Source organism: Rhinoderma darwinii, unplaced genomic scaffold (assembly GCF_050947455.1).
Source record: "Rhinoderma darwinii isolate aRhiDar2 unplaced genomic scaffold, aRhiDar2.hap1 Scaffold_693, whole genome shotgun sequence".
Lineage (NCBI taxonomy): Eukaryota > Metazoa > Chordata > Amphibia > Anura > Rhinodermatidae > Rhinoderma > Rhinoderma darwinii.
The window spans coordinates 14,060-86,148 of record NW_027464253.1 but is presented as its reverse complement, the minus strand read 5'-3'; the positions used below and the strand labels follow the sequence as shown (position 1 = coordinate 86,148).

Here is a 72,089-nt window from a genome sequence, read left to right as displayed (position 1 = left end):
GCCCAAAAAACTACGGTTGTGTGGATGACACCTAACATTCTTCTCCATGTCTCCTCTGCGGTTTTTTTTACATTTTAAGGCCTTGTATACACGGCGTGTATTCGAGGCGTTTTTGACACATATTACATGCTTTAAAGGAAAGGTGTCATGAATTTTATTTTTTTATAAATGTATGTGTTTTTATTTAATAAAATATTATATTGACTTTATTTATTTTTCACACGCAATGTTTTTTTTATTAATACTTTCTTACTTTACTGGGGGCTGCCATGTTTTATGTCATCTGTGTATTTGTCTCTTAACAACACATACACAGATGGAACAGGGAAGCTACAGTGCATAGGACATAATGAATGGCTCCTGTTCATTGCGTCCTCCGCTTCTACTGTCTCACTCTGTACTGCGCAAGCACAGTTCAGAGCTACTCAGCATAGAGGCTGGTTTGTAGGGGGAATGCCAGCGCCATTTTGAAGACCGGACACACTACAGGTAAGGTGTGTGTGTGTGTGTGTATGTGTGTGTGAGTGTGGGTGTGAGTGTGAGTGTGAGTGTGTGGGTGTCTCTCGCGAGCGCGACCCCCCCTCGCAACCTCCCCTCGTGACCCCCCCCACACCTGCTGTAAGTGTGTGTAGCAGAGCTGTGTGTGAGTGAGTGTGTGTGTGCGCGCATGTGCTTGTGTGTGTGTGTGTGTGGCAGAGCGGTGTGTAAATGCGGCAGTGATTTGTGTGTGTGTGTGTGTGTGTGTGTGTACAGAGCACCAGGGGCGTAACTAGGAAAGACTGGGCCCCATAGCAAACTTTTGACTGGGGCCCCCCTCCCCTGGGTGTCACACAACCCCCTGCCTTTTTTACAGCCCCCCTGTAGATAACGCCATACAACCCCCCTGTAGATAACGCCATACAGCCCCCTCTGTAGATAACGCCATACAGCCCCCTCTATAGATAACGCCATACAGCCCCCCTGTAGATAACGCCATACAACCCCCCTGTAGATAACGCCATACAGCCCCCTCTGTAGATAACACCATACAACCCCCCCTGTAGATAACGCCATACAGCCCCCCCTGTAGAGAACGCCATACATCCCCCCCTGTAGAGAACGCCATACAGTCCCCTCTGTAGATAACGCCATACAGCCCCCTGTAGATAACGCCATACAGCCCCCTTTGTAGATATCTACAGAGGGGGCTGTATGGTGTTATCTACAAGGGGGTATGTATGGCTTTCTCTACAGGGGGGCTGTATGGCGTTATCTACAGGGGGGACTGTATGGCGTTATCTACAGGGGGGACTGTATGGCGTTATCTACAGGGGGGGTCTGTATGGCGTTATCTACAGTGGGGGATGTATGGGGTTATCTACAGGGGCTGTATGGTGTTATCTACAGGGGGGACTGTATGGCGTTATCTACAGGGGGGTCTGTATGGCGTTATCTACAGGGGGGTCTGTATGGCGTTCCCTACAGGGGGGGGACGCTGTATGGCATTCCCTACAGGGGGGGCTGTATGGCGTTCCCTACAGGGGGGGCTGTATGGCGCTCCCTACAGGGGGGACTGTATGGCGTTCCCTACAGGGGGGGCTGTATGGCGTTCCCTACAGGGGGGGCTGTATGGCGCTCCCTACAGGGGGTGCTGTATGGCGTTCCCTACAGGGGGGCTGTATGGTGTTCCCTACAGGGGGGGCTGTATGGCATACAGCCCCCCCTGTAGGTAACGCCATACAGCCCCCCCTGTAGAGAACGCCATACAGAGCCCCCCCTGTAGGGAACGCCATACAGCGCCCCCCCTGTAGGGAACGCCATACAGAGCCCCCCCCTGTAGGGAACGCCATACAGAGCCCCCCCCCCCTGTAGGGAATGCCATACAGCGCCCCCCCCTGTAGGGAACGCCATACAGCGCCCCCCCTGTAGGGAACGCCATACAGCGCTCCCCCTGCAGGGAACGCCATACAGCGCCCCCCCTGTAGGGAACGCCATACAGCGTGCGTCCCCCCCCTGTAGGGAACGCCATACAGCGTTCCCCTTCCCAAAAAAATGCGACCTACGGCGTCTCCGACAAAAGACATGTATCCCCTATCCACAGGATAGGGGATACATGTGTGATCGCTGGCAGCGATAGGGAGAACGGGGGACCGAAAGTCCCCTGAAGTTCTCCATGACTAACCTTTGATCCTTGACCCCATTGAAAAACAGCTCCAAAAGCGGCCTTAAAAAACTCATTGGAAAACGCGAGTTGTTAAAAAAACGTCTGAAAATCAGGTGCTGTTTTCGCCTGAAAACAGCTCCGTAATTTCAGACGTTTTTGCTCACTGCGTGTGAACATACCCTTGAAAGCTCTCCCAAAATGGGAACCGGATACTGCTTAGCAATTTGAAGACACCTTTTCCTGGCTTGTAGCCAAAAATAGGGAGGGGGAGTGAGTCTCCCTTCCACATTTACAGCAGCTGTGAGTCAGTTTATCTAATTTTTAACACTTCCCCCCATGTGGAAAAAAAATATGCAGCAAAACACTTAGAAAACATAATAAAAATAAGTAACTTAACTTTAAAGAGGCTCTGTCACCACATTATAAGTGCCCTATCTTCTACATAGTGTGATAGGCGCTGTAATGTAGATTACAGCAGTGTTTTTTATTTAGAAAAACGATCATTTTTGACGGAGTTATGACCTATTTTAGCTTTATGCTGAGTTTCTTAATTGACAACTGGGCGTGTTTTACTTTTTGACCAAGTGGGCGTTGTGGAGAGAAGTGTATGACACTGACCAATCAGTGACCAATCAGTGTCATACACTCCTCCCCATGCAGCCACATAAACACACTATAACGTTACTCAAGTATCCTGACAGTGAATAGACATTACTACAAACCAGGACGTGATGTCTATTCAGAATCCTGACACTTCTGTAGCGTTTCTGTGAGATTTACAGCAAGGCAAGCGTAATCTCACGAGATTACGCTGTAAACTGTCATTTAAAACGAAATTACGCTTGCCTTGCTGTAAATATCACACAGACACTACAGAAGTGTCAGGATTCTGAATAGACATCCCGTCCTGGCTGGAGGTAATGTATATTCACTGTCAGGACACTTGAGTAACGTTATAGTGTGTTTATGTGGCTGCACATACTGATGTAATAAGATCACCATATGCTGTGTAAATGAATGGGGAGAAGTGTATGACGCTGATTGGTCACTGATTGGTCAGCGTCATACACTCGTCTCCACAACGCCCACTTGGTCAAAAAGTAAAACACGCCCAGTTGTCTATTAAGAAACTCAATAGCATAAAGCTAAAATAGGTCATAATTCCGTCAAAAAGGATTTTTTTTCTAAATAAAAAACACTGCTATAATCTACATTACAGCGCCGATCACATCATGTACAATATAGGCCACTTATAATGTGGTGACAGAGCCTCTTTAAAGGAACAGTGTCAGCCCCAAAAAAAATTTTACATCAGTTTGATTTTTGTGTTTTATTAAAAACTTTTATATTTATTTGTGTGTTTGTGTTTTACTTTTTTTTATTTTTTTACTTTTTCTTCCCTATGGGGGCTGCCATTTTTTTTTCCATTTCTGTATGTGTCGATTAACGACACATACAGACATGGAATACGGCACATACAGTCCCATAGTGTATGCGAATGGGGCATGTTCCATCCACTATGGTGTACGGCGTCTGTGTGGGAACGGCGCATGCGCCGCTCCCACATAGTCCAAGTTGAACTGTGCGCCGTCCGGCGCCATTTTCCTGTGGACCGGAGGTCGCGGCCGGACAGTAAGATTACTACTTCCGGTCGCGGCTTCCAGACTTGTGCACTCGGAGCAGCAGCAGCAGACGGAGCGGACAAACCGGAGGGAGCGGCGGCGGCAGGAGCAGGTAAGTTATTTCTATATATGTTCGTGTTTCAGTGTGTGTTTACTACTATATGTAAACCTACTACACTGTGTGTTAGCTCAAAAAATGGCGACACACAGTGTAGGAGGTTTGACCGTTCAATCCCCTCGTTTCTCCTGGCACTAGCCAGGATAAAGGAGGGGGGGATTCTGAGAGCTCACTAGAGCGAGTGAGTTTTCTCAAATTTTGCAGCATAAAGCAATGTGGTTGCTTTACCACATGCAATGCTGCAATTTTGGGAATTGCTCCATCTAGTGACCAGCACTGGGAAATATTATAAATTAGAATCTAATTTATAATATTTCCTGACTCGTGAAAAAAATAAAAAAAAATAGAACAATGTTTAATCACCTACACATTGAGGCTTTATTCAGACGAACGGGAAAAACGTCCGTGCAACGCGCGTGATTTGCACGGACCTATATGTGTCTATGGGGCCGTGCAGACATGTCTGTGATTTTTCCTCAGCATGAGTCCGCTGAAAAAAAGTCACGACATGTCCGTTTTTTCGGCGTTTTGCACGCATCACGCACCCATTGAAGTCAATGGGTGCGTGAAAACCACGCATGCCGCACGGAAGCACTTCCGTGCGAACTGCGTGATTCGCACAAGAGCTGTCAAAAGGATGAATGTAAACAGAAAAGCACCACGTGCTTTTCTGTTTACAAACATCCAAACGGAGTGTCTTTGAGAAGAGCGAGCCCGAACAACCGAACCGAACTTCACCGGGTTCGGCCGAACTCGTTTTGGCCGAACCCGGCAAAAAAATATCTGGTACGCGACGTCAGGAGATAGTCACTGTCCAGGGTGCTGAAAGAGTTAAACTGTTTCAGCACCCTGGACAGTGACTTCCGATCCCAATGTACATGAACGTGTAAAAAAAAAAAAAGTTCTGACTTACCGATAACTCCCGGCTTCTTCCTCCAGTCTGACCTCCCGGGATGACAATTCAGTCCAAGTGACAGCTGCAGCCAATCACAGGCCAAGCACAGGCTGCAGCGGTCACATGGACTGCCGCGTCATCCAGGGAGGTGGGGCCAGATGTCAAGAGAGGCGCGTCACCAAGGACGCGTCACCAAGGCAACGGCCGGGAAGTTCTCGGTACGTACGAACCTCTTTTTTTTTTTAACAGGTTGCTCGATATGGTGATCGGAATTCACTGTCGAGGGTGCTGAAAGAGTTACTGCCGATCAGTTAACTCTTTCAGCACCCTGGACAGTGACTGACGTCGGCTAGCCTCATCTCTATGATGGCGGCTGCGCGAAAATCACGCAGGCGCGCATCATACACGGATGACACACGGAGCTGTCAAGTGGTTTTTGCGCGCGCAAAACGCCACGTTTTTGCGTCCGCAAAAACGCCACGCTCGTGTGAATCCAGCCTAATTGTTTAAGTAAAAAAAAAAATACATTTTTTTCTAGCAACACATTCCCTTTAAGCTCCCCATTGACATCAATGGGAAAATCGTTTTTTTATGCGTGCATGTTTAAAAAATGCGTCGTGTAAAAAAAACTGAAGCATCGAGTCAATTCCTGGCGCCGAAAATTAGCCGAATTCCCAAAGTCAATGGGAGTCCTAATTACGTGCCCAAAGAACGCGCAAAAACGCGGCAAAATCGCCTGTACTTTAAAAAGCGCTTTGCAAAAACGCTAGCGTTTTTGACATGTTTAGAGACAGTAAATACATGCAGGGTGAAGTCGTCCTTAGATTTTGTGTTGCACTGTTTTTGGAAAAAAGCAGCTGTTTTTTTAATTTTGTACAACCCCTTTAGGGGTTAATTAGTCACAAGTACTTTTTCTGCCTAGTGCCTCAAATATGTGAGGGGAGGGAAGGAAATCCAGTCTTCTAGATCCTTTCACTTTCAGTTTACAATTTATAATCAAGACCAGACAGTGGGGAGTGCAGTAAAAGCTGAAGACAGACGGGAAGAACTTCTCTGAACGGTATGTTTTTTATTTGCCTACGTTACTGTCTAAGACATGCAGAGAAAAAGTCTCATGGGAAATCTTCTTATAATAAAATCCTCATCACTACGTTTTGCAGTTTGTCATATAAAAGGGAGAGGATGTGTCTGCACCACAGCAGCAAAGCTACAAGCGTCAGGCGAGGATTAAAGAAGTTGTCCAGTTTAGAAAACCCTATAAGGGAATTCTAAGTTAAAAAAGGGGAGGGGGTGTTTCCTCTGTTCAAGATCCTCCTCTTTTGGACAGAGCGCAGAGCGGCTATCTCTCTCTCTCTCTCTCTGGAGGACCTGTCCAGTCCTGCATTACACAGACAAGTACAGTATCACAAATAAAGAGCCTGTTCACATCAGCATTCGGGGGTTTTGTTCAACCGTTCCATCAGTGGAATCAATGAACGGAAAGCCGAACGGAAACTATCGCTTTCGTTAGCATTACCATTGATTTAAATCGTAATGCTTCAGTTTTGAGTGTGTCTCCGTTTCGTAAAGTTTTTTTTTACGCTGAAACAAAAGTACTGTCGACTGCGCAATATTTCAGTGAAAGAAATATATTCATTACCATTGAGATCAATGGTAATGCAAACAGAAGTTAAAGTCTCTGTTTGGCTTTCTGTTCATTGATTCCCCTGACTGAAAGGTTGAATGTAACTCGAACGCCGATGTAAACCGGCCCAAAGGCGGATGCCACACAAATTCTATACATAAACAGGAGTGCTAGTCAATGTGTATGCTAGATTCAATGTATGCAACCAAAAAGGAAGCCTGTTTAACCACCTCCCCTGCATGCATTATGGGCCCTAATGACCAAGCAATTTTTTTAGTTTTTCCATCGCCACATGCAAAGAGCTATAACTTATTTATTTTCACGTGGACATGGCTGTATAAGGGGTTTGTTTTTTTGCGGGATGAGTTGTATTTTTCAATGGCACTGTTTTGGGTTATATAGAATTTTTTATGGGAAAAAAATAGTTTTGTTTTTTTATGTGTACCTTTTATTAATTTTTATTTCACATTAATTATTTTTTCAGTCTCACTAGGGGACTTCACTATGCAATCTTTAGATCGCAGATATAATGCTTTGGTATACTTAGTATACCAAAACATTACTGTCTGTCATTATAAAACTGACAGGCAATTTATTAAGACGTACCTTTAGCACGGCCTAATAGGTATATAGGCAGGGCAGACCTGGGGGCCTTTGTTTAGGCCCCCGGCTGCCATGGCACTCCATCGGATGCCTGTAATTGCATTTGTGGGCCGCTGATGGGTGACAGAGGAAGCTCCCTCCCTCTGTAAACAACTCAAATGCAGCAGTCGCTAATGACAGCGGCATTTGAGGGGTTGAACGGCCGCAATCTAAGTAAACTTCGATCAATACCGTTGATGCAGGAGCCCAGCTGTCGTCCGACAAGCGAGCACCCATTCCAGTCTGCACGGGACACCCGTGCAGGACATTGACTAGGCTGCCGTGAAAAGAGGATGGCCTAGAATAAAGCCCCTTAATGACTGCCGTGAAAAGGTGTATCGCCGGTCATTAAGGGGTTTACCCCTTAACCCCTTAAGGACGCAGCCTAGTTTTGGCCTTAAGGCTCAGAGCCCATTTTTCAAATCTGACATATTTCACTTTATGTGGTAATAACGTCAGAATGCTTAAACCTATCCAAGCGATTCTGAGACTGTTTTCTCGTGACACATTGGGCTTCATGTACGTGGTAAAATGTGGTCGATATATTCAGTGTTTATTGGTGAAAAATTGCAAAATGTAGAGAAATTTTTAAAAAAATAGCATTTTTCAGAATTTAAATGCATCTGCTTGTAAAGCAGATGGTTATACCACCCAAAATAGTTACTAGTTCACATTTCCCATATGTCTACTTTAGATTGGCATCGTTTTTTGAACATTCTTTTATTTTTCTTGGACGTTACAAGGCTTAGAACATAAACAGCAATTTCTCATATTTTTAAGAACATTTCAAAAGCCTTTTTTTTAAGGTATCTCTTGAGTTCTGAAGTGGCTTTGAGGGGCCTATGTATTAGAAACCCTGATAAAACACCCCATTTTAAAAACTAGACCCCTCAAAGTATTCAAAACAGCATTTAGAAAGTTTTTTAACCCTTCAGGCATTTCACAGGAATTAAAGTAAAGTGGAGGTGAAATTTGCAAATATCATTTTTCTTGCTGAATTTAAATTTAACTCAATTTTTTTTCTGTAACACAGAAGGATTTACCAAAGAAACACTACTAAATATGTATTGTCCAGATTCTGCAGTTTTTAGAAATGTCCCACATGTGGCTCTACTGCGCTCGTGGACTAAAACACAAGCCCTAGAAGCAAAGAAGCACCTAGTGCATTTTGAGGCCTCTTGTTTATTAGAATATATTTTAGGCAGCATGCCAGGTTTGAAGAGGTGTTGAGGTGCCAAAACAGTAGGAATCCCCCAATAGTGACCCCATTTTGGAAACTACACTCCTCAAGGAATTCATTTATGGTTGTTGTTACCATTTTGACTGCACAGTTTTTTCACAGCACGTATTTGAATTGGGCTCTGAAATGAAAAAATGTCATTTGTTCCAATAAAATGTCATTTGTGATCAAAATTTCTTATTTTCACAGGGAACAAAATACCCCATTTTGTTGCCCAATTTGTCCTTAGTGCGGCAATACCCCATTTGTGGTGATAAACTGCCGTTTGGGCCCATGGGAGGCCTCAGAAGGGAAGGAGCGCTGTCTGTTCTTTGGAGAGCAGATTTTGCTGGTTTGGTTTTCGGGTGCCCTGTCGCATTTGCAGAGCCCCAGAGGTATCAAAGCAATGGAAACCCACCAGAAGTTACCCCATTTTGGAAACTACAACCCTCAAGGAATTTATTTATGCGTAATGTGACCATTTAGACCCCATCGTTTCTTCACAGAACTTATTTGAATTCGGCTGGGAATTAAAAAAAATATATTTTTTCCAATAATATGTCGTTTTAGCTCAAAAATTCTTATTTTCACAAGAAATAAAATACTCAATTTTGTTGCCCAATTTGTCCTGAGTGCGGCAATACCCTACTTGTGGTGATAAACTGCCGTTTGGGCCCATGGGAGGGCTCAGAAGGAAAGGAGCGCTCTTTGTTCTTTGGAGTCCAGATTTTGCTGGATTGGTTTTCGGGTGCCATGTCGCATTTGCAGAGCCCCAGAGGTATCAAAGCAATAGAAACCAACCACAAATGACCCCATTTTGGAAACTACACCCCTCAAGGAATTCATTTATGGGTGTAGTGACCATTTTGACCCCATAGTTTTTTCACAGAACTTATTTGAATTGGGCTGGCAATTAAAACCAAATTATTTTTTTCAAATAATATGTAGTTTTGGCTGAAAATTTCTTATTTTCACAAGAAACAAAATACCCCATTCTGTTGCGCAATTTGTTCTGAGTGCCGCAATACCCCATTTGTGGTGATAAACTGCCGTTTGGGCCCATGGGAAGGCTCAGAAGGAAAGGACCACCATTTGGCCTACTGGGGATTTTCTAGTGCGAAGTCATGTATGCAGAAGCCCCTGAGGTACCAGTACAGTTGAAACCCGCAAGAAGTGACCCCATTTTAAAAACTACACCCTTAAGGCATTTATCTAGAAGTGTAGTGAGCATTTTGACCGGAGACCTACACCCCATAAACTGTAATGTGGGTTCTCCCGGGTATGGCAATACCCTACATGTGGCTGTTATCAGCTGCCTGGGCACACAGCAGGGCCCAGAGGGGAAAGACGAGGGGGGATAAGCAGTGCGGAGTGCATCAGGGTAAGTAAAATTGGGGTAAATTATAAACCAAGGGATGTATGATAAATTTTAAAACACTCTTTCATACAGAGCTCTGGTTATTCGGGACACGTGTCACATTGATATATTGTGTCATCCCTTATCGCCCTCTTATAGCAGACTTTGCACCTCTTTTGACTTTTTCCCTTCTTGCCAGTTTGGGGAACTTCTCCTGGAAAGTGTTGCCGCCCTGGTAAGATGCGTGTGGCCCCGCTTCCAGAAGTACTGGATGCTCCCCCTTCTTGGTCCCTAAAGATTAGGTTCTTGATAACCACCTCTTGAAATTCCTGGAAAGTTCCCCTCTGGCCTGCACATCGATGTAGCACATACGCATTGTACAATGGCATCTGTATGATGTGCACGGCCAGCTTCTTATACCACACAACATGGCGCTGTAGGGTTTCAGGACTTGATCTGACAAGTCCCCCCCCCTCCCATGTATCTATTGTAGTCCAGGATGCAGTCTGGTTTGGGGGTGGCCTTTCCTTCATATATCCTAAATTTGTAGGTATACCCTCATGCACTCTCGCACAGCTTATACATCTTCACGCCATACCTTGCTATCTTACCCGGCAGGTACTCGCGGAATTGAACCCTCCCTTTAAAATGTACCAGGGACTCATCAATAGAAATACACTTCTCGGGGGTGTATGCTTGGGAAAACTGGGCACTGAAACAGTCTAATAGGGCCTCCGTTTATACAAATGGTCAAAACTGGGGTCATCTCGGGGTGGGCACGGCTCATTATCAGTATAATGTAAGAAGCAAAGTATTGCCTCATTTATTTATTTTTTTAGGTTCCAGTTCAGTTTTGAGGTTGCTTTGAGGGGCCCATATATTAGAAACCCCTATCAAACACCCCATTTTAGAAACTAGACCACTCAAAGTATTCACAACAGCATATAGAAAGTTTATTAACGCTTTAGGTGTTTCACAGAAATTTAGAGCAAAGTAGAGGTGAAATTTACATATTTTTTTTGTCAGAAAATCCTTTTTATATCATTTTTTTTATAACACAAAAGGATTTATCAGAGAAACGCAACTTAATACGTATTGCCCAGATTCTGCAGTTTTGAGAAATATCCCACATGTGGCCCTAGTGCGGTAAAGGACTGAAGCACCAGCCTCCGAAGCAAAGGAGGACCTAGTGGATTTTGAGGCCTCTTTTTTATTAGGCACCATGTCCGGTTTGAAGAGGTCTTGTGGTGCCAAAACTGTGAAAACCCCCCAAAAGTGACCCCAATTTGGAAACTAGACCCCTTGAGGAATCCATTGTAGTTTTCTTGGGGTGCATGCGGCTTTTTGATCAGTTTTTATTCTATTTTTAGGTGGCATGGTGACTAAAAAACAGCAATTCTACTATTGTTTTTTTATTCTATTTTTTTTACAGCGTTCACCGTGCGCTATAAATGACATCTAAGCGGCAGAACTTTTTTATTTTTCAATCAATAAAGCCATGCGAGGACTTATTTTTTGCGTAACAAACTGTAATTTCGATCAGTACGATTTTGAGGTACATGCGACTTTTTGATCTCTTTTTATTCCATTTTTTGGGAGGTGAAGTGACCAAACAATTGTTATTCTGGTACGGTTTATTATTATTTTCTTTTACGGCATTCACTGTGCGGGATAAATAACGAAATAATTTTGTAGTTCAGGCCGTTACGTACGCGGCGATACCAATTATGTATAGTTTATTTGTTTGTTTATATATTTTTATTAATAATAAAGGAATGATAAGGGAAAAGGGGGGATTTTTACTTTTAAAACTTTTATTTTCTTATTTTTACACATCTTTTTTTTACTTTTTTTTAACTTTATTACTTTGTCCCACTAGGGGACTTGAGGGCAGGAGGCCCTGATCACAATTCTGATACACTGCACTACATGCGTAGTGCAGTGTATTAGAACTGTCAGCTACTCACTGACAGCAAGCATAGTGAGTCCTGACTTTGTCAGGACCCACTAGGCTTCCGTCTATGGCATAGCCGGACGCCATTGTTTGGTGTCCGGTTGCCATAGTCACCATTGCCGGCCGCTATCGTGTAGCAGGCCGGCGATGGCAGCTTAACCCCTAAAAAGCTGCGATCTCTATAGAACGCGGCTTTTAAGGGGTTAATCAGCGGGGACACAGCGATCGGTCCCCGCTGTAGGAGCTGTGACAGCTGCTGTACGAGATAGCAGCTGTCACAGCTCCTGTATGTGTCGGGAGGACGGCCGAAACGGCCGTTACTCCTGAGACGTACTATTAGGTCATGGAGCGCGAACGATACAGTTGCCATGACCTAATAGTACATCCAGGAGCGGGAAGGGGTTAATGACCAGCAAATTGTCGTTTTTTCACTTTCAATTTTTCCTCCCTGCCTTACATAGCCAAAACTTTTGAGGGTATGTTCACACGAGGGCGTCCGTTACGGCTGAAATTACGGGGATGTTTCAGCCTGAAAACATCCCCGTAATTTCAGCCGTACCGGCATGTGCAGGCGCTTGAACGCCGCGTCAATTACGGCCGTAATTGGCGCTGCTATTCATTGGAGTGAATGAATAACGGCTCCAATTACGGCCAAAGAAGTGACAGGTCACTTCTTTGACGCGGGCGTCTATTTACGCGCCGTCATTTGACAGCGGCGCATATATATACGCCTCGTGTGAACAGACAAACGTCTGCCCATTGCTTTCAATGGGCAGATGTTTGTCAGCGCTATTGAGGCGCTATTTTCGGGCGTAATTCGGGGCAAAAACGCCCGATTTACGTCCGTAAATAGGCCGTGTGAACATACCCTTATTTTTCTGTCGACGTAGCCGTATGAGGGCTTTTTTTGCTGGACGAGTTGTCGTTTTTTTAAGGCACCATTTATTGTACACTATAATGTACTAGGAAATTGAAAAAAAATCTTTGTGGGGTGAAATGGGCAGAAAACAGAAATTCAACTATTGTTTGGGTTTCGTTTTTACGGCGTACATCATGCAGTAAAAGTGACATGTTAAGTTTATTCTTCGTGTTGATACAATTACGATAATACCAAATTTATATATTCTTTTTGTGTTTTACAACTTTTACAAATAAGAAACTATTTGCTTTGTGTTACCATATTCTGAGAGCCATACGTTTGTTTTTTTGTAGCGTGTGAGGGCTTATTTTTTCGGAACCCATTGTTTATCTGATTAGTTTTTCCACAAACTTACTGTATTACTTGACTTAGTAATATGGCTTTATGATATCTGTAGAGCTCTGGTAACCCCAGTTCCCCCAAATTCTTTGGGGTTGAGATGCTGTTAAAACTTATGCGAGATCGCTTATGTACCCAGATAAAGTTGTTAATTTGAGAATGGATTTGTTGGAATACATATTTGGGGATGTTAATTGGGATGGTTCTCAGTTTGTATAAAAAATTTTGGAAGGATAAAGCCGCGTTCCCACGTAGCGTAAATGCGGAATTTCCGCTCTGGAATTCTGTGCGGAAATTCCACAGCATTTACAAAAGCAGCAAAGTGGATGAGATTTCGAAAATCACGTGCCCACACTGCAGGAAAAAAAAAAACACCTAATAAATTGACCTGCAGTGAGGCATTTAAATCCGCAGCATATCAATTTATGCTGTGTTTTCTTGATTTTCTGTTGCAGGTTTTTCCCATTGAATTCAATGCAAAAGCCGCAACATTCCAAGTGTTGCAACTATTCCGCCCCAAAAATTGCAACTCAGAATAAAAAAGTTTATACTTACCCAGAACTCACAGCTTCTTCCTCCAGTCTGGTCTCCTGGATGATGTTTCATCCCATGTGACCTCTGCAACGGTCATATGGGCTACAGTGTCATCCAGGGTGGCCGGACCGGACGCCAAAGCAGGGACGCGTCCCCATGACAACGGTAAGTATAAACATTTTTTCTACGTTGCTTTCCGTATCGGAAATTCTGCCTGAAAAAGGAATGTGCTGAGGGCTCCCAGTTGAATACGCTGCATAGTATTTGCATAGTGTTTCTGTCCCCTGGGAACCGGCCTTAACATTTTATATAAAGATATTTTTCCACACCATGATGTTTCAAATTTGCTTAAATATTCTAGATCTTTTTGTATTCGATAGACTTGAAATTCGGTTCTATTAATGGAGTACTTTTTTTTGTGTAAGATCTATACCTAAGCAAGGAATGCATTTGTTTGCCATAAAAATGGGAATTCGGAAGTTATGAATGTTTTAATGTTCTTAGAGACGTTTAATCCCAATATTTCGGATTTAGTCTCGTTGATTTATATATTATATGATATTGACTTAAACCTTTTAAGCGCTTCATAGGTATATTTTAGAGAGTTATATGGATTTTGTAAAGCAATAATGCTGTAGTCTGCAAACAAGCCTATATTATGGGTGTGTTCGCCTATTTTTATACCTTCTATGTGGACTTGGGATCCAATGTATTGGATAGAGATGAGCGAACTTATGAAAAGTTTGGTTCGGCTGATTCGCCGAATTTCATGAAAAAGTTTGATTCGGACCGAACTAGTTCTGACCGAACCTGTAATACAAGAAAGCCCCTAAAAATCGTGTATAACACTGTTTAAAAGCCCTAAAAGCCCTGTATAACACTCTTAGGTCACCCATGAGTGTATCCAAGTACTTTTGAGCTGTCTTTAAGGCAAAGTTAGTGTCAAAGTTACGCCAACATGTATGGCTATAGGAAAACGGATGGGACACGGTGATAACTAACAGAAACCACTGCACTTGTGCATGTTGTATGCTTAATGCATTGTTAAAAAAGGTACAAAAATTAACCATTTTTGGCGGCAGATGCCTGCCAGGGTTCATACATATAAGGTGGTAAAAGAAGAAGCAATGGCTTTTGACAAGCCCTCAAAAAATTTACCCTTTATGGTGGCAGATGCCTGCCGGGGTTCATCCATACATGGATGTAAAAGCAACAAGCAATGGCTTTTGACAAGCCCACCAAAAATGTACCCTTTTTATTGGCAGATGCCTGCCGGGGTTCATCCATACATGGATGTAATGTAAAAGCAACAAGCAATGGCTTTTGACAAGCCCTCAAAAAATGTACCCTTTATGGTGGCAGATGCCTGCCGGGGTTCATCCATACATGGATGTAAAAGCAACAAGCAATGGCTTTTGACAAGCCCACCAAAAATGTACCCTTTTTATTGGCAGATGCCTGCCGGGGTTCATCCATACATGGATGTAATGTAAAAGCAACAAGCAATGGCTTTTGACAAGCACTCAAAAAATGTACCCTTTTTATTGGCAGATGCCTGTCGGGGTTCATCCATACATGGATGTAATGTAAAAGCAACAAGCAATGGCTTTTGACAAGCCCTCCAAAAATGTACCCTTTTTATTGGCAGATGCCTGCCGGGGTTCATCCATACATGGATGTAAAAGCAACAAGCAATGGCTTTTCACAAGCCCTCCAAAAATTTACCCTTTTTATTGGCAGATGCCTGCCGGGGTTCATCCATACATGGATGTAAAAGCAACAAGCAATAGCTTTTGACATGCCCTCCAAAAATTTACCCTTTTTATTGGCAGATGCCTGCCGGGGTTCATCCATACATGGATGTAAAAGCAACAAGCAATGGCTTTTCACAAGCCCTCCAGGCCTGCTTGTAGCAGATGGCAGTGGAGGCGTATTGGTGGTAGTAGAAGTAGCCAACAGACAGCAAGGGTGGTATTAGTAGTAGCAGCACATTAAGAGACTGGACAGTCACAGGACAAAGCCCTGTGGTGGGGCAGGCCTGCTTGTAGCAGACGGCAGTGGAGGTATATTGGTGGTAGTAGAGGTAGCCAACAGACAGCACGGGTGGTGGTGGTAGTAGTAGTAGTAGTAGTAGTAGTAGCAGCACATTAAAAGAGACTGGACAGTCACAGGACAAAGCCCTGTGGTGGGGCAGGCCTGCTTGTAGCAGACGGAAGTGGAGGTGTATTGGTGGTAGTAGAGGTAGCCAACAGACAGCACGGGTGGTGGTAGTAGTAGCAGCACATTAAAAGAGACTGGACAGCCACAGGACAAAGCCCTGTGGTGGGGCAGGCCTCAGGCCTGCTTGTAGCAGACGGCAGTGGAGGTGTATTGGTGGTAGTAGAGGTAGCCAACAGACAGCAAGGTTGGTAGTAGTAGTAGCAGCACATTTGTTAGAGACTGGACAGTCACAGGACAAAGCCCTGTGGTGGGGCAGGCCTCAGGCCTGCTTGTAGCAGATGGCAGTGGAGGTGTATTGGTGGTAGTAGAGGTAGCCAACAGACAGCAAGGATGGTAGTAGTAATAGCAGCACATTTGTTAGAGACTGGACAGTCACAGGACAAAGCCCTGTGGTGGGGCAGGTCTGCTTGTAGCAGACGGCAGTGGAGGTGTATTGGTGGTAGTAGAGGTAGCCAACAGACAGCAAGGGTGGTAGTAGTAGTAGCAGCACATTAAAAGAGACTGGACAGTCACAGGACAAAGCCCTGTGGTGGGGCAGGCCTCAGGCCTGCTTGTAGCAGACGGCAGTGGAGGTGTATTGGTGGTAGTAGAGGTAGCCAACAGACAGCAAGGGTGGTTGTAGTAGTAGTAGCAGCACATTAAAAGAGACTGGACAGTCACAGGACAAAGCCCTGTGGTGGGGCAGGCCTGCTTGTAGCAGACGGCACTGGGGGTGGATTGGTGGTAGAAGTAGTAGCAGCACCAGCAGCGGCACATTAAAAAAAAAGTGGACAGGACAGAATCCCGTAGTAGCAGGCGGCAGTAGCAGGCGGCAGCAGCAGCAGCAATGTCAGATCTAATCAGTGGCATCAGGCACAGGGGTTTTAAAATCCTCACCGAACGCTTGATTCATTTTCAGAAACGTGAGATTTTCCAAGCTGTTGGCGGACAATCTTGTTCGCTTAGGGGTGACGAAGCCCCCTGCCGCGCTGAATACCCTCTCTGACGCTACACTGGAGGGTGGACAAGACAGTACACCCATGGCAAACTGGGCCAGTTCTTGCCAATGATCCAATCTGCTGACCCAGAAGTCCATGGGGTCTGGGATCAGGATTTCTGACGGAGAAAGGGCACCGTCCAGGTACGAGTGAACCTGGTTGTTTAGGTGCTGGACCTGGTGATGGTGAACATCCCTTTGGTGACTACGATGTGTGTCAGGTCGGGGTATTGAATGTAAAAATGTTGTCATCATATCTTCCAAACTGAATTGGCTGCTGCTGCTGCCGCCTATTGCAGAGGTAGCTCTGCCAGAGGCGGTGGAACGATGAGACAGTGGGGAGCGGAGAGTGGCCCCCCGGTCAGACATGCTTGCAGCAGGTGTTTGCCGTTTGAAAGCCGTGACAAGCTGGCTGCATAGCTTCTCTCGATAATAAGCCAATTTTGCCTCCCTCTCGGAAGGCGCAAAAAACTCCCCCATTCTGGCTTTATACCGAGGGTCTAAAAGTGTGGCTATCCAGTACTCATCTCTTTACTTCATGCTAACAATACGACAGTCAGCGCGCAAGTAACGAAGCATACAGCTCGCCATCCTGGCCAGCGTTTCAGAGGGCCCGGTTGGTTCCATCTCTGCCCCATACTGCCATGGTTGTCCATCATCAAGGTCGTCGTCAGACTCGTCATCACCATCACTGTCATGTTGTGCGGCTGCCTCGTCCCCTATCCCTTCCTGTGATTCCATATCCAAATCCAGCTCCTCTTCAGGTCCTGTTTCCTCCTCCTCCTCCTCCTCAACATCCATAGCCAGATGTGATCCTTCCTCCATCCTTTGCTGAATCATCGCTGTGAGCGTTTACTCCATAATGAATATCAGCGGCTTAACATCGTTTATTCCGCTAGCGTCACGGCTCACAAATCGTGTGGCCTCTTCAAAGGGCTTCAAAACGCGACATGCGTCTCTAACCAGCTGCCAGTGCCTGAGCCCCAAATTACACTGGCTCCAAACGCTGCCCGTCTGCTGCATCAGGAAATCATTCACGGCTTTCCGCTATTCGTACAGACGGTCCAACATGTGCAGGGTGGAATTCCAGCGTGTTGGAACGTCGCAAATCAGGCTGTGTTCTGGGAGATTGTTTTGACGCTGCAAGTCCAGGAGGGCGTGCTTAAAGAGGCTCTGTCACCAGATTTTGCAACCCCTATCTGCTATTGCAGCAGATCGGCGCTGCAATGTAGATTACAGTAACGTTTTTATTTTTAAAATACGAGCATTTTTGGCCAAGTTATGACGATTTTTGTATTTATGCAAATGAGGCTTGCAAAAGTACAACTGGGCGTGTTTACAGTAAAAGTACAACTGGGCGTGTATTATGTGCGTACATCGGGGCGTTTTTTACTTCTTTTACTAGCTGGGCGTTCTGACGAGAAGTATCATCCACTTCTCTTCAGAACGCCCAGCTTCTGGCAGATCACGCTGTGACGTCACTTCCCCAGGTCCTGCATCGTGTCAGACGAGCGAGGACACATTGGCACCAGAGGCTGCAGTTGATTCTGCAGCAGCATCGGAGTTTGCAGGTAAGTATCTACATCGACTTACCTGCAAACGCCGATGCTGCTGCAGAATCATCTGTAGCCTCTGGTGCCGATGTGTCCTCGCTCGTCCGACACGATGCAGGACCTGTGAGTGACGTCACAGCGTGATCTCTCGAGAACACGCTGTCTGCACTGCCAGAAGCTGGGCGTTCTGAAGAGAAGTGGATGATACTTCTCGTCAGAACGCCCAGCTAGTAAAAGTAGTAAAAGCGCCCCGATGTAACGAACATAAAACACGCCCAGTTGTACTTTTACTTTTCAACACGCCCAGTTGTACTTTTGCAAGCCTCATTTGCATAAATACAAAAATGGTCATAACTTGGCCAAAAATGCTCGTTTTTTAAAAATAAAAACGTTACTCTTATCTACATTGCAGCGCCATGCTGCTTTTACGTTCGGATTCCGTTTGTGTTCAAGGGTCCATGGCATTTTAGTATGTCTAAGTGTTATACGTTTTCTTCATGTGTCTAATTTACTTTAATAAAGATTTTTTGTATTTTTTCAAACACCTGGTCGTGACTTGTTTCTTGTTCTGGTTTAGTTGTAATTAGTCACTAGGACCACTAGTATTATTCGGGTTTTTATTCGGTTTGCTAAATAGCAGATAGGGGTTGCAAAATCTGGTGACAGAGCCTCTTTAAATGCATACGAACGTCTAAAGCGAACGCAAACCCTCCTGGACATGGCCAGCACACCCTTCAAACCAACATATGACTTTAAGAAGCGTGTTATGACCAGATTGATCACATGTGCCATCCAAGGAGCGTGTGTCAGGTGACCTAGACGCAGTGCAGCCACAACGTTCTTCCCGTTATCAGAGACAACATTGCCCAGTGTGAGTTTCAGAGGAGACAGCCAGCGTGCAATTTCCTCCTTGATGCACAGCAGCAGCTCCTGCCCTGTGTGACTTTTCTCGCACAGGCTCAGCAGGTGTAAGACAGCGTTGTGGCGCTTCACCTTGCACCTTTGAAAAGAGGAGGGAGGAGGAGTGGAAGATACGCTGTGTCCTGTCGGGGACGGGAAGCCCTCCATTAAAGAGGGCAAGGAGGAGGAGGATGGTAGGCGCCTGGTGTCCGGAGATGAACCAGAAAGATACAAGCGTGGAGGTGGTAATGCCTGCCATTGCTGCGGTGGTGCATCGGACTGCAAAATATTGACCCAGTGGGCCGTGAAAGACATGTACTGTCCCTGCCCATAGTTGCTGCTCCACGTGTCGACGGTGGCATGTACCCTGCTGCACACGGATAATTGTAAGGACTGGCCCATCTTTTCCTCCACGTGCTTGTGCAAGGCAGGGACAGCTGTTTTGGAGAAGTAATGTCGGCTAGGTATTCGCCACCTAGGCTGAGCGCACGCCATCAATTGCTTGAAGCCGGCGGAGTCGACAAGGTGGTACGGTAGCGACTGCACCACCAACAACTTAGCCAGGTGTGAATTAAGCCGCACGACAAGTGGATGACTGGGTATATATTGTTGCTTATTGGACAATGATTCTGTAATGGATAACTGACGGGACGTAGGAGGAGCACTAGATGACAGTGATGATGACAACGACATGGTGGATAAGGCCTGTCTACTACTTAGATGACAGGGACTTGGAGCAGCAGCGTCTTCATTAGATGTACATGATGATGGTGGGGCATGTCGATTGTCCCACATGGCCTTGTGATGCCGCTCCATGTGTTTACGTAGAGCGGTAGTTCCTACATTGCTGCCCTGCCCACGCCTTACTTTCTGCTTGCAGATTCGGCACTGTGCCATGTTTTCGTCCACCGGGAAGGTACAGAAAATTTGCCACATGGCAGAATACCGTAAAGAGGTAGTACCACGTCCACCACCACCACCACCCGAGCTTGCCCCTTGTCTGGCAGGCTTTTTTCGGGAGCCTGCCAGTAGCATCAGTGTCGCTGTCACCGGCTCCTGAGCTGACCCTACCGCTGCAACGTTTTGCAGATTGACTTCTGCCCCTACCTCGGCTTGGCTGTTTATCACTGCCAGTGCCACCACTACTACCCTCCTCCTCTGACGCCGTCATCACCTCGTCACCTGGTTCCCACGTCCTGTCTAAAACAACATCATCATAGCCCTACTCATCATCCCCGCCACTTCTGTCACTGTGTTGTGAATGTGATGTGACATCATGGCGGGCTCCATGCCCCCCCTCATTACTGCGTCTGCCACCACGGCTACCACCAACACCCCCACTACCACAACTATGCATCTCGGACACCGCTTCCACCTCCACCACCGCCGCAACACACTTCGTTGGCTGACTCGTGGAAAACAAATCGTCATCACTATGTTGTTCAGTATCTTCCTTCGCACCCGAGGAGATGTCTCTTAGGACTCTCAGGAAAGATGGCTTCCCGCTAGGAAGGGGGAGAGAAGACATAGATGATGGAATGGATACGCTAGAAATACCCATATTACTACTGTCACTGTGCCAAGGAACTGTAGAGGATCTGGAATCCAACGAAACCTGGCTTGAAGCCAGATCGTCAGAGTCTTCCTGCTGAGATGACCGCGAGCCAGCCAACCAGTCCACAATGGCTGTATTGTCTAAAGTAACCCGCCCACCGGAGGAGATGGACAAGTCTGGCTCGCTGTTACTGCTACTACTACCAGCAGGCACATGGCTGCTGCTACTAGTGGAACTGGGCACATGTCTTGTGCCATAAATGCTGGTACTGGGTCTGGCACCAACAGATCCAACATTTGGACTGGAAGAGGACACGGCCTGGGTGTTTTTTCCTCTACCCCGTCCTTTCACAACCTTTTTTTTACCAGACATTTCACTGCTGGAGTGCAGCAAGTTGAATCAAAACCCCGGGGATGAGCCCCTTCTAAAAGCTTATTCACACACTGGCTTGCCAAATGGCAATGAATGAGAATTTATATCAGCCACGCCGCGGTGCACTCAGGGAATGCTGGGCGTGTTAGTACTACAAAGGCTGCCTGTATTGCAAGTTGGATTGTTATGTTAACGGCCGGGGATGAGCCCCTTCTAAAAGCTTATTCACACACTGGCTTGGCAAATGGCAATGAATGAGAATTTCTATCAGCCACGCCGCGGTGCACTAAGGGAATGCTGGGCGTTGTAGTACTACAAAGGCTGCCTCAGCTGCCTGTATTTCAAGTTGGATGCAACGGGGATGAGCCCCATTCTAAAAGCGTATTCACACACTGGCTTGGCAAATGGCAATGAATGAGAATTTCTATCAGCCACTGCACTGACTCAGGGAATGCTGGGCGTTGTAGTGCTACAAAAGCTGCCTCAGCTGCCTGTATTGCAAGTTGGATGCAACGGGGATGAGCCCCTTCTAAAAGCTTATTCACACACTGGCTTGGCAAATGGCAATGAATGAGAATTTCTATCAGCCACGCCGCGGTGCACTCAGGGAATGCTGGGCGTTGTAGTACTACAAAGGCTGCCTGTATTGCAAGTTGGATTGTTATGTTAACGGCCGGGGATGAGCCCCTTCTAAAAGCTTATTCACACACTGGCTTGGCAAATGGAGAATTTGTATTGCAATTTGGATGTTGAGAGTAGACTCCCGCTGTAGTGGATGAGCCCCTTCGATTGCTGGATTCCTGGCTTTTAGATTCCTAAAGCTTTCCCTAACTGCACAGAGATGCTATCCCTACAGCTCCTGTCTCTAACATGGCCGCTGAGCTCCGTGCATAGACTTTTATTGCAGGCTTGAGCCCGCCCCTATGCTGCCTCCCGATTGGCTGGGAGAGCCGTTTGCAAGGCATTATGGGGTAGCCTGATGTCAGGTGATATTGTGAAATCCTCCATTTTACATCTAACATGTGGCAGGCGCCAAAATGTAGCCGGGTTCGGTCAAAACGGGTTCGGATTCGCTGCGAACCGAACGTTTCCCGCTGTTCGGACCGAATCCGGGTTCGGTTGTCCCGGTTCGCTCATCTCTAGTATTGGACATGAGGTTCTAAGATAAGGACAAAAATTAAAGAGCAGAGCCGACACCCCTGTCTTGTATCATTCGATATATTAAAGGGTCTGGAGAGCATTCCATTTGTTAATACTCTTGCAGATGGGTTTGAATATAATGCTTGAATAAATTTTAGACATGTTCCTGAAAAATCATATTCCGTAAGGGCCAAAAATAAATATTCCCAGTTTAGGGTATGTTCACACGCTGTGGGTATTTATGCATTGTAGGGTCTCCTTTATATTGTCCTAATCCTTTTGTGTTCTTTGGTTTACTATTGTAACCTTTCCACGTGGGGTTTGTCCTGCATCGAACCAGGGGCTAGGACTTGGGTCTTGCACATGCTTATGCTTTTTTAAGTGCTTTTATTCAGTTTGTGTTTTTTTTTTTTTAAGTTTAAATAAAGATATCTTATTTACCAGGGATGTGTAGTCTGATATACGAGGTTCTCGGTTCTTTTTTTTTTTTTTTAAACACTGCATTACACAGACAGCACATTGATATGAATGGATACTGTAATGTTTCATTTGTCCTGTGGTGGCGCTGCATGGAAATAGAACACTTACTGACAGGTTTCCTTACAGATGATCATTGGGGGTCTCAATTTGTAAATTAAAAAATTGGTTTAATCATTTTCTGTGTTACATGGGGCTTGCTTTATTTTTCTGGCATTTTTATATTTGTGTTTTGTGGTTTATCGTGAAAAAGTAAAAAAAGAAAGCAAAAGTTTGTTGTTTTTAAAAAAAATTAATTTTTAAAGTGGGTCCTCCTTTTGTTATGGTAATTTATATACAGGGGATTTATAGTATTGCGTGGGTTGGGCATGGCCACTACCTGAACTGTAAACATCCGCTCATTAAGCATTGTCTATTCAGCGACAGTAATAAACTGTTTCTGCCTTCTCTATGGGGAGACTTTGACTGTCCGCACTCCTCTTTAACATCCCTGCAGAGTCTTATATGCCCCAGTCCGACATCTAAAGACGTTGGGCGGTCCGTAAGCAGGTAAAGGAAATGTTCCCAAGTCTAATTATCTTTAGCTCATAAAAAGATGATGTTGTTGCTGTATAAGCAGCCATTTTGGAAGCTGTGGAGCTTTTTTTTGTCATTCGGTCACAAAAGCTGGATACATATATGCATACACCCTAAAGTAATCCCTTCTCTTACACTTCTATCTCCATGTCTGTCACTGTTGTGTATATTACTCAAGTAATAGGCTGGATTCACACGAGGTCATTACATCCGTAAGTGACGGACGTATTTCGGCCGCAAGTCCCGGACCGAACACAGTGCAGGGAGCCGGGCTCCTAGCATCATAGTTATATACGATGCTAGGAGTCCCTGTCTCACTGCCGCACAACTGTCCCGTTCTGTAATCATATTTTCAGTACGGGACAGTTGTCCGGCAGCGAGGCAGGGACTCCTAGCATCGTACATAAGTATGATGCTAGGAGCCCGGCTCCCTGCACTGTGTTCGGTCCGGGACTTGCGGCCGAAATACGTCCGTCAATTACGGACGTAATGACCTCGTGAATCCAGCCATAAACCGCCTTTGCTGACTTAGATTAGCAAAGAAGGGGAATTTACCCTGGCACACCCACTTGAAAACTTATATGCACCCTATGAGCTGACAATGTAAACGCCTCCTCATAGGGATACCATTCATTTCAATGGAGGCAGCTGTCAGGTACCATTCTACAACTCCTACAGTGTAGATAACATTTTTATCTCCTATTTTCTTAATTTACAGACTTACCAAAAATGGAATATCCAGTGTGTTTAATAGAGAACCATGAAGATGGAACAATCCAAGTTAATAAGGACGCACTGGAAATCTTATTCCGTTATAATCAGAAGGTGGTTGTTGTGGCCATAGTTGGGAAATACCGTACCGGGAAGTCCTATCTAATGAACAAACTGGCAGGACGTAAAAATGGTAAGAGGTGTAAATGTATAGTACGAGACCACAAATGAGTATTCTGCATAAGATTCCTATTCTATATTTGTAAGACATAAATGAACTGATATGACCAGCGTTGGACTGGGATTCCTTGGACCGACAACAGCACATGACTTTGAGGACCATCCTCCATTTATACAAAACATGTACACATCCATTTTTAATTGCATTGTAATCTTTGTTGTTCTCATTGAACACACAGAAATATCATCAATAATGTCTAATAGTTTTTTTTGTGATCATCCCATAAGAAACAGACCCTATAGGTAAGTGATTGTCACTAGTCATCTCCAAATGGGTCTGTCTTCTAAAGAACCTTTGGGGATCTGGTATACAGAGTGTAGAGTCCGGATATGACTATATGCCTGGTTTTGTGTGGTTGCTTATTCTTAATGTTGCTCTCTATGACATGTAATATTCAGAGAAAGTCTGTTCTATAAGGCTATGGTCACACTGGCATCGGTTTATAACGGATCTGTTATCTGACGGATTGAAACGGTCACTGACAGACCCATCGCAGTTTCAATAATTTTGCTGCGCTATTCTTGCCAGCAAAAGTCAGGGAAACCCAGGCAGTACCCCCAGAGGCTTTGAGCGCATATGTGAACCAAGCCTAAAAGGTGTTGATTGGTTTGGACAAGCACTTTACAGTTTGATGCGCCCCTGGAATGAAACTCATTGCCTCTACAGAAAAAATAATGAACTACATGGTTACCTTGAAAATAATGGTTGTTGACAGTCTTCCACTGTTCTTGCTTATGAGAGGATGTGACCCCTTCCTCCTTAAAGAGGTTGTCCAGGCACAGACAACTGTGCCCGGACCCCACACCGATCAAGTGCTCCGGCTGCCGGATGTTATGAAGAGTATACAGTATTTGAAGCCGGAAGCAGATGGCTCTGACTACTGCATAGTAGCCCTGCTGCAGAACTGCAGCTCTATTCCTATTCACTTGAATAGAAGTAGAACTCCAGCTCGGCCACTATTCCGTGACCGGAGCCATCAGCTTCCGGCATGGACATCCGGTGCCCGGAAGCAGCTGATCTGTGTGGGGTCCGGGTGTTGGACTCCCATCTGTCATATACTGATGACCTATCCTGTGGATAGGTCATCAGTTGTCCATGCGTGGACAACCCATTTAACATTCATTGTCAACTCCATTGATAAACAAAACTATATTGTGTTCCTCCACTACAAAACTGTCACACTACAAGGACTTATAAACTCATAAATAGGACAGTTAAGTCTTCTAGGAAGTATCAACCATCATTGGCTTCCACCCACCTCGCTTGCTGTGCCAAACATCCTTTCCTGTTCATGGTCCTCACTACTGTTGATAATTGGCACTGCTTTCTGTCTTGTCTTACACAACCCATTCCTATTACATACATGTCTGTCCATACAGGATTTTCCTTGGGATCTACAGTCCAGTCCATGACTAAAGGTATCTGGATGTGGTGTGTTCCTCATCCTGTGAAACATGATCACACCCTGGTACTGCTGGATACAGAAGGACTGGGCGATGTGGAGAAGGTCAGTGTTTCTCTAAACCTTCATGCAGCAGAAGTTATCACCCCTTTTTATATATACTTAGCGGTCTGAGACATGTGGCTGCTCGAATATGTCGTAATTTGTACAGGAATCTGTGGGATCCCGGCCAAGTGTAACTCCCATGTCTACATATATCCATATACACCGCATACTTCTGGTTCTGTGTATTGTAGGGAAATGCCTTGGCCTCCAAGAAAAAACACATGGGAGCACACACAAAACTGCAAATATAGATACTGTATATGCTGCTACATTTACACTTATAACACACCACACTCCTTTGGGTCTCCATGGTCACAGACGACAAACAAACCCTGTGTTGTATTACTCCCTCTATATCTGTCCCCTACTTATTGCTAACCTGGCATTCAGTAGGTTAGCAAGAAGCACAGGACAGATCGAGTGGAATAATAAATGACAGCAGGGTCAGACATCACAGGGTTTGTTTGTAGTCTGTAACCATAGGGACGCATGGGTCTGCTTAGAAGCTTTATGATGAAAACTCTTCCACCATTTTTTGTATAAAGACAATTTGTAAACTTACTTCATTTCTTATTTTTGATGCATTGGAGCACTCTTTATGTATAAATATTTATTTCAGGGAAATAGCCAAAATGACTCCTGGATTTTTGCCCTTGCTGTTCTTCTTAGCAGCACGCTGGTATTTAACAGTATGGGGACAATTGACCAGCAGGCCATGGAACAACTCCAGTATCCTTTACATGAGCTCTATGGGGGTCATATTGTAGTTGAAGTATCTAGTGCACTTAAAAACTCCAAAGGTTGTATGCAGTCTATGTCAATGGAATGTTTTGTTTTCATTACACAGATTTATGATCAGCTCACCGTTTAAGCGTTTTGTACATGCAATAGGTCATTTTGGACCATGTCCTATATATAAGTGGGATCAAGTCCTATATTCTTTATAAGTGTGTGCAACTTGGAGAAATAGTGGAGTTATGAAATTTGCTTGTGTTCGGAGCCTGCACAAAGGCACACAGTCTGCCATTATGGGTATAACACTATACAATTTTCCTTTATATTTACTTTAAGGCTATGTACACACGGCGGATTTTGCTTGGCGGGACCTGCCGCAGAAACCACCAGAGAATTATTCCTACCGTTGGCAGGAAGATTCCTACTCCCATTTACTTCAATGGGAAGTTTTGGCGGAATCTGCTTGAAGATTGGGCAGGACGCTTCTTTTGTCCACTAGCTGAAAAAGGGGGAAAAATAAATGTCCGACTTCCATTGATATGAATGAATGGAATTCTGCCATGTGAATAGGTCCTAAGACTGCAACCCTAAGGGTATGTTCACACGCAGAGTCAAAGACGTCTCAAAAAACGGAGTTGTTTTCAAGGGAAAACAGCTCCTGATTTTCAGACGTTTTTTAAGCCACTTGCGATTTTCACTGCATTTTTTACGGCCGTTTTTGGAGCTTTTTTCATCACAGTCTATGTAAAACGGCTCCAATAGCGTCCCAAGAAGTGTCCAGCACTTTTTTCACGTCCGTTTTTTTACGCGTTAAAAAACGCCGCGAAAAACGCTCCATCGGAACATAACCCCGTTCTCCCATTGAAATCAATAGGCAGATGTTTGGAGGCATTCTGCCCGAAAAACGGCCGAAAATAGGTTGTGTGAACATACCCTAACACTCAAAAAGACTCTAACTGAAAGGATAATTTAGGGAAGGGAAGCAATACTTTGTTATTTTGATACCCATTCAGAAACCCTCTTTGGGTTTGGGGAGTAGATATATTGTGTGTATAGATACATATTATTCCTTAACGTCTTATAGTTATGTCACAGAACTTACGGAGAAAATAAAAGTTAAATCAACAGAGCAAGCATCAGATTTTGAAGATGATTCATCAGAGTTCAAGAGATTTTTCCCATCATTTGTTTGGTGTGTCCGAGATTTTAATCTACAGCTGCAACTGAATGGGAAGGACATCACCGAGGATGAGTACCTAAAAAATGCCTTGAAGCTCAAGCCAGGTATAAACTTGATTTATTTTTATCTGATGCTCGTTAAAACTTGTATTGGTGTTCAGAGCTACATTCAAAATTCTGTGAGTTGCTATTGGAACCAGTCAACAGTATGTTGGCAGACCCACCCCTAAAAGTTTAGCTCAGCTTCTATAAGGCAATGTCTTCTGTTGCACTGCATTCTGGGGTACAATTCTTCTTTTTCCCCAACATCATATTACTAATATAATGGCAAGTGTAAATACTACATCTGTCTGGGTGCTAAATACACAAGAATAGGAGTCAAAACTATTAAGCAAGAAGCGCAAAATATAGAAAATTACAAATTTTATTGGACAATACAATAATACATGGTTAAAAAACAGACTACAAACCCAATAACTGCATATCTCCAAAGTAGGAGACAATGTGGAGCCACAGAGCTACTTTATTTAATACAGTTTTTATATGTCACATCCATCGGGAAAGTTTCCCAAAACAGGTTATTAAAAAAATATACTCTAAATCAAATCCCTAGAACAATGTAAGAAGGCTAACAGAACATTTGTGTCCAAAGTGTTTTCTGAAAATTCCCAGTATAATGCGTCTCTGTAAACAGTAAATAGGGGATACCGAGGTAGTGATTTATTTATAGTAGTGAGTACATTTAATCCACTCAGTACCAGTTTAGTCATTAATTCAAAAAAGGACCAATAGTAGAGATAGCCTATTTAAGACATTGTCTAAATATGCAGGTAACCCGGTAACAGCATGACAAAAAGTAGTAGTTTAGTGGAAAAAACCAATAAGTACCAACCCATGTGGCTCCTCAGTTGTGACAGCTCCCAAGTATGGAGAAAAACCCCAACGCGCGTTTCGCGTAGATTGCTTTTTCAAGGGGTATCCCCTCGGTTTTTCACCTCGGTATCCCCTATTTACTGTTTACAGAGACGCATTATACTGGGAATTTTCAGAAAACACTTTGGACACAAATGTTCTGTTAGCCTTATTACATTGTTCTAGGGATTTGATTTAGAGTATATTTTTTTGATAACCTGTTTTGGGAAACTTTCCCGATGGATGTGACATATAAAAACTGTATTAAATAAAGTAGCTCTGTGGCTCCACATTGTCTCCTACTTTGGAGATATGCAGTTATTGGGTTTGTAGTCTGTTTTTTAACCATGTATTATTGTATTGTCCAATAAAATTTGTAATTTTCTATATTTTGCGCTTCTTGCTTAATAGTTTTGACTCCTTTTCTCGTGTATTTAGTATATGATGTTTGGAGTTTCTATTTTCATTATTGGGGAGCTGGGAATTTTTGCACTTGCTGGTAGCTCAACCCATATGACATTATAGTCCCATGAGACATTTGTTTATAAATCTGTCTGGGTGCAAAGCATGCTCTATTTAGACACTGAACAAGCAGGGTGATCCTGAAAGATATGAGATCATAATTATATGCAGATGATCAGTGGCGTAGCTATAGGAGTCGCAGCAGTCGCAATTGCGACCGGGCCCCGAAGCCAGGGGGCCCGCGGCCCCCAAACACATTTTCGTGAGGTTACTACTGTAAAAACGCTGCATAAGCAGCATTAAAGCTGGACAGATGCTGTTTGCTAAAGGACCTTTAATGACGTCATGCCCATGTGACCTGACTGGCCTTTGAGGAAAAGAAGCCACGCCCACCGATCTGGTCCTTCTACCACAGTATAGCAGCAGCAGAGTCGGCATGTCTACCTCTCAGTTCCTGGTGAGTGCTTACTTAACCCCCTCTCTCACTCCATCCCCCATCGTCTCTTCTTTACTTGTCTTTCCTGACCCCAACTCCTGTAGGGTTTTTTAATTCACCGTGTGTTTTTGCCGCAATTTTCGCAAAAAATGGGGCGCTTTTGCCGCGATTATGAAACTTGCAGCAAACCACACCATTCATATCACAAATTCGAAGATTGCTTTAAAAAAGTAGTACAAAACGCATAAAAACATTAGGCTTAATTCACACAGTGCGGTCAAATCACATCATGTGCTGCGATTTTCTGAAAACCGTGGCAAAAAAACGCAATTTGACCGCACTGTGAATACGGTAGATCTTAATATCACAAGTAGCAAGAAAACATAGATATGATGAGGGCTGCAGAATGAAGCCAGTAGTTCTTTAAATGATTACTTGATTAATAACTACTAAGTGGTACCTTTACCAATTATAGGATTACGATTCAGTGTCGTAATGCTTAGGCGGCGTTCACAGTCTTTTTGCGCTGTTTTTGACGTGGAAACCACGTTGGAAATTGTGCCAAACGTCCGAAATCGTCTCCCATTGATTTCAATGGGGGACAGAGGTGGGGTTTTTTTTCCCGCGAGTGGAAAAAACGCTAACGGGAAAAAAAGCGTTGTGTCCTTTCTTCAGGCGTCATAGTCTCTGACCTCCCATTGACCTCAATGGGAGTCAGAGAAAGCGTTTTCCGCGGCGGTATTTGCCTGTGGTTCTCAATGGCTGCGGCCAAAAAATGCGGCAAGTGTTCTGCCGGCAAGTCAAGATGCCTGCAAAAAACTCTGTGTGAACTAGGCCTTAATATTTAACAATAAAGTAATTATTTAAATGAATCCACAAACTACTGGCTCCTCCTGTAGCGCTCATCATACCTGTGTTTTCTTCTTTTCTTCTTCTTGTGATATTAGGATTTGGACAGCGGCTATTGGGGTCAGAGAGCTATTGGGGTCACAGCGATTGCAATTGAGACTGGGCCCCCCGCACCACATCTATTCACAGATACTATAGTAACTGGGGCCTATGTAATAAACTACAAGGACCTCTGTTACTATAGTAACAGTATACTTACCCTCAGGGCCGCCATCAGGAATTTCAGGGCCCCCTACAGCTACATTTTCTGGGCCCCCCTACCGTGGCACCGCCTGTTAACGGTACTCCGTCCAGTACTATATCATGGTACCCAGGGCCGCCATCAGGGGGGGTATTAGGGGTACTGATGTGAGAGGCCCGGCCAAACCTAATTGAAAGGGGGGCCCGGCAAACTGCCGCGACTTGCCTTTGGTAGAAAAAAAACAGGCCCCGTTTTTTTCACCAAAAGAATGTCATGAGCTGCGGGCCCCCCTTTCAATTAGGTTTGGCCGGGCTTCTCACATCAGTACCCCTAATACCCCCCCTGATGGCGGCCCTGGGTAGCATGGGGGCCGTCAAACACCGCCGCCCGTGCGACCGATCACGCAAACTCCCGCGCATGCGCACCGGCGACCGCCTGGAAGCGCGCACCGAATTTTGAGGCAGATTTTGACCTGCCCACACTATCTTGCCGCGTTTTTTGCCTGCGGCGATTGAGGACAGCAGACAGAAAACGCAGCGAAAAATGCATTTTCTGCCTCCCATTGATTTCGATGGGAGGTCAGAGGCAGAACCGCGGCAAGAAAGGACGTGCTGCTTTTTCTTTTTTCCGCGACTGGCTCCCATTGATTTCAGATTAAATCAATGGGAGGCGGTTTTGGAAGTTTTTTGGTGCTGATTCTGACGCAGTGTCCGAGTCAATATCAAGGCCCAAAAACGTTGAACTGGGCCTTATTGTTAGGGCTTATTCAGACGAACGTGTAATACGTCCGTGAAACGTGTGTGATTTTCACGCGCCTCGCACGGACCTATGTTACTCTATGGGGCCGTGCAGACTGTCAGTGATTTTCACGCAGCGCGAGTCCGCTGCGTAAAACTCACGACATGTCCGATATTTGTGCATTGTTCGCGCATCACGCACCCATTGAAGTCAATGGGTGCGTGAAAATCACGCCCAGCACTTCCACAGCCGTATAAACTATGAATGAAAACAGAAAAGCACCACGTGCTACAAACATACAAACAGAGTGTCATGATGGCGGCTGCGCGAAAATCACGCAGCCGCGCATCATACGCTGCTGACACACGGAGCTGTTATGGACCTTTTGCAAGCGCAAAACGCCACGTTTTTGCGCGCGCAAAAAGCACACGCTTGTGTAAATCCGGCCTTAGGGTAGGAACACACTAGGCATGAACGCTGCGGATTTTATGCAACACATTTTATTGTGGAAAATCCGCAGCGTATCACAGTCGCAGCAGAGGGGATGAGATTAGAACAAATCTCATCCACACGCTGCAAAAATAATGGACCTGCAGTGTGGCTTTTTGGCTTTTTAAGTCGCATGTCAATGTATTCTGTGGAATCGCTGCTCCTCTGTTGCGGAAATGCTGCGGTTCTGCCGCAAAAATCACAAATGAGAAAAAAAAAAAAAGCCACTTTTTTAAATTGATAAAGTTTAGACTTGCCCCGGCCGTAGTCCTGGTGACGTGATCCTCTATTCTTAGCGTAGCCCCGCCTCCTGTCATGACGTTTCATCCCATGTGACTGCTGCAGCGGTCACATGGTCTACAGCGTCATCCCAGGAGGCGGGGCTACGTTCAGAAGAGAGAGATGCGTCACTTAAACTACGGCCGGGGTAAGTCTAAACTTTTTTTTCCCTGCAGGATTCCCGCAGCGGACACGCCTCACGAAACCTGCGCCACTATTTGGTGCGGTTTTGCTGGCGGAATTCCCTGCGGCTCCCGGGATAAGCTGTGTAGTTTTACTCAGCATATCCGCCTAGTGTGTCCCTTATGATGTCGCTCCTGGAGCTGCTGCCGGTCTCTAAATAGGCAGTTGGTCCAGTAGAATTTGGAATTATTTTTTTTTGTGAACCAGCTTAAAAAAATACAAAACTTTGGTGTTAGGGCCTGTTCACATCACTGTTCGCTTCCGCTCCGGGGTTCCTTCTGAGGTTTCTGTCGGGTGAACCCCGCAACGTAAAGTAAAAGTGATAGCACAGCTTCCGTTTGCATCACCATTAGCGCAGTCGACTGCGCTATTAATTCCGTCCGAAAACCAGCCGGAATGGTGACGAACGGAAACCATTAGCGATGTTTCAGTCACCATTGAGATCAATGGTGACTGAAACGGAAGCTGTGCTGTCACTTTCACTTTCCGTTGCGGGGTTCACCCGACAGAAACCTCAGACGGAACCCCGGAGCGGTGGTTCGTCACCATTCCGGCTGGTTTTTGGACGGAATTAATAGCGCAGTCGACTGCGCTAATGGTGATGGAAACGGAAGCTGTGCTATCACTTTTACTTTACGTTGCGGGGTTCACCCGACAGAAACCTCAGAAGGAACCCCGGAGCGGAAGCGAACAGTGATGTGAACAGGCCCTAACACAAAAGTTTTGTATTTTTTTAAGCTGGTTCACAAAAAAAAATAATTCCAAATTCTACTGGACCAACTGCCTATTTAGAGACCGGCAGCAGCTCCAGGAGCGACATCATAAGGGACACACTAGGCGGATATGCTGAGTAAAACTACACAGCTTATCCCGGGAGCCGCAGGGAATTCTGCCAGCAAAACCGCACCAAATAGCGGCGCAGGTTTCGTGAGGCGTGTCCGCTGCGGGAATCCTGCAGGGAAAAAAAAGTTTAGACTTGCCCTGGCCGTAGTCCTGGTGACGCATCTCTCTCTTCTGAACGTAGCCCCGCCTCCTGGGATGACGCTGTAGACCATGTGACCACTGCATCAGTCACATGGGATGAAACGTCATGACAGGAGGCGGGGCTGCGCTAAGAATAGAGGATCGCGTCACCAGGACTACGGCCGGGGCAAGTCTAAACTTTATCAATTTAAAAAAGTACCTTTTTTTTCTTCTCTTGTGTGATTTTTGCGGCAGAACCGCAGCATTTCCGCAACAGAGGAGCAGCGATTCCACAGAATACATTGACATGCGACTTAAAAAGCCAAAGCCACACTGCAGGTCCATTATTTTTGCAGCGTGTGGATGAGATTTGTTCATATCTCATCCACTCTGCTGCGACTGTGATACGCTACGGATTATCCACAATAAAATGTGTTGCATAAAATCCGCAGTGTTCATGCCTAGTGTGCTCCTACCCTAAGGCCGGATTTACACAAGCGTGTGCTTTTTGCACGCGCAAAAAACGTGGCGTTTTGCGCATGCAAAAGGTCCATAACAGCTCCGTGTGTCAGCAGCGTATGATGCGCGGTTGCGTGATTTTCGCGCAGCCGCCATCATTATGACACTCTGTTTGTATGTTTGTAGCACGTGGTGCTTTTCTAATTTCATTCATAGTTTATACGGCTGCGGAAGTGCTGAGCGTGATTTTCACCCACCCATTGACTTCAATGGGTGCGTGATGCGCGAACAATGCACCAATATAGGACATGTCGTGAGTTTTACGCAGCGGACACACGCTGCGTGAAAATCACTGACAGTCCGCACGGCACCATAGAGTAACATAGATCCGTGCGAGGCGCGTGAAAATCACGCACGTTGCACGGACGTATTACACGTTCGTCTGAATAAACCCTAACAATAAGGCCCAATTCACAGAGTTTTTGGGCCTTGATATTGACTCGGACACTGCGTCAGAATCAGCACCAAACAACTTCCAAAACCGCCTCCCATTGATTTAATCTGAAATCAATGGGAGCCAGTCGCGGAAAAAAGAAAAAGCAGCACGTCCTTTCTTGCCGCGGTTCCGCCTCTGACCTCCCATCTAAATCAATGGGAGGCAGAAAATGCATTTTTCGCTGCGTTTTTTGTCTGCTGTCCTCAATCGCCGCGAGCAAAAAACGCAGCAAAAAAACGCGGCAAGATAGTGTGGGCAGGTCAAAATCTGCCTCAAAATTCTTTAAGGAATTTTGAGGCAGATTTTTTTTTGCCTGCAAAATACTGTGTAAACAGGGCCATACATAAACAACACTTTGAGATAATTTACTCACTGTGTCAGAAGAGCTGCTCCCACTCCAGTCCTCTTCCGGCGATGTCTTCCAGGGGAGGTCTTCGGTCCAGACGTCCAGTCCTTCACCTCCAGCCAGGCTCCAGGTAAGTTTTGTCCATGTGTGTCCGCGGCTGCGCGCGCTTCGTTCGCGGGTGCGCGCGCGGCCGGTCGCGGGTGCGCGCGCTTCGTTTGCGGGTGCGCGCGCGGTCGATCGCGGGTGCGCGCGCGGGCGGTCTCCAGTGCGGGCGTTCGTGGATGCGCGCTCGCGAGTGCGCACGCGCGGCAGTTTCATTGTGCGCGCGATCGGGTGCGCGCGCGGGCGGACGGTTTGACGGCCCCCCATGACGAGGGGAGGGGGCCCGCAGCAGCAGCAGCAGCAGCAGCAGCTCACGACATTCTTTTAGTGAAAAAAACGGGCCCCATTGCAGGGGCCCGTTTTTTCCTACCAAAAGAATGTCGAGGCAGTTGCCGGGCCCCCCTTTCAATTAGTTTTGGCCGGGCCCCTCACACCACTACCCCTAATACCCCCCTGATGGCGGCCCTGCTTACCCTCCTCGTTCCTGAGAGCAGCGCTGCTTTGGATGTCTTTCAATGTCACAGTGCTATGTGCGCCGCGCACAACCTCATGACTCTCAATGGCATCAGGAGCTGCACTTGCCCCAGAGCTCAGGAGGATGGTAAGTATAAGATTATTGTCTGCTGGTGCTAAGCCTACCAAGTGGTAGGCTTAGATACAGGGCCCAGCAGATAGTATCTCATATGGTGTGATACTGTCGGCTGGGCTATGTATCCAGGCCCGTATTTGCCACTAGGCACTAGCACTCTGCCCGGAGACTCCAGCACTGCCCCTGTCCTTACTGTCTATATATGGACAATGATGTTGGGAGCTCCCCGAGATATAAGTTTAACATACCTGTGACGGATGCCATACAGTTGCATCCATCACCCATAGGGTCCCAGGCCTAATTCACATCTGTGTTGGAGGCTTTGTTAGGGGCCTCCATCGCAGATTCTGCCAAAAATACCGTAAACAATAGCGCAGCATGCTGCGCTACAGTTTCGGGTAAATCCACAGACACTGCAACGAAACCCATTAAAGTCAACGGGTTCCGTTGGGCATTGGATGTCTTTTGCACTTCCAGCATTTACGTTGTTCTGCTCCTCTGCTGAATGCAGATGTGAACAGGGCCTTACCTGGTTACTAGCGATCATTCACCTACTTTTGAAAGTAGGTGAATGACCGCTATTAACTCCTATTGCAGGGACTCCTTTGTATCTGAAGGAGTCCCCGTAATAGGTTTTTGTTATAGTGGCACACAGGCCCGTGATGTGACAAAATTCTGGTGCATGTCGGATGATCATGCGCTTCTCACAAGCCTCAGTAAACTAAGCAGTGACCGCTCTAAGCTCCCATTGGTTAGTTTACATCATGTGGTGCCCGGCACCTTATTTGATTGTCCTACTTTTTAAAAGTAGGCCGATAATCTGGGACCATGTGATGTAAACTAACCAATGAGAGTTTAGAGCTGTCACTGCTTCGTTAACCGTCACAGACCCAGGAAGGTAAGTATAATAATTGTTTTGCTTTTTTAAATGTTACTAATGTTTTTTTGTGTGTTTTTTACAAGTTTGGTTGTTGGACTAAGTCGGATTCGAGGACTATTTCGATGACGGCTTTTTTTATTTTCAATAAAATGGTTAACGAGGAAGGTGTACGGGGGTTTTATTTCAATAAAGTATTTTTTCTATGTTGATATTACTACCGCCCTAGTAATGGCCAATGACTGACAGTGTCCATTACTAAGGCGTAGCTTAATGTTAGCCAGTGAAAAGGCTAACACTAACCCTCATTATTACCCCGGTACCCACCGCCACCAGGGGTTTTGGGAAGTGCCGGGTACAATCCAGTACCCGACTATCTGCATTGATGGCCGGGCACTGGGGCGGCCACAGGCTGGTACTATTAGTCTGGAAAAGGGCAGAAACCGTGGCCCTTCCCTCCTTGGTAATACTAGCCTGCTGCTATGTTGTATTTGGCTGGTTATGAAAAATGTGGGAGACCGCACATCATTTAAAAAAAAATAAACTACGTGGGGTCTCCCCCAATTTTCATAACCAGCCAGGCTAGCATTACCAGGGTGGGAAGGGTCACTGTTTCTGGCCCTTACCAGCCTAATAAAACCCGCCTCCAGCGCCCGACCATCAGTACAGATGGTCGGGTACTGGATCGTACCCGGATCTTCCCCATGTGACGAAGGATACCAGGGTAATAATGGGGGTTAGTATTCGCCTTTTCACCAGCTAACATTAAGCCCCACCTTAGTAATGGACACTGTCAATCAGCCAGCGGCCATTAATATGGCGGTAGTAATAACGTTTAAAAAAATACAAAGACAGAAAAATTTTTTATTGAAATAAAAATAAATAAAACACACAACCCTTGTTAACCATTTTATTGAGAGTAAAAAAACTGCCGTCATCAAAGTAGTCCTCGAATCTGATGTAGTCCAACAACCTATATCTAATCCTATCATGTGTGATACTGTCAGCTGAGCTGCTATATCTAATCCTATCATGTGTGATACTGTCAGCTGAGCTGCTATATCTAATCCTATCATGTGTGATACTGTTTGCTGAGCCACTGTATCTAATCCTATCCATAGCTATAGAGTCATAGTGCTACAGATATGCTGTCTCCGATATAGAATTATATATTTGTGTGTGTGTATGTATGTATGTATGTATGTATATATATATATATACACACACACACATTTGCCTTTAGCTACGCCCCTACAGATGATACCTCTCCTATGTGATGGAAACTTATTCACATGGGAGCATCTCCTAGACATTTCTTTCTGATGGAAAAATGTAATTATTAATCTATTATGCAATGTATCTGTAAACATTGAGGGTTCATGTGTGAAATTCCAGAAAAGTATTAACCCCCATAATGTATTTTTAGGCCTGAGTACAACAATACGAAATTACAACCTACCCCGGGAGTGCATACTCCATTACTTTCATTCACACAAATGTTTTGTGTTTGATCGGCCGGCATCGAAGACGGATCTCCAGAACCTAGATAATGTGGAGGAGTCACAGCTGGATCCGGCCTTTGTAAAACAGACAAAGAAATTCTGTGCACACATTAATGAAGAGAGTCCAGTTAAAACCCTTTCAGGCGGGTACATGATGACCGGGAGAGGTAAGTCCTAGCCTGAGGGGTGAATTGGGAGCCCAAATTGGCCCTGGAAAAAAAGCTAAACGTGGCCACATGTTGTGGGTGGGGCCAGCACAAGTAGTCGGAGAAGGCAAACCATTAGCTGTAGCCACATTGGTGATAGATGTAATAATGCAGCCTTATTATTATTGTCATCATTGGACTGTGTTCACATCTGCATTGGACGCTCTTAGGCACGTTTCACACCACAGTATTTCTATTAATATAATATATGTGCTGATAAAGCTCCTAGGAGATGCATTAAACAGTTTAAAATACAGATGTCTCTGCTACTCGTCTTCCATAGCCACCATTAAGAAAAAAAAAGCACATTTATATGCATTGGAATGGCGCAGCCTTCAAAGCTATTCCACGCAGCAAAAAAAAAACTTTTTTAGCCTCTGTTTCACAATAAAATGGTTAATGAGGATTGTGTGGGATTTTTGATTTTAATAAAATATTTTTTTTTTTTTTTTTACTTTATTACTACTGCCTTAATAATGGCCACTGGCTGATTGACAGCGTTCATTACTAATTAGGGGCTTAGTGTCAGCTGATGCAGAGGCTAACACTAACCCCCCCCCCCCCCCACCACCATTATTACCCCAGTAGCCACTGCCACCAGGGGTACTGGGAAGAGCCGGGTACGATCCACTACCCAACCATCTGTAGCAACGGCTGGGTACTGGGGCGGCAGCAGGCTGGTATTATTAGGCTGGGAAAGCTCAAAAACAGTGGCCATTCCCACTCTGATAATGCGAGCCTGCTGCTGCTGTGTTGCATCAGCCTAGTTATGAAAAATGGGGGAGACCCCCACTGCTTTTTTTTCTTATTATTTAAAAAATTACATGGGGTCCCTCCCTATTTTTCATAATCAGCCAGATACAAAATAGCAGCAGCAAGCTAGCATTACCAGTATTGGAAAGGCCATGGTTTTTGGGCTATCCCTGCCTAATACCAGCCTGTGGCCGCCCCTTTGCCCAACCATCACTACAGATGGTCAGGTACTGGATCGTACCCAGCCCTTCCCGATACCCCTGGTGGCGGTGGGTACCAGGATAATAATGGGGTGGTAGTGTTAGCCTTTTCACTAAAACTAAGCCCCTGCTGAGTAATGGACGCTGTCAATCAGCCAGTGACCATTACTATGGCAGCAGTAATATAGTTAAAAAACAGAGACATAAAAAAAAGATTTTATTGAAATTAAAAGCCTACACACAGCCCTCGTTAACCATTTTATTGAGAACAAAAAAAACGTAATCGAAGTAGTCATCTAATCCGACGTAGCCCAACACAAAAACACAAAAAAAAAAAATCAGTAACAAATAAAAAAGCAAAACAATTATTTTACTTCCCTTTCATGGGTCTAGCGCTGGAGCGATGGGAAACGTCTGACGTCAATGCACATATATGGATAGTGACGTCAGGAGCAGTGCCGGAGACCCCGAGCAGAGTGCTAGTAGAGGCTCTGACCCGGGACTACGGTCCAGGGAAAGCTCCTAACGTCACTGTCCATGTATGGACAGTGATGTCAGGGGCTTCCCGAGTCGGAGTCCCGGGTCAGAGCCTCTACTAGCACTCTGCTCGGGGACTCCGGCACTGCTCCTGACGTCACTATCCATATATGGACAGCGACGTCAGGAGCAGTGCTGGAGTCCCTGGGCAGAGCGCTAGCTGATGCTCTGCTCAGGGACTTCAGGCCGCGTGAAAAGCCCCATAGGATTTTAATGCAGCCATGGGACGACCAAAAAAAAAAAAAGAGAGATTCACTAGAGAGAAAAAAAAAAAGGTACACAACGGCGCAAACATAGTGCATTATCCCACGTGGAAATGTAGAATTAGTAATTCTGTCAAGGTGTGCTCACCTGGTGATATTGTGCTAGGAAGCACGACACCCTGTAGATATGGTCTTTTAAACGTGGAGGTCCAGGGAACTGCAAGCCATGGATTTTTCCAGATGCAACGATGTGTCGGTTCCAAATGAAAGCGATATTGTGATACTCTCACTCTGTCGGGTGGGATTCTCTGAAAAAACAGCCATTAGATTGGCGCTGTTCCCTTTAACCGTTGTACTTAGCTTGCTTCTATTGGTGCATAGTCAAAGTTGACACTGGGAGGTTCAAGCTGAAAGATCCTTTATTGATAGTGATGATATATACAGGCGACGCGTTTAGGGCCATACCGGCTCCTTCCTCAGGCAGTATCACATAGATTAAGACATATGGGTAAGATGCAGATATTTATACAGAAAAAAAATTGGGAAAAAGAACGGACATGATAAAAGGTCAATTGTCAACTCTTGTTATATAAGTATGCAAAGAGGTTAATGTAAAAACATAAGTCACACATATAAGGATTTGATGTTAAGTTTAGTAGGAGTAATTGTGTGTGAACACTTTTCAAAGAGCAGTGAAGTGACGCTGCTTATCTCGTGTGTGTGTGTGTGTGTGTGTGCGTTCGTTTTGACTGTATTACCTAGTATAGTATTCTGTTAGAAACTCGGAGGCACAATGTTTGATAGGGATCACCGGGATGTGTTCAGAAATTGAGGAGAAATGATTGAAGTATTGGGACGCTCAAAACCTGTGACTGGTTTTCAGTTTGCTATGTAAATATTGGTATACGGCGCTCATTGGCCGGAACGGCGGTGTCCTTGTCAACCTAGGTTGCTAGATAATAATTAGTGACGGCGTGAAGCGTGGCAAAACTGCAAATGTCTCAAGGGGTGTTGCTATCAGTGTGGGAAGAGTGGGAGAAGAGGGTTGCATTGACAATCCAACACAATGGGCAGCACTTTGAACACATTTTATAAGTGGTCAGAAACTTGTAAATAACTCATGAAAGAATAAAGTAACATTAAAACCAAGCACACCATTGTTTTTCTTGTGAAATTCTCGATAAGTTTTCCCATTGAAAAAACTAAAGTTGGATACAAAAAGGCCGACTTCAAAATGGCCGCCATGGTCAACACCCAGCTTGAAAAGTTTCCCCCCTCCCATATACTAATGTGCCACAAACAGGAAGTTAATATCACCAACCATTTCCATTTTATTTAGGTGTATCCATATAAATGGCCCACCCTGTATAATAAATATGGGCTTAAGGTGCAGACTCGCAGCTTTAATTTCAGTGTAATCACGTCCTAATTTCAGAAAGGGTTTAAGAATTTCAGCTCTTTAATATGAGGCTGCCTCTTTTTCAAGGGACCAATGGTATGTATAAATTATATATACACACACACATACACACAATCATATACGCGCACACACACACACTCATATACGCGCACACACATGCACACGCGCACACACTCATATACGCGCACACGCACACTCATATGCGCGCGCGCACTCATATGCGCGCGCTCATATGCCCACGCACGCTCTCATATGCCCGCGCGCACACTCTCTCATATGCGCGCACACTCATATACGCGCACACTCTCATATGCGCGCACACTCTCATATGCGCACACTCTCATATGCGCGCACACTCTCATATGCGCGCACACTCTCATATGCGCGCACACTCTCATATGCGCGCACACTCTCATATGCGCACACACTCTCATATACGCACACACTCTCATATACGCACACACTCTCATATACGCACACACTCTCGCATACGCACACACACTCGCATACGCACACACACTCGCATACGCACACACACTCGCATACGCACACACACTCGCATACGCACACACACTCGCATACGCACACACACTCGCATACGCACACACACTCGCATACGCACACACACTCGCATACGCACACACACTCGCATACGCACACACACTCGCATACGCACACACACTCGCATACGCACACACACTCGCATACGCACACACACTCGCATACGCACACACACTCGCATACGCACACACACTCTCACATACGCACACACTCTCACATACGCACACACAGACACATATATATATACACACACACACACACACATACATACACACACACAAACACACATACACACACTTCATTTAACACTCACCTTACTCAGGGTTTCTTCTCTCCTTAGTCTCCACATACACAGATTATACACAGTTCCGATTACAGCTTTTCTGCTGCTTGAGGCGAAAAATTCAATGGCGCCCACCAGATTTTCATTGACATCCCTCTGGCTGTTCTACATCACTACCAGCCTCCACAAACTCTTGCGGATGCATTGTTACCTTGAACTCCCCTGGCATGCGAGGTGCAGCAATGAAGCCGGACAGAGTACAACTCACTGCTTGCCCAAGTAGTACAAGGCAATGGCGCATCCAAGAAAGTTGTATCAGCCAGGGGGATGTCAATCAAACATGGAAAGGTGGGTTTGGAGGCTGGACAATGTGACTCTTCAGGATAGCGGCACCGCCCCATGACCCTTTAATGAGTAATTAGCATATAGTGTGCGCCATTTTAAAAGTTGATTTGAAAGATTTTGCTACATCTGAAAAACATACAAGAGAATGTTTGGAAATATTGTCAAGTCATGTATTACCGCATGGTAGCAGTTCAACGGGTTAAAACTACCTGACAGGTTTCCATTAAATTTACAATGAATTGAAAACAATTCCATCTGCCCTGCAATTTTGTATTATAATTATATCCTATATAATTATAGCACCAAAACCAAGCTCACACATATATACAGTTCTAGAACCATGCTCATACATATATACAGCACCAGAACAAAGCTCAGCACATAGATACAACACCAGAACCAAACTCCGTACATAAATACAACCCCAGCACCAAGCACAGTACATAAATACAGCACCAAAACAAAGCTCATACATATATACAGCACCAGAACAAAGCTCAGCACATAGATACAACACCAGAACCAAACTCCGTACATAAATACAACCCCAGCACCAAGCACAGTACATAAATACAGCACCAAAACAAAGCTCATACATATATACAGCACCAGAACAAAGCTCAGCACATAGATACAACACCAGAACCAAACTCCGTACATAAATACAACCCCAGCACCAAGCACAGTACATAAATACAGCACCAAAACAAAGCTCATACATATATACAGCACCAGAACAAAGCTCAGCACATAGATACAACACCAGAACCAAACTCCGTACATAAATACAACCCCAGCACCAAGCACAGTACATAAATACAGCACCAAAACAAAGCTCATACATATATACAGCACCAGAACAAAGCTCAGCACATAGATACAACACCAGAACCAAACTCCGTACATAAATACAACCCCAGCACCAAGCACAGTACATAAATACAGCACCAAAACAAAGCTCATACATATATACAGCACCAGAACCTAGCTCAGTACATATATACAGCACCAGAACAAAGCTCCGTACATATATACAGCTCCAGAACCAAGCTCAGTACATATATACAGGTCCAGAACCAAGCTCAGTACATATATACGGCACCAGAACAAGGCTCTGTACATATATAAAGCACCAGAACAAAGCTCTGTACATATATACAGCACAAGCACACATACAGCTCAATTTAGTGCAACCCCTCCAGTTTAGATTTGTACGGTGTAAAACTACAGCTCCCAGCGTGGCCCAAACAATGGTAAGGATATGCTTGGAGTTGATGTTTCACAAAAAAAATCATATCATAATCAAACCACCAATCATCTCGCTGCAGATCATGCAGCAACTACATTACTGATTAGAGGCAGAATAAACATTTACATTAAGTGACTCACCGAAGACATCTCAGATTCTTTTTCTCTTTTCTTCGCCATCCGGTCCAGACCTCTATGATGACTTCTCTCGGCCACAACCCATTTCTGCAGTTTTCCGCTCAGATGTCTTCAGCTTCTCACTTTTAAAACATTTCTGCACCTATAAACGAAGATAAAATTCTCAATGCCCTTAAATATAATAGCGCCATACACTGCACCTTTAATTCTAATAGCGCCATACACTGTGTCCCACCGTGCCCCCATAGCCCCCTATAGATAGTGCCCTACATAGAAGCCCCCGTAGATAGCGCCCCACATACAGCCCCTGAAGATAGTGCCCACATATGTCTCCAGCACTGCCAGGCAATAGTGCTATCCACTGAGCCACCGTTCAGCCCTATTTATAGCTCCTTCTATAAATAGTGCTCCACATATAACCCACCTCTGTAGATAATGCCTCAAATATGTGTCCCGCATATAGCTCACCCCTGTAGACAGTGCCCTTCATATAGTCTCCCTGTATATAATGCCCCATAGATAACCCACCCCTGTAGATATTGCCCTACAAATAGCTCCCCCTGTAGATAGTGCTCCACATATAACCCACCCCTGGAGATAATACCTCACATATAGCTCCCCTTGTATATAGTGTCCTACATATAGCCCAGTCCTGTAGATAGTGCCATACATATAGCTCCCCCTGCAGATAGTGCTCCACATCCCCACATACAGGCCCCCATGTAGATAATGCTACTCACAGTTTTATAAGAATTGTTTTTTACATACTCACATGATCTCGCAGATCTACTGGGGCTGAACGACGCAAGCGTTGCAATTATGTCACTGCGCAGCTACCGTCATTGAAGGGCACTGAATGACAGGGCAGAATGACTTACACCATCAATCAGTAATTGTAGAAAAGACTTGATCCAGCGCTGATAATGAATTAAAAGGGAAAACGAGGTCCCATGTTTATTGGAAAAAAGAATAAAACAGAAGGGAGACGCAGTCCCAAGGTATGAGTAGTCAGGGCTTGAACCTGAGCCTACGCGTTTCGAACTGGAGTTTCTCTCTCCCTTTCTATATACCATCAATCAGTGCCTTTGAAAAACAGAAACGTCATTGCACCGCTGGCGTAGTTGAAAGGCGCTGATTGGCGGGGCAAGTAATTTTTCCCTGCCAATCAGCGTCATTGTAAGGCGTTGAATGGTCGGGCACGGAAAGTGCCCGGCCATTCAGTGCTTATGCTTGAAATTGTATCTGCGTTCTATAGACGCAGGTACAATTAGTGCAGGAGGGGCTGGCGGTGGCTGGTTTCAGTGGCGCCGCCGCCCCTCAGAGAGGCAGCAGGCCGTCGCTTCAGGCGAGATGAGCTCATCTCGCCTCATGGACGGTGCAGCCCCTTAGCAGTGGAGCGGCCGGCCCAGCGGGAAAATTCCCAGTGAAGTGCATGGCCAATCCGCCCCTGCCTAGCCCTATAGTAAGATTTAGCATTGCTCTATATCATCGTCTTCACTTGAATGGTCTTATTCTCACCTTTCTACATTAGGTCTTGGGGACGTGGCCATCTCCTACGTAGAGGCAATTCGCAGCGGTTCCATTCCTTCTATGGAAAATGCAGTTCTTGCTCTGGCGAAAATTGAGAACTCTCGAGCCATACAAGAAGCTTTATCTAAGTATGACGAGATGATGAATCAATGTTTAAACACATTTCCAACTGAGACACAAGAGGGGTTTCTAAACCTAGACAAGGAATTTCACGCAGAAGCAGTGAAAGTCTTTATGAATCTTTCTTTCAAAGATGAAAATCAAGAATACCAGTCTAAGCTTATAGTAAGTAAAATAAATGTTTAATATATATATATATATTATAGTGCGTTTTCAGTTATCTGAGACGTACAACATGGGGCACTAGTAAAACAGAATGTTATGTCTGTAATATATAGTTGTTCCCCATCCCAGGATGTACCTACATAAAAATTGATGGAAAAAGTTTACATTCCTATGTCATATATGGGAGCTATATGACACTATCTTGACAAATTGTGATGCTGCGGGCAATGTATTGTGCACTGTGTCTGGCAACGAATGGCATCAAGTAGGCACTGGCTGAAAACTGTTTGCAATATATATATATATATATATATATATATATATATATATATATAGGCAGTGTTTGGAAACTAAAATGGTGTTGTATGGCACTTTCTGGGCAGTGTATGTTCTATCTTGGTAATGTACGGCACGGTTTATTGAGGCACTGTTTGGCATGAAGGCAGTATATTCATAAACACAAAGAAATATGGGCACCACTGGGATGGGGGTTAATGCCTAAGAATATCTAGGCGTGATTTACATCCGCGTTGGAGGTTCTGAAGAAACACCAGAAACAATAGCGCAGCATGCTGCTCTGTCACAACGGAAAGACCAACGCAGATGTGAACGAGGCCAAAGGCTAATACAGTAATTAGATAATTTGACATAGCAACATCTCAATAGATACCAAAGATTATAGGGCTTGATGTTTTCATAATAGATCTGTATAAGTACTTTATAGTTTATTATAGTAAGGTCATAAATTAGACCTGGGTATACAGTATGCTATAAAAGTGACTAGGATGAGAAAATATTTGCCAAAGGGCACAAAATACACGGAGCACAAAGCCTTTAAAAAATTAATACACCTAAATATCCTAGGGGAACAATTTTTCTATTTCTGATTGGATTTCTCCTTTAATGTTATTCTTTTGTAGATAGAATTAGGACATAAAAAAGCAGTGTATATGAAGCAAAATGAAGAGGCATCGGTAAGAAAATGCAGAGCCTTACTCCAGGAGCTCAGCGCTGCAATGGAGAAAGGAATAAGTGAAGGAAAATTTGCTGTGCCCGGTGGATATAAGTTGTTCACTGAAGAGAAGAAATCATTGGTGATTGATTATCTAAATGCAAGCGGCAAGGGGGTAAAGGTAAGTAGAAGCTCCTAACTTCTTTTATTATTCTCTTTGTCCAGTTTACAAAACCCATTTTCATATACACAATTAGTGAAATCTGAAGTAATAAAGGGATGTCTGTTTAGGATCCTCATCTCCTGCCTAGGGTGGTCACAGAGAGCTTCTCGCTCTCTGGAGGACCTGTCCTGTCCTGTATTACACAGACACTACATTAATATGAATGGGCACTGTGTAATATTTTATTTCTCCTGTGGTGGACACTTCCTGACAGGTTTCGCACAGTTTACAGCTGATCGCAAGGGGACACTTTGTGATCAGCTTATTGTCAAGGGACCCTTCTAACCAGCATGGATTGTCCAAACTTGGGAACCCCTATAAGTCAGCTTACAAGAGTGTATTCAAGTAGTACATGGATCAGAAAGGCAGGGCAACACAGCTAAATCCAGATAAGATGAAAGGTTACTCCAGCATTCCGAGTAAAAAAAAACATGCAACCATATTTTTCAGCACATCTTAAAAGCACATAACCTTGCTGACGCGTTTCGAAAAACGTTCCATCCCTAGTCATCGCTCCTGGCGTATTCTGTAGATCAGCCATTCTGTTTTACAATTGCCTATGACATATCTTCATTAATATCTGTTGTCTTCATAGTCTCTTGAAGTCTTGCAAGAGTTCTTTAAAGAAAAGGAGAATGTGGAATCCACCATCTTGATGGCTGATAAAACTCTGAAAGAAAAAGAAAAGAAGTTGGCTGGTAAGATTGTATAGAGCAGCTCGCAAGCCAGGGGAGCGCTGACAAACTCCATGTTGCTCTGGTTGGATTTGAACCCATTGAACCAATAATGCAATGCCACAGCAAAAAGCAAGCTTCTAACAACTATCAATCATTATCTGGTAGGTAGGTCCATTTATCGTCTATGATATTTCAGAAGATTCCATCATGTTCACAGCCTCCCCCCCCCCCCCCCCCACCCAATGCTTCCTAAATCAAAGGCCATTGGATCTTGAGCCAACACAACACTGATTTAAGTAGTAAAGCAACATGAGAATGGTTTTATATATTCTAAGGATGGACATCTCTGAATATCTCCCAGGAGGTTTGAGCATTTTACAGAGCATGGCTTTAATTTAGAAAACAATAAGGTAGCATACAATCTACAGACTAAAGGGATATAAGTGAAACAGTCTGACTTCTCCAAATAATTGACACAATAGACTGAGCGTGGGTATAAAGTGGGGGTAGGCCACAGCTTTATTATTTATAGCATAGAGGGAAAAAACCTTGTCCGCAGCTAAAGCCGGAAGATCTTGATCACGTTGACAATAACCGTCACCTCGCTTGCCACGCCACCGCTGCGGGCACGTCCTAGTTGATACGGCAGGTGACTGTACTCCCGTCGTCCCTAGCTTGACCGGACAAGGCCCCTCCACACCGCCACAGGAGTGAGGTGTACCCCTATACCGAGCTCCTACCCCCACCAGCCAAAAGGAAAAGCCCCCTATCAATGGCATCCTGAAGGCCTGACAGGAAGATGTCCAGCCCTATGTCATTTAAATGGACACCATCCTGTAACATCAACCCCTTGTTATCCCCCTCCAATTGTCGATGGCGTATAACCACTCCTCCTATAGACCTAACATGCCGGGCCACCGGCATGTTGACCATACGCCTTGCCCTTTCAATGGCCGAAGGGTTGCGAGCACCATTCCACAACACCCTTGGGACTATCTCGGACCATACTATAACCAATTCCGGAAAAAAGGTGGCAAAACGATTGAAATCAGCCCTAATGATAGAAATGAGTTCCGTCACCCTAACAGAACATAGGTCGTTTCCCCCCGCATGCACGACCACAACTGCTGGTCCATTTGTGACCTTGCTTAAATTAACCGCTTCAGGGAGAACCTGGAGCCATTTAAGGCCCCTAAAACCCTTCCAATGCACATCCGCTTGACGGAAGCCGAGACTGGTACCCCCGGGCCGATAAGAGGCTCGTTGTGCAGCCCAATAAATGTATGAGTGGCCCAGCAGCCACACCACAGGCCTCCTGAAACCTAGAAAGAAAATAGAAATAATTATCAAATCAACAAATGAGGGCGAACATAACGGCGCAAAGCATCTGACTTCCAACGCCCCAACCTTTTAACCTCCGCATCAGACATGCCCCCAGCCTCCGCTACTGTCGCAGCGCCAATGCAGAACGAGTGAGTACCATATTCCGACGGATTTACCCCAGCTACGCCCAAACAACGCTTGAATACCCTCGTAAACTGGAATTTTGTTAAGGGGGTGCTATCGGCGTGTACCAAGAAACAAGGACCGGAGGGACGAACTGCAACAGATCTCGTGATAACGTCTACCGGGCACAAGGATGAAGGAAGACTAAAAATGGACAACCACGCGCCCTGCCCATATAAGTCTGTTTTGGAACGACTAACCCTCAGCCTGATTGAATCGGGCAGCAAAACTACATCCTCTCTGAGGAGGCCCGCTACACGCATGCGCGAAGGGGAGACTAACTCACTTATGCGCAATGCGCCAAAGAATGATAACATAAAAGCACACTGAAACAATAAACACTCGTACGCGGATACGCAGGTCTCCGCCGTGCTACCTACTATCCGCTGCAATAATGAGAAAGAAACAGGCCGGCGCATGTCAACAGTTGGCTTTTCCTTCTTCCAACCCCGCAAGATCAACGAGAAAACCGGACTTTTAGTGGCGTCCAGCAAACCCAACAACTTGAACGCAAAGGCTACCCCAGACAAACGCTTTTGAGCCACCCTGGCAGATACCCCTTTATCCCGCAACCAAGACAGGTAAGTAACAGTAATACCATGGCAATTCTGAGGAGAGTGGAGCACATCGTCCTCCGCGCAGGCTAACCACTCTCGCCACGCCTTACCATGCCCGCTCCATGTAGCAGGAGCAACCGAGGACTGCACCAATGGTATCAGATGTTCATCGGCAGATCCCAAAGGAAAGAGGGGCATGGGTAACCCTCCTGTTCCGCCAGCGGGTGCAGGTCCCTGAAACGATGCCACTGGAAACGAGATAAAGAGTCAGCAATCTCATTACATACACCAGGAACATGACGTGCCTTGACAACCATATTAAACGACAAACACAAGAAAACAAGATGACGTAACAAAGCCAGCACTGGCGGAGAACTCGAGGTAAGTTTGTTAATGGCTATGACAGTGCTCTCATTGTCTGACCAAAACAATATCCTCTTATTGCGCATGTCACCTCCCCATATTTCTAAGGCAACAACGATAGGGAATAACTCCAGCAGTGTCAAATTCCCAGTGAGACCCGCTGCAAACCAATCCTGGGGCCACTGATGGGCCGACCATTTGTTGCCAAAAATCACGCCATAACCCAAAGACCCTGCCGCATAGGTGAACAATTCGAAATCTGCATTGCAACACTCCCGTTCAGGAAGACAAGAGAGACCGTCGTAATCTGCAAGAATTTCAACCACATACGCAGGTCGTCCTTCAAGGCTGCCGGCAGCCGGATGAAGTGATGAGGTTGCTTAACACCCGCCGTAGCGAGTGATAGACGACGCTAAAAAACTCTACCCATGGGGAATATCCTACAAGCAAAAGCTAATTGACCTAAAAGGGATTGTAAGTCCTTCAACGTCACTTTCTTTACCTTAAGACACGAACCTATGCAGTCCTGCAGCCGGGCTAATTTGTCCTGTGGTAAACTAAGAATCATTTTTTCGGTGTCAATCATGATACCTAGAAAAGACAAAGACGTAGAGGGACCTTCCGTTTTGTCCTCTGCCAACGGGACCCCGAACAGGGACATGAAATAACGAAAACAGTCTAACGTAGAATGACAAACCGGCGAATCAACTGGGCCAACGAACAAGAAATCATCAAGATAATGCAATACCGCGGAATTACCCGATTCCGACCTCACCACCCATTCGAGAAAAGTGCTAAACATCTCGAAATAGCGGCAAGATATGGAACACCCCATTGGTAAACAAAGATCAACATAATATAGCCCATCCAATTGACAACCAAGCAGGTGAAAACAGTCAGGGTGTACTGGGAGGAGACGGAAAGCGGATTCAATATCTGACTTGGCCAGCAGGGCACCCTGGCCCGCTTTTGATACTACTTGGACGGCCCAGTCAAAAGACATGTAAGACACAGCCGCCTCCTCCTTAGTTATACCATCATTGACCGAATCACCCTCAGGGAAAGACAAATGATGGATGAGTCTATATTTGCCGAGTTCTTTCTTGGGGACCACACCCAAAGGAGAAATCCGAAGATTCTCCAAAGGTGGGGAGGTGAAAGGGCCAGCGACGCGGCACAGGCTAACCTCTTTATCCAACTTTTCCTGTACCACAGAGGGGAATTCCGTAACAGATTTTAAATTTGCGGCAAAAACAACCGCCGCTTGCTTAACGTGCGGAATATAAAAACCATGTGAAAAAACTTCAATTAGCATTAAGGCTTCCTCGGTCCTGTGATACCTGTCCAGCCAAGGGCGCATCTTTGTGACGCTCACTGGTGTCCTCTGACTTACCTGAAGGCACAAGTCTGGCAGGCATCTTACCCTTTTTGAAACAGCGCAAGGCTGTATGCGAGCCACCGCAGAATGAACATTCGTGTTTAAATTTGCATGAGTTAAAGAACCTGCAATGACCCTCGTTAAAGAGCCAGCACGCTCCGGGACGTCTCCCCACCGCTGCGGACTGTCCCGCAGCGGCGGATGACTGAAAGGAGTTAGACGGTTTTTGAGACAACATAAGTTGAATCCAAACATCCGTAGCCTTTGAAGACCAGCCGACCTCCGGCCTCAGCGCCAGACGTCGTCTGAATTCCTCATCGTATCTCCTACAAGCTGTACCACCATGCAATTTATAAGCAGAATATATCGTAGCCAAATATGTAAACAACTCAAAACTTTTCTCCGGGTGCTTTTTGCTAAAACTGCAAAAGCTTGCACCCAATTCCCAAATGTTTTAGCCACTTTAGACTTTTTATCCTCAGTTTTCTCAAACCGTCTCTCCTTATCCACAGTTAACTGTTCCGGGGACAATAATGTCCATATATCCACAAATTCACATTTCTCCTCTTTTTCCTTTGTGTCCGAGGACAAATGCGTCCCCAAGGGGGCGACGCCACAAAAATAAGAATCCCGAAATAATAAACCCGGATTAGCCGGGGCCAACTCAGACGGTGCGATTGGCGCCCCTGGAGAATGCACTGAGGGACTAGGACCCTCCATTTTAGCCAACATAGATTTTAAAATATCCAACATTTCACCCCCGCCATTCAAGGCGGCCTTACTCCAAGCTGGAACGCAGGACAACTCACCAGTCATATGCGTCGAGGGAAGTGCATCAGGAGTCGACACGGTAGGCAGCGGAGGAACTACGGTAACCGCAGCAGCAGGTGCAGATGGATGTCTCTCCTGCCCTCGGTCGTGTGACCGCCTGCTCCGCCCATGTCTCCGGCTCCTATGCGAACACCTCGTAAAGCGACTGTCCCTACTGTTCACAGACGATGACGATGAATGGCGACCAGACCAGCCCCTGCGGGAACTGCGGGAATGTCTTCTACTATGCTTGCTCCTGGAATGGCGTCTATAACCGCTCTGGCGTTCCCCGCTACAAGAACGCCCAGGTGATCGACTGCGCCTCCTACGCCTATTATCTAAGCAACGACTCGACCCAGCCACAGATGGGGAAATGCTACGCCCACCACGGGGCCCATCTCTCTGGCATGATACACAGGCCCTGTGACGCTGTCCAGCAATGGGGACCTGCGCGCCATCCGTAGGCGTGCCTGGCACGCAATCAAAAACCTCATCCGAGCTGTGAAAGGCCTGAGAGCCAAGCTCCTCTTGGGGAACTACATCACTATAGATTCTTCCCTGTTGAGCCTGCAATTCCGCAGAACCGACACTAGGTGGCAGTGTTGCTGCATTTACTGTGAGAAGCTGTAGTGCAGGGGGAGGAGGAGCTGCTTTACACCCGAACCATCGAGCTAAATGGCCTTGTGGCCTGTGGACCGACTCTGTAGTAGCTACTAAAGCCAGTGGGGTGGCTATAATATGTGGACTAGCAGCAGGGGTACTTGCCCTAGCAATCCCCTGCTGCCCTGAACGCTGCTCTGCTGCTAATGCAGAGCGGCCACGTGATATGGCTCCCTCAGCTGCCGGAGCTGTACTAGGCAGCGCCTGGGGGTTTCTAGCAGGAGCTCTGCCTCTCTGACGAGGCAGAGCAGGAGAGGGACTCAGACGGGAGGGGGGACGGCAGCACCGCGCAGGCCGAGCCTGCCTACCTGTTGGACGCCCAGCGACATCAGACGGCTGATCAGGGGGAGACACAAGCAGAGAGGAAAGCCATCCAGCTCCCTCCCTCTCAATCCTCTCCTTCAGGAGTGCCATCAACGCTGCGTCCGCCATGCTACTACTCTAACAAGGTTAGTAGGACAATCTCTAAGGTTCCTTCACGATCCAAAGGGGGGTCCAAGAGGAAGCAAATCCTTCATGTAGCCTAATTTATATGGGTGGGAGGGCCCACCCAGGATACTCCCAAGTGGGAGGGCCCACCCAGGATACTCCCAACAACCCCACCCTACCCAGGGGATAAGCCTGCTGGGTAAATCCCTTAAGGGGACATATCCTATAGTCACCAGCTCCCAAGCCTAAACAGCATGGGAGCTGTGAGTAACCACACAGTACCCATACAGCACCCACACAGAACACATACAAGACCCACACAGGACATCTACAATACTTATACTTTACCCACACAGTACCCAAAAATCACCCACACAGCACACATGCAATACACATACACTACACAGCAATCACAGTTCCCACACAGTACCCATAAATCACCCACACAGCATGCATACACTATACATATTGTACCCACAAAGTACCCACACGGGTGACATAACAAATCAAATATTTACTGGCAACTGCCTTCTCTTGAAGAGGCAGAATTCTTACAACGTTATACATGTTTTTAACACAGTCTTTGACAACAGAAACTTTTTACACTGGTTGGCGGTGTTGACTTCGTTTTCACCCTCGTTTCCAACTCCTGCATACACAATAGGCCTTTTCAGCAACTCCCACCCCGCCTGGCAATTCTCAGCGGTTTCTGCACAGCATGCCTTAAATTCTGTAAATCCTGTGGTTGACTGTTGTGGTCCCTCCACCATTATCTCAGGAACAACAGGCCCTCTCCTTCAATTACAAGATGAGGGGGAGAGTCTCTCTCTGCTCACCATAAAATGCCAAATCCTTGGCGCAAAGATTCTCACCCTTTTATTCCAATTGGAGATGCTCCATCCTCCTCACCGAGACATGCGACTGGCATGTCTTGGAGGCCCCGACAGTACAGTATCTTGGACCAGCCACAACATGGTGCCCAGGGGCGTAACTAGGAAAGACTGGGCCCCATAGCAAACTTTTGACTGGGGCCCCCCCTCCCCTGGGTGTCACACAACCCCCCCCCCTTTGTAGATAGTGCCTTTTTTACAGCCCCCCCTGTAGATAACGCCATACAGCCCCCCTCTGTAGATAGCGCCATACATCCCCCTGTAGAGAACGCCATACAGCCCCCCTGTAGAGAACGCCATACAGCCCCCTGTAGAGAACGCCATACATCCCCCTGCAGAGAACGCCATACAGCCCCCCTGTAGATAACGCCATACAGCCCCCTGTAGAGAACGCCATACATCCCCCTGCAGAGAACGCCATACAGCCCCCCCTGTAGAGAACGCCATACAGCCCCCCCTGTAGGGAACGCCATACAGCCCCCCTGTAGAGAACGCCATACAGCCCCCCCCTGTAGGGAACGCCATACAGCTCCCCCCTGTAGGGAACGCCATACAGCCCCCCCTGTAGAGAACGCCATACAGCCCCCCCCCTGTAGGGAACGCCATACAGCCACCCCCCCCCCTGTAGGGAACGCCATACAGCGTACCCCCCCCCCTGTAGGGAACGCCATACAGCGTCCCCCGTCCCAAAAAAATGCGACCTACAGTGTGTCCTACAAAATAGATGTATCCCCTCTCCACAGGATCGGGGATACATGTGTGATCGCTGGCAGCGATAGGGAGAACTGGGGACTGAAAGTCCCCTGAACTTCTCCATGACAAACCTCTGACTTCCGGCGTCTGCGCAGCTCAATAAAAATGAAAGGAGCGCTGGTCACGCATGCGCACAAGCACGGCCGGCGCTCCATTCATTTCTACGGAGCTGCCGACACAGACCCCGGAAGTCCGAGGTTTGTGATGGAGAACTTCAGGGGATTTTCAGTCCCCCGTTCTCCCTATCAATGCCAGCGATCACACATGTATCCCCTGTCCTGTGGAGATCCTGTGGAGAGGGGATACATGTCCTGTGGAGAGGGGATACATGTCCTGTGGAGAGGGGATACATGTCCTGTGGAGAGGGGATACATGTCCTGTGGAGAGGAGATACATGTCCTGTGGAGAGGGGATACGTGTCCTGTGGAGAGGGGGGGGGGATACATGTCTTTTGCTCTATTTTGCGCCTTCAGGACCAGACACCGTTTAGCCCTTTTTAGCACGCGTTAGTTAAATGGCTATAACTTTTTTATATGTTGGGCCAACGACGTGATTTTTGCAACGTTTTTTCCGTAGACAATGCAGGTTTCATTTTTTATCGTTTTTATACTCACCTTTTTTGCTATTTTAGAATTTTTATTCATAAAGTTTGAAAAGAATAGTAAAAAAATAAGCTTTTTTTTTTTGGTAATAACATAGTTTTACCCTAAAATAGACCTTTTATTTGTGATCGTCATTGTCTACCGTAAATTTTTATATATTACATGTCTATATTAGGGTAATTGGGTCAGCGCTAGCGTTACAACAATGATTGGCGGGGGGAACGTTTTTTTTGGGGTGGGTATTTTATGTGTATTTATTATTTACATTTTTTTTGCACTTTACTTTATTCTTTTTTTATTACTATGGTCTGTCCCTCAAAGGTCAAAGAAGACCTTTGGGGAACTTTACATATATTTTTTTCTTTCTTTTACACCATGTTTTTCCACTGTAACTGGAGCTGCACAGCAGCCCCAGTTACAGGGGAAATCAGCCCTCTCATAGTGACGATTGTCACTAATAGGGCTGTGCTGGGTCTTGTAAGACCCAGCAACAGTCTGCCACTAACGGCACCCGGCGATCGTCACATGACCACCGGGAGGAATAGAGACAGCGCCGCTGCTGCTGCCTCTATTCCTGTACACTGCGCGCATTCAGCGCTGTGTACAAGTGATCAGAGAAGACAGAAGCAGGGAAAGCTGCTTCTATCCTCTCCTCAGGGTCCCCGGCAGTCACTGACAGCCGGAGACCCGACATTCAGCTGCCCGATCGCGCGGGCAGCAAATTAAAACCCGAGCCGTAGAAAGTCTATGGCTCGGGTTTTAAGGACCCTGACCGCTGGCCGTAAAAATACAGCCAGCGGTCGGGAACCAGTTAATGGCAGAGCGGGGAGATACCTCCCTGCTCTGCCGTAGTGTTCAGTGGCGTCCCGCTGTAGCAGCCATAGCGGCAGCTAGCGGAGCCTCCGGCCATGGTGGGGGCCCGTGCCGGCGGGCGACACGGGCCCCCTCATGCCGCGGGCCCCGTAGCAGCCGCTACTGCTGCTACGGCGGTAGTTACGCCACTGATGGTGCCCCAGGAATGACACTGCCCAGAGCCCATAATATGCATCACACATAGAGGTTACCTTGTAACTAAAGATTATCACTCCAGAGGAAGTTATCTCCACCCACCCAGTCACACAGGAACAGATATAAACACAATTCAATTACAGTGTTCACACCGAAAACAATGATATTCTAAAAACAGTAATGTCCATTTGTTTCGATAGAGCAGAGATCACAAGCAGAAGCTGCAGCACGAGAGAAGGAGATCCTGGAAAAGGCCAACATGGACCTAAAGAAGAATCTGGAGAATGAACAGGAAAGTTATAAAATGCACGTGGAAATGCTGCAAAAGAAAATGGATGAAGATAGAGAGAAGATAAAGGAAGAAAATGAATGGCTGATAAAAGAGAAACTCAAGGTAACAGATCACATGGTTTTGACAAGTGCTCTGTCATTTTTGTGTTCCTGATAACGTCGCTGATTGGCAAAATACAGAATCACGTCCAGCACTAGGATATCACCATCATACATCATAACATATTCTGTTGGGAGCAGCAGGTTAGTCTATTACTCATGGTCACCCCCAGCTTTGTAATCTACTTTGTATAATCATCTAAAGGAAGCGGGGGAAGGGCAGTGACAACTTCTCTGAGCACATTTCTGGCATAGAAAACTGGTTGTCACTGTTTGCAACTATTTAGATCATATGTACTGGACCAGCAACAAGGGCATACCAACCATGCAGCTGTCCTTAAAGAGAGAGATCCAGCCCTGGTTGGTGTCATCTCACTTTTACTAGCAGGTAGAATTTGTGTAGGTGTCCCCTCTTCAAAGGAACTGCATTGTTAGCAAACCATGGGTGGGGAAATGGTCCACGGTAAGGGGGTTGAGCGGAAAATAAACTAGGGCCTCCTTTTCTAGGTGGCTAAATCTGCCATGATAATGGAGGGTCCTACTTTGATCTTTTTGTGGGGTCCTTTCCATTCTATGTGTAGCACTTGCCAGCGCCAAACACTATAAAATGGCCCCTATCACTGCGAATATGATCCAGAGTGTGGAGGGCAATTTTTATTGGCCAAAATATAACAAAACGTTGTCTAGGTCATGAACATAGATCTGTTTCACTCAGATACTCCACCAATTGTAGTCATCACTCCAATTTTGTCTCTACAGGAACAACAAGAAATGCTGGCCACAGGGTTCAAAACGCAATGTCAAATGCTGGAGGATGAGATTAAACAATTACGAGAGGAGAACAGCAAACCCCAATCATTAATGGGAGAAATCCTAACAGCAATTCTACCTGGTCCTTTAGGGAAACTTGTGAAAAAAGTCCTGTTATAGGAGCAATGTATTTAAAGGAACACTCCAGGCAAAACTAATACATATGCCTTGTGCATGGCCAGAGGGGGCGGAGTTTGACACAAGCATTCAAAAATGTCAGGCCCACCCCCTCAGGCCTGCACTATGCATTGCACAGTATGACTTTTCCCTGGAGAATTCCTTTTCATGTATTTTGTGGCCTAGGAAATATCTTGGAATAACATGAAATACACAATAATAGATAATAGTGTTCACACCACAAGTATTAGCTTATGTTGAAATAAAATACATAGTCCAGCTCTACTAAACTGCGGATGATGATAAACGAACTAAAGAAATACAGCTGTAGTCATAATCCTGTATGGGAAAAACGCTATAAGAATAAGGTTACCGTAACCTGAAATACTTGTATGGGGAATTCTGTCATACCCCAAAAAACAAACCGTTACCGATCATTAAAATCATGATATAAATAATCTTTTCAAACTATGGTAATAACTGTAGGATCACATTACATTCTACAGCGCTGGCGGTCCTTCTGGATACGGGAGCCATAGAGATGAGTAGGACGCTCTGTCTTGTAATGCAGAGTTATGAGCCTTCGGCAGCACAGGCTATACACAGTCCGCACTGCTGTTAGAAGCAAAATCGTGATTACAAATTATTTAGGCCTTGACAATGTGTGGGCACACATGAAACAGCGGTAGGCTATAGCTCCACATCCGGTTGCTGCTTAATGCTAATAAAGACGAAATGTTACTAAATTTTCAGATTCGTGGATTATTCTCTTCACAATAGTATGTATCATTTATATTGTACAACATGCATTGTAACCTGGTATGATAATGGGACAAGGACTATCTCGGCCTCCAGTACTGTCCAGCCAAGCCCATTGGCAAAGATTTGCCCCTACTGACAAGAAAGACATGAAGATTATAGATAAAGGAAGAGAAAGATAATTGCTGTACTTAATCTTCTCCAGACATCTACTACGACCTACATAGCACCTCATGTTGTAAACCTCACCGCTGTTGTTCCATTATCCAACTCTTGCCACCTACAAAGTGCCTCAGTAACATCTATGTGGGCAATAACCACTCTTTGTACTTATTCTCTGTCCCCGGGCAATAATCTAAGAGTAGGCCATATTCCTCTAATACAAATGATCAAGTCGATCAGGCAGCTAATTTAAAGCAGAAAATCTTCTTTGTTGTTAGATATGGGCCAGCACCATCTTAATGCCACCCGTTCTTCCAGGGGGCTAAAGGTCTATGTAGATGATACAAGCAAAGGATAGGATTATTATGAAGAACAGTCCTGGGCACCTGTCTTAGCTGGTGGCATTAGGCACTGCTGTCGCTGCATTGTCCTGATGGCAATCCTAAGAGAAACCTTGAGTTGGTCAATATAAACAGTCAAAAATCTTTACCTCAAAACTACATGTCAATAGAAAGGGTCTATGTAGTTACAGATCTTTTTTTTAAAAAAAACACCTGCCTCTCTAGTCATAGTCATCTGCTAGGATGACTCAATTTATTCTGCAGGCACATGAAATATGATTGCCATGTTCCAGGGACTTCACCCTAACAGGGTCTTATATAAATGGTGTGCAGAAACCAGAGGCCATATTGAGATGGTTACACCTCCACACTGAAGGAACGGAGACTGTTGCCCCTCCACACCAGACAGCCATACTGGAGACGGTTGCCCCTCCACACCAGGGGGCCAGACCAGAGATGGTTGCCCCTCCACGCCAGGGGGCATACCTGGGATGGTTGCCCCTCCACACTAGGGGGCTATACAGGAGATATTTACACATCCACACCAGGGGGTCATTCCTAAAGTGGTTACCCCTCCACACCAGGCGTTGATAAATAAGGTGGTTACCAATCCACACAAGGTGTCACGATACTGTTGTATTAAGCTGGGTCCTTTTAGCTGAGCTGATTTCAAGCAGACTCAGTGAGCTGAGAGCAACTATGCAGATGTAGCAGGTCGTGAGATGAAGCCAGGTCGGTACACAAGCAGGTAGTCAGATGAAGCCGGGTCGATACACAAGCAGGTAGTCAGATGATGCCGGGTCGGTACGCAAGCAGGTAGATGTTCCAACAGGAGCAAGTGCAAGGAAGAAGGAGCAGAGCAAACAGATACTCAAGCAAAGGCTATATTCAGGAAGTACCGATTTATAGGCCCAAACAGGAAACAAGGTGGATTCTTCCGAGGTAAAACTGGCCATCTTGGAAAAGGGCAAGTTCAGTTGGTTATAGTGGCCTTTTGTGGCTGGAGGTGGTAATGGCTGATGATATTCCTAACACAAAAGGTCCATACCGGAGGTGGTTACCACTCCACACCACGGGTCCATAATGAGGTGGTTACCCCTCCACACCATGGGGCCAAACCAAAGATGGTTACCCCTCCACACCAGGGGGCCATACTAGAGATGGTTACCCCTCCACACCAGGGGGCCATATTAGAGATGGTTACCCCAGATTATAAGTAACTTCAAGAAGCCATAAAAAATATATCTACAATAAAGGGTTAACAAAACAAATTAGTAAATAAATATGTACAATGAATAAATAGCAAAATTCAGATATGTAGTGTAAAGATGGCTGCTGAGTTGGTCTCCATTTTAACCCCTTAACGACCGGCGTATAGTGTTTTTACGTCGGTCGTTTAGGGTAGTTCTTCTGAAGTGTCGGCTTTTCACGTCGGCACTTCAGATAAACTTTTCTGCCATCATGCCGGTATCTCTTGAAGACCGGGCTGTTAGTAACAGCCTCGGGCTTCAGGGCAACGATCGGAGACCACTAGCAGTGGTCTTCGATCATTTTTAACCCCTCAGATGAGGTGCTGAATAGAAGTGCCGCATCTGAGTGGTTTGGGAGGGAAGGGGCCAAATTGGAGCAGTTTCGAGGGGATCTCCTGAAGTCTGGGCTGCTGGTAACAGCCTCGGGCTTCAGGGCAACGATCAGTTTTAACCCCTCAGATGTGGCACTCAATAGCAAGTGCCGCATCTGAGTGGTTTGGGAGGGAGCCGCATTGGAGCGGTTTTCCCGGTCCTCGGGTGATCTGCCTCTGAAGCTAATGCTGTTAGCAACAGCCTTGGCTTCAGAGTGATGATCGGAGACCAATAACAGTGGTCTCCATTCATGTGATCACTGTGAGAACCATTCACAGTGATCACAAAATGAAAAACGAAGTGTTTCTCCTACCTGTCTCTCTGTCTCTCCTCACACTCTCTGTATGAGAAGAGACAGAGAGAGAATTTTACTGTGACACCAAAGACACAAAATTACAATAAATCTAATATATAAATTTTGTATAAACTTCAATTGTATACCTAGGCTAGGGTTATCCTTAGGGCACGTTCACACGTGGCAGAGTTTTTCCACTGCAAATGTTGGTGTAGATTTGGGGCAATTACGGAACGAATCTGCACCAACATTTGCATATTTGACAGATAATTCAGACGTTGCAGAAAAGACAGCGGACTTGCCACAGATTTCAGTTTTTGCATTGCAAAGGCTGAAATCTGCAGTGAAATTCCGCTTCTTCTCCGCCACAGACAGTGCATGCTGTATAGGGAAAATTCTGCACCGCAGCCTATGGTCCGCAGCAGAGTTTTCCGCAACATCTGAACTAACTTGCCTAAAAATGTATTGAAACAAATGTAAAAAACGGCCGCTGGAGAATTCCACTGCGGACTGTTCGCAGCGGAATTCCACAGCAATTCCGCCACGTGTGAACGTGCCCTTCGGGTTGGTCTAGGGTTATTCTAGGTTCTATTCTAGAGTTAGTTTAGAGTTAGCCTAGGGTTTTTGTGTAGCATACGTGTGTGACGTCTGTGTATTTTATTTGTGCAAAAAAAAAAGTAAAAAAAAAATATATGTAAAAAAAAATATAGTCTACATGTCTGTTCGACATCAGTTTTTTGTGGAGCGTGCTTTTGTGATGTCCGTGTATTTTTGTCTGTGAAAAAAAGTTAAGAAAAAATAATACATTTGTCTGCGTGTGTGTCTGGTTACAGTCTTTGTCGTACGTGTGTATAATTACAATGGCCCATAGAAGGTTCACGGTGGAAGAGGCATACGCCATGTTAATTTCTGACTCTGATGAAAGCGATACAGAAACCGCGTCCGACGTAGAAATGTATTCTACCAGTGATAGCGACGACAGTGATACGCTTTCTGCAATTCAAGTGTCGCTGCAGAGTCCACAAGCACAGGGCATGTCACAGAAGTACCACAAAATACGGTCCACAGAGTCATTTTCCCCTAATATCCCAGAATTTATTGCCACACCAGGGATAAATATTAATGTGGAAAATTTTACAGCCCTCGATTTAAAAAAAATATTAATTACAGATGAACTATTGGAGCTGGTTGTTAACCTAAACCAATCTGTATGCTCGCCAATTCTTTGCTGAAAAGCCAACGTCCTCCTATGCAGTGGCACCCCACAAATACTGGCGAACGTAAATTTTTTTGGGGCTCATCCTCAACATGGGGTTAGTGAAAAAGCCCTCAATCCAGTCATATTGGGCAACAAGCCCTACACATGCCACAGCTGTTTTTCCAGCCGTTATGACCAGAAGCAGATATGGGGTGCTAATGCGCTTCCTTCATTTTAACGACAATCACCACCCCCCCCCCCCCCGTAGTGATCCAGGCCGTGACCACCTGTATAAAATAGGGCCCCTGATAAAAATTTTGGAGGAGTTATTTATTCTGAATAGACATCCCGTCCTGGCTGGAGGTAATGTATATTCACTGTCAGGACACTTGAGTAACGTTATAGTGTGTTTATGTGGCTGCACATACTGATGTAATAAGATCACCATATGCTGTGTAAATGAATGGGGAGAAGTGTATGACGCTGATTGGTCACTGATTGGTCAGCGTCATACACTCGTCTCCACAACGCCCACTTGGTCAAAAAGTAAAACACGCCCAGTTGTCTATTAAGAAACTCAATAGCATAAAGCTAAAATAGGTCATAATTCCGTCAAAAAGGATTTTTTTTCTAAATAAAAAACACTGCTATAATCTACATTACAGCGCCGATCACATCATGTACAATATAGGCCACTTATAATGTGGTGACAGAGCCTCTTTAAAGGAACAGTGTCAGCCCCAAAAAAAATTTTACATCAGTTTGATTTTTGTGTTTTATTAAAAACTTTTATATTTATTTGTGTGTTTGTGTTTTACTTTTTTTTATTTTTTTACTTTTTCTTCCCTATGGGGGCTGCCATTTTTTTTTCCATTTCTGTATGTGTCGATTAACGACACATACAGACATGGAATACGGCACATACAGTCCCATAGTGTATGCGAATGGGGCATGTTCCATCCACTATGGTGTACGGCGTCTGTGTGGGAACGGCGCATGCGCCGCTCCCACATAGTCCAAGTTGAACTGTGCGCCGTCCGGCGCCATTTTCCTGTGGACCGGAGGTCGCGGCCGGACAGTAAGATTACTACTTCCGGTCGCGGCTTCCAGACTTGTGCACTCGGAGCAGCAGCAGCAGACGGAGCGGACAAACCGGAGGGAGCGGCGGCGGCAGGAGCAGGTAAGTTATTTCTATATATGTTCGTGTTTCAGTGTGTGTTTACTACTATATGTAAACCTACTACACTGTGTGTTAGCTCAAAAAATGGCGACACACAGTGTAGGAGGTTTGACCGTTCAATCCCCTCGTTTCTCCTGGCACTAGCCAGGATAAAGGAGGGGGGGATTCTGAGAGCTCACTAGAGCGAGTGAGTTTTCTCAAATTTTGCAGCATAAAGCAATGTGGTTGCTTTACCACATGCAATGCTGCAATTTTGGGAATTGCTCCATCTAGTGACCAGCACTGGGAAATATTATAAATTAGAATCTAATTTATAATATTTCCTGACTCGTGAAAAAAATAAAAAAAAATAGAACAATGTTTAATCACCTACACATTGAGGCTTTATTCAGACGAACGGGAAAAACGTCCGTGCAACGCGCGTGATTTGCACGGACCTATATGTGTCTATGGGGCCGTGCAGACATGTCTGTGATTTTTCCTCAGCATGAGTCCGCTGAAAAAAAGTCACGACATGTCCGTTTTTTCGGCGTTTTGCACGCATCACGCACCCATTGAAGTCAATGGGTGCGTGAAAACCACGCATGCCGCACGGAAGCACTTCCGTGCGAACTGCGTGATTCGCACAAGAGCTGTCAAAAGGATGAATGTAAACAGAAAAGCACCACGTGCTTTTCTGTTTACAAACATCCAAACGGAGTGTCTTTGAGAAGAGCGAGCCCGAACAACCGAACCGAACTTCACCGGGTTCGGCCGAACTCGTTTTGGCCGAACCCGGCAAAAAAATATCTGGTACGCGACGTCAGGAGATAGTCACTGTCCAGGGTGCTGAAAGAGTTAAACTGTTTCAGCACCCTGGACAGTGACTTCCGATCCCAATGTACATGAACGTGTAAAAAAAAAAAAAGTTCTGACTTACCGATAACTCCCGGCTTCTTCCTCCAGTCTGACCTCCCGGGATGACAATTCAGTCCAAGTGACAGCTGCAGCCAATCACAGGCTGCAGCGGTCACATGGACTGCCGCGTCATCCAGGGAGGTGGGGCCAGATGTCAAGAGAGGCGCGTCACCAAGGACGCGTCACCAAGGCAACGGCCGGGAAGTTCTCGGTACGTACGAACCTCTTTTTTTTTTTAACAGGTTGCTCGATATGGTGATCGGAATTCACTGTCGAGGGTGCTGAAAGAGTTACTGCCGATCAGTTAACTCTTTCAGCACCCTGGACAGTGACTGACGTCGGCTAGCCTCATCTCTATGATGGCGGCTGCGCGAAAATCACGCAGGCGCGCATCATACACGGATGACACACGGAGCTGTCAAGTGGTTTTTGCGCGCGCAAAACGCCACGTTTTTGCGTCCGCAAAAACGCCACGCTCGTGTGAATCCAGCCTAATTGTTTAAGTAAAAAAAAAAATACATTTTTTTCTAGCAACACATTCCCTTTAAGCTCCCCATTGACATCAATGGGAAAATCGTTTTTTTATGCGTGCATGTTTAAAAAATGCGTCGTGTAAAAAAAACTGAAGCATCGAGTCAATTCCTGGCGCCGAAAATTAGCCGAATTCCCAAAGTCAATGGGAGTCCTAATTACGTGCCCAAAGAACGCGCAAAAACGCGGCAAAATCGCCTGTACTTTAAAAAGCGCTTTGCAAAAACGCTAGCGTTTTTGACATGTTTAGAGACAGTAAATACATGCAGGGTGAAGTCGTCCTTAGATTTTGTGTTGCACTGTTTTTGGAAAAAAGCAGCTGTTTTTTTAATTTTGTACAACCCCTTTAGGGGTTAATTAGTCACAAGTACTTTTTCTGCCTAGTGCCTCAAATATGTGAGGGGAGGGAAGGAAATCCAGTCTTCTAGATCCTTTCACTTTCAGTTTACAATTTATAATCAAGACCAGACAGTGGGGAGTGCAGTAAAAGCTGAAGACAGACGGGAAGAACTTCTCTGAACGGTATGTTTTTTATTTGCCTACGTTACTGTCTAAGACATGCAGAGAAAAAGTCTCATGGGAAATCTTCTTATAATAAAATCCTCATCACTACGTTTTGCAGTTTGTCATATAAAAGGGAGAGGATGTGTCTGCACCACAGCAGCAAAGCTACAAGCGTCAGGCGAGGATTAAAGAAGTTGTCCAGTTTAGAAAACCCTATAAGGGAATTCTAAGTTAAAAAAGGGGAGGGGGTGTTTCCTCTGTTCAAGATCCTCCTCTTTTGGACAGAGCGCAGAGCGGCTATCTCTCTCTCTCTCTCTCTGGAGGACCTGTCCAGTCCTGCATTACACAGACAAGTACAGTATCACAAATAAAGAGCCTGTTCACATCAGCATTCGGGGGTTTTGTTCAACCGTTCCATCAGTGGAATCAATGAACGGAAAGCCGAACGGAAACTATCGCTTTCGTTAGCATTACCATTGATTTAAATCGTAATGCTTCAGTTTTGAGTGTGTCTCCGTTTCGTAAAGTTTTTTTTTACGCTGAAACAAAAGTACTGTCGACTGCGCAATATTTCAGTGAAAGAAATATATTCATTACCATTGAGATCAATGGTAATGCAAACAGAAGTTAAAGTCTCTGTTTGGCTTTCTGTTCATTGATTCCCCTGACTGAAAGGTTGAATGTAACTCGAACGCCGATGTAAACCGGCCCAAAGGCGGATGCCACACAAATTCTATACATAAACAGGAGTGCTAGTCAATGTGTATGCTAGATTCAATGTATGCAACCAAAAAGGAAGCCTGTTTAACCACCTCCCCTGCATGCATTATGGGCCCTAATGACCAAGCAATTTTTTTAGTTTTTCCATCGCCACATGCAAAGAGCTATAACTTATTTATTTTCACGTGGACATGGCTGTATAAGGGGTTTGTTTTTTTGCGGGATGAGTTGTATTTTTCAATGGCACTGTTTTGGGTTATATAGAATTTTTTATGGGAAAAAAATAGTTTTGTTTTTTTATGTGTACCTTTTATTAATTTTTATTTCACATTAATTATTTTTTCAGTCTCACTAGGGGACTTCACTATGCAATCTTTAGATCGCAGATATAATGCTTTGGTATACTTAGTATACCAAAACATTACTGTCTGTCATTATAAAACTGACAGGCAATTTATTAAGACGTACCTTTAGCACGGCCTAATAGGTATATAGGCAGGGCAGACCTGGGGGCCTTTGTTTAGGCCCCCGGCTGCCATGGCACTCCATCGGATGCCTGTAATTGCATTTGTGGGCCGCTGATGGGTGACAGAGGAAGCTCCCTCCCTCTGTAAACAACTCAAATGCAGCAGTCGCTAATGACAGCGGCATTTGAGGGGTTGAACGGCCGCAATCTAAGTAAACTTCGATCAATACCGTTGATGCAGGAGCCCAGCTGTCGTCCGACAAGCGAGCACCCATTCCAGTCTGCACGGGACACCCGTGCAGGACATTGACTAGGCTGCCGTGAAAAGAGGATGGCCTAGAATAAAGCCCCTTAATGACTGCCGTGAAAAGGTGTATCGCCGGTCATTAAGGGGTAAAAAGGGGTCCTTTTTTGAATTAATGACTAAACTGGTACTGAGTGGATTAAATGTACTCACTACTATAAATAAATCACTACCTCGGTATCCCCTATTTACTGTTTACAGAGACGCATTATACTGGGAATTTTCAGAAAACACTTTGGACACAAATGTTCTGTTAGCCTTATTACATTGTTCTAGGGATTTGATTTAGAGTATATTTTTTTGATAACCTGTTTTGGGAAACTTTCCCGATGGATGTGACATATAAAAACTGTATTAAATAAAGTAGCTCTGTGGCTCCACATTGTCTCCTACTTTGGAGATATGCAGTTATTGGGTTTGTAGTCTGTTTTTTAACCATGTATTATTGTATTGTCCAATAAAATTTGTAATTTTCTATATTTTGCGCTTCTTGCTTAATAGTTTTGACTCCTATTCTTGTGTATTTAGTATATGATGTTTGGAGTTTCTATTTTCATTATTGGGGAGCTGGGAATTTTTGCACTTGCTGGTAGCTCAACCCATATGACATTATAGTCCCATGAGACATTTGTTTATAAATCTGTCTGGGTGCAAAGCATGCTCTATTTAGACACTGAACAAGCAGGGTGATCCTGAAAGATATGAGATCATAATTATATGCAGATGATCAGTGGCGTAGCTATAGGAGTCGCAGCAGTCGCAATTGCGACCGGGCCCCGAAGCCAGGGGGCCCGCGGCCCCCAAACACATTTTCGTGAGGTTACTACTGTAAAAACGCTGCATAAGCAGCATTAAAGCTGGACAGATGCTGTTTGCTAAAGGACCTTTAATGACGTCATGCCCATGTGACCTGACTGGCCTTTGAGGAAAAGAAGCCACGCCCACCGATCTGGTCCTTCTACCACAGTATAGCAGCAGCAGAGTCGGCACGTCTACCTCTCAGTTCCTGGTGAGTGCTTACTTAACCCCCTCTCTCACTCCATCCCCCATCGTCTCTTCTTTACTTGTCTTTCCTGACCCCAACTCCTGTAGGGTTTTTTAATTCACCGTGTGTTTTTGCCGCAATTTTCGCAATCACAGCAAAAATGGGGCGCTTTTGCCGCGATTATGAAACTTGCAGCAAACCACACCATTCATATCACAAATTCGAAGATTGCTTTAAAAAAGTAGTACAAAACGCATAAAAACATTAGGCTTAATTCACACAGTGCGGTCAAATCACATCATGTGCTGCGATTTTCTGAAAACCGTGGCAAAAAAACGCAATTTGACCGCACTGTGAATACGGTAGATCTTAATATCACAAGTAGCAAGAAAACATAGATATGATGAGGGCTGCAGAATGAAGCCAGTAGTTCTTTAAATTATTACTTGATTAATAACTACTAAGTGGTACCTTTACCAATTATAGGATTACGATTCAGTGTCGTAATGCTTAGGCGGCGTTCACAGTCTTTTTGCGCTGTTTTTGACGTGGAAACCACGTTGGAAATTGTGCCAAACGTCCGAAATCGTCTCCCATTGATTTCAATGGGGGACAGAGGTGGGGTTTTTTTTCCCGCGAGTGGAAAAAACGCTAACGGGAAAAAAAGCGTTGTGTCCTTTCTTCAGGCGTCATAGTCTCTGACCTCCCATTGACCTCAATGGGAGTCAGAGAAAGCGTTTTCCGTGGCGGTATTTGCCTGTGGTTCTCAATGGCTGCGGCCAAAAAATGCGGCAAGTGTTCTGCCGGCAAGTCAAGATGCCTGCAAAAAACTCTGTGTGAACTAGGCCTTAATATTTAACAATAAAGTAATTATTTAAATGAATCCACAAACTACTGGCTCCTCCTGTAGCGCTCATCATACCTGTGTTTTCTTCTTTTCTTCTTCTTGTGATATTAGGATTTGGACAGCGGCTATTGGGGTCAGAGAGCTATTGGGGTCACAGCGATTGCAATTGAGACTGGGCCCCCCGCACCACATCTATTCACAGATACTATAGTAACTGGGGCCTATGTAATAAACTACAAGGACCTCTGTTACTATAGTAACAGTATACTTACCCTCCTCGTTCCTGAGAGCAGCGCTGCTTTGGATGTCTTTCAATGTCACAGTGCTATGTGCGCCGCGCACAACCTCATGACTCTCAATGGCATCAGGAGCTGCACTTGCCCCAGAGCTCAGGAGGATGGTAAGTATAAGATTATTGTCTGCTGGTGCTAAGCCTACCAAGTGGTAGGCTTAGATACAGGGCCCAGCAGATAGTATCTCATATGGTGTGATACTGTCGGCTGGGCTATGTATCCAGGCCCGTATTTGCCACTAGGCACTAGCACTCTGCCCGGAGACTCCAGCACTGCCCCTGTCCTTACTGTCTATATATGGACAATGATGTTGGGAGCTCCCCGAGATATAAGTTTAACATACCTGTGACGGATGCCATACAGTTGCATCCATCACCCATAGGGTCCCAGGCCTAATTCACATCTGTGTTGGAGGCTTTGTTAGGGGCCTCCATCGCAGATTCTGCCAAAAATACCGTAAACAATAGCGCAGCATGCTGCGCTACAGTTTCGGGTAAATCCACAGACACTGCAACGAAACCCATTAAAGTCAACGGGTTCCGTTGGGCATTGGATGTCTTTTGCACTTCCAGCATTTACGTTGTTCTGCTCCTCTGCTGAATGCAGATGTGAACAGGGCCTTACCTGGTTACTAGCGATCATTCACCTACTTTTGAAAGTAGGTGAATGACCGCTATTAACTCCTATTGCAGGGACTCCTTTGTATCTGAAGGAGTCCCCGTAATAGGTTTTTGTTATAGTGGCACACAGGCCCGTGATGTGACAAAATTCTGGTGCATGTCGGATGATCATGCGCTTCTCACAAGCCTCAGTAAACTAAGCAGTGACCGCTCTAAGCTCCCATTGGTTAGTTTACATCATGTGGTGCCCGGCACCTTATTTGATTGTCCTACTTTTTAAAAGTAGGCCGATAATCTGGGACCATGTGATGTAAACTAACCAATGAGAGTTTAGAGCTGTCACTGCTTCGTTAACCGTCACAGACCCAGGAAGGTAAGTATAATAATTGTTTTGCTTTTTTAAATGTTACTAATGTTTTTTTGTGTGTTTTTTACAAGTTTGGTTGTTGGACTAAGTCGGATTCGAGGACTATTTCGATGACGGCTTTTTTTATTTTCAATAAAATGGTTAACGAGGAAGGTGTACGGGGGTTTTATTTCAATAAAGTATTTTTTCTATGTTGATATTACTACCGCCCTAGTAATGGCCAATGACTGACAGTGTCCATTACTAAGGCGTAGCTTAATGTTAGCCAGTGAAAAGGCTAACACTAACCCTCATTATTACCCCGGTACCCACCGCCACCAGGGGTTTTGGGAAGTGCCGGGTACAATCCAGTACCCGACTATCTGCATTGATGGCCGGGCACTGGGGCGGCCACAGGCTGGTACTATTAGTCTGGAAAAGGGCAGAAACCGTGGCCCTTCCCTCCTTGGTAATACTAGCCTGCTGCTATGTTGTATTTGGCTGGTTATGAAAAATGTGGGAGACCGCACATCATTTAAAAAAAAATAAACTACGTGGGGTCTCCCCCAATTTTCATAACCAGCCAGGCTAGCATTACCAGGGTGGGAAGGGTCACTGTTTCTGGCCCTTACCAGCCTAATAAAACCCGCCTCCAGCGCCCGACCATCAGTACAGATGGTCGGGTACTGGATCGTACCCGGATCTTCCCCATGTGACGAAGGATACCAGGGTAATAATGGGGGTTAGTATTCGCCTTTTCACCAGCTAACATTAAGCCCCACCTTAGTAATGGACACTGTCAATCAGCCAGCGGCCATTAATATGGCGGTAGTAATAACGTTTAAAAAAATACAAAGACAGAAAAAATTTTTATTGAAATAAAAATAAATAAAACACACAACCCTTGTTAACCATTTTATTGAGAGTAAAAAAACTGCCGTCATCAAAGTAGTCCTCGAATCTGATGTAGTCCAACAACCTATATCTAATCCTATCATGTGTGATACTGTCAGCTGAGCTGCTATATCTAATCCTATCATGTGTGATACTGTCAGCTGAGCTGCTATATCTAATCCTATCATGTGTGATACTGTTTGCTGAGCCACTGTATCTAATCCTATCCATAGCTATAGAGTCATAGTGCTACAGATATGCTGTCTCCGATATAGAATTATATATTTGTGTGTGTGTATGTATGTATGTATGTATGTATGTATATATATATATATACACACACACACATTTGCCTTTAGCTACGCCCCTACAGATGATACCTCTCCTATGTGATGGAAACTTATTCACATGGGAGCATCTCCTAGACATTTCTTTCTGATGGAAAAATGTAATTATTAATCTATTATGCAATGTATCTGTAAACATTGAGGGTTCATGTGTGAAATTCCAGAAAAGTATTAACCCCCATAATGTATTTTTAGGCCTGAGTACAACAATACGAAATTACAACCTACCCCGGGAGTGCATACTCCATTACTTTCATTCACACAAATGTTTTGTGTTTGATCGGCCGGCATCGAAGACGGATCTCCAGAACCTAGATAATGTGGAGGAGTCACAGCTGGATCCGGCCTTTGTAAAACAGACAAAGAAATTCTGTGCACACATTAATGAAGAGAGTCCAGTTAAAACCCTTTCAGGCGGGTACATGATGACCGGGAGAGGTAAGTCCTAGCCTGAGGGGTGAATTGGGAGCCCAAATTGGCCCTGGAAAAAAAGCTAAACGTGGCCACATGTTGTGGGTGGGGCCAGCACAAGTAGTCGGAGAAGGCAAACCATTAGCTGTAGCCACATTGGTGATAGATGTAATAATGCAGCCTTATTATTATTGTCATCATTGGACTGTGTTCACATCTGCATTGGACGCTCTTAGGCACGTTTCACACCACAGTATTTCTATTAATATAATATATGTGCTGATAAAGCTCCTAGGAGATGCATTAAACAGTTTAAAATACAGATGTCTCTGCTACTCGTCTTCCATAGCCACCATTAAGAAAAAAAAAACACATTTATATGCATTGGAATGGCGCAGCCTTCAAAGCTATTCCACGCAGCAAAAAAAAAACTTTTTTAGCCTCTGTTTCACAATAAAATGGTTAATGAGGATTGTGTGGGATTTTTGATTTTAATAAAATATTTTTTTTTTTTTTTTTACTTTATTACTACTGCCTTAATAATGGCCACTGGCTGATTGACAGCGTTCATTACTAATTAGGGGCTTAGTGTCAGCTGATGCAGAGGCTAACACTAACCCCCCCCCCCACCACCATTATTACCCCAGTAGCCACTGCCACCAGGGGTACTGGGAAGAGCCGGGTACGATCCACTACCCAACCATCTGTAGCAACGGCTGGGTACTGGGGCGGCAGCAGGCTGGTATTATTAGGCTGGGAAAGCTCAAAAACAGTGGCCATTCCCACTCTGATAATGCGAGCCTGCTGCTGCTGTGTTGCATCAGCCTAGTTATGAAAAATGGGGGAGACCCCCACTGCTTTTTTTTCTTATTATTTAAAAAATTACATGGGGTCCCTCCCTATTTTTCATAATCAGCCAGATACAAAATAGCAGCAGCAAGCTAGCATTACCAGTATTGGAAAGGCCATGGTTTTTGGGCTATCCCTGCCTAATACCAGCCTGTGGCCGCCCCTTTGCCCAACCATCACTACAGATGGTCAGGTACTGGATCGTACCCAGCCCTTCCCGATACCCCTGGTGGCGGTGGGTACCAGGATAATA

The 72,089-nt window shown here is 45.3% G+C and overlaps 3 protein-coding genes and 1 long non-coding RNA gene across 4 annotated transcripts in view; 2 read left to right on the top strand and 2 right to left on the bottom strand.

The window, feature by feature from the left end:
- The first annotated feature begins 25,498 nt into the window (after positions 1-25,498).
- On the top strand, positions 25,499-58,011 carry LOC142728911 (guanylate-binding protein 7-like). Its single transcript, XM_075849162.1, has 9 exons — positions 25,499-25,594; positions 26,214-26,323; positions 27,414-27,613; positions 37,356-37,598; positions 44,857-45,140; positions 46,061-46,273; positions 46,911-47,013; positions 56,149-56,342; positions 57,098-58,011. Exons 1-9 carry the CDS (start codon positions 25,514-25,516, stop codon positions 57,266-57,268), a joined length of 1,599 nt encoding a protein of 532 aa, XP_075705277.1. The 5' UTR covers positions 25,499-25,513; the 3' UTR covers positions 57,269-58,011.
- On the bottom strand, positions 39,484-47,201 carry LOC142728913 (uncharacterized). The gene is made up of 3 exons (XR_012877860.1): positions 44,844-47,201; positions 43,329-43,467; positions 39,484-39,638 (listed from the first exon to the last, which is right to left on the bottom strand). It is a non-coding gene; the product is annotated as an uncharacterized LOC142728913 (long non-coding RNA).
- On the bottom strand, positions 47,249-52,881 carry LOC142728909 (uncharacterized). Its single transcript, XM_075849160.1, has 2 exons — positions 51,606-52,881; positions 47,249-49,303 (listed from the first exon to the last, which is right to left on the bottom strand). Exons 1-2 carry the CDS (start codon positions 52,696-52,698, stop codon positions 48,339-48,341), a joined length of 2,058 nt encoding a protein of 685 aa, XP_075705275.1. The 5' UTR covers positions 52,699-52,881; the 3' UTR covers positions 47,249-48,338.
- Positions 58,012-68,424: 10,413 nt separating the features above from the next.
- LOC142728908 (guanylate-binding protein 6-like) overlaps positions 68,425-72,089 on the top strand; it is a 12,049-nt gene continuing 8,384 nt past the window's right edge. The window contains exons 1-2 of the mRNA XM_075849159.1: positions 68,425-68,476; positions 70,772-71,014. Of these exons, the coding sequence (XP_075705274.1) occupies positions 68,425-68,476; positions 70,772-71,014 (295 nt within the window). The remainder of the gene's footprint in view (positions 68,477-70,771; positions 71,015-72,089) is intronic.

Bases quoted from the DNA above. Each gene is read 5' to 3' on its own strand.
- LOC142728911 (XM_075849162.1), top strand. From the start codon at position 25,514: ATGTGGTGTGTTCCTCATCCTGTGAAACATGATCACACCCTGGTACTG. The intron at 45,141-46,060 runs GTAAGTAAAATA...ATTCTTTTGTAG, and splicing joins AATACCAGTCTAAGCTTATA to ATAGAATTAGGACATAAAAA. The intron at 56,343-57,097 runs GTAACAGATCAC...TTGTCTCTACAG, and splicing joins TGATAAAAGAGAAACTCAAG to GAACAACAAGAAATGCTGGC.
- LOC142728909 (XM_075849160.1), bottom strand. From the start codon at position 52,698: ATGGCGGACGCAGCGTTGATGGCACTCCTGAAGGAGAGGATTGAGAGG. The intron at 49,304-51,605 runs GTGAGTTGTCCT...TCTCGTTTCCAG, and splicing joins TCCCTCGACGCATATGACTG to TGGCATCGTTTCAGGGACCT.